We start from the raw sequence: 71,518 nt of genomic DNA on the forward strand, positions 1-71,518 counted from the left end.
GAACAAGGAAAAGCAGCAGAACCCAACCAATTCCTATTTTATGTTTTTAAGGTAGAAATTGGTCCTTTCCAATGTGGTTTTTTTAAGTCTACCATTTTTTAAAAATTTGTTTCAAAGTTTAAACAAACTTTAAACCTCCTCTGCCACAAATGTTATACAAAGAGAAGAGAATAAATACAGCCCCAGACACAATTTTTTTTAATCTACAGGTAAGCTTTTGTTCTGGATTTTCAAGAAAAGAACTTACTATGCATTATCATCTTAAAATGATTTTCAGAAGAAATAATGTCTTTTTTAAACATTTTTTAAGTTTATTAAAGTTTATTAAGTTTATTAAAAGTTTTTTATTTATTTATTTTTAGACAGAGAGGAAGGGACAAAGAAAGAGAGGGAGAGAAACATCAATGTGTGGTTCCCTCTCATATGTCCCCAACTGGGGACCTGGCCTGCAACCTAGGCATGTGCCCTGACTGGGAATTGAACCCGTGACCCTTTGGTTCACAGGACCACGTTCAAGCCATTGAGCTATACCAGCCAGGGCTAATATAAGTCTTTCAGTACTTGAGTTCAAATTTATGTTGCAAAGTGACCAGACTTTTATTCTGATATTTGTGCCAGAAAACTGTATGTTCTCGTCACTTTTTCTCTTCTTCTATCATATGAAACACCTACATTCTTCCTAACTTGTTTGGGAATCACATGGTCTAAAGAGTGAGTCCATGCCATCTGCCAGAGGAGCTGCTCTGCTGAGGAGAAGTGGGAATCCAAGAATGAGGGAGCCTCGTCTGAGGGCACGGGGGTACAGGGAGAGCAGCGGTAGGGAGAATCAAAGTCTAGGGGAAGAAACATTCTTGGGCCACAAAAAGGCTTTTCAGTCCGCAACAAATATCCAATTCAACTTACAAATTAACTTTTTTTAGTTCACTAATAATCTGAAAATAATGTCTACATTAAGCTAGGAAGTAAGACCATTCAATTAAGGAATTAAAAATATCAACATGAACTAAAGAACTTTCTGATGGTAAACGTATAATAGCTCTTTTGTTAGTGTGTAAAATAAGTCCAGGAAATATTTTGATAGATTAATACTCAAAGAACAGCAAGTTAAATTTTTCCAGCACAGTCATACAGTCTGCTTTATTGAGCACCAAACAGAAAGTTGCAAGCGTACCCAGTGGATAACAATCTCGACACTGTTAAGTTTTAGCAGGTGGAATTCCAGCTTGCCAAAAACTCAAAATTAGGAAACTGCTCTTCCAGCCATCTCCAGACTGCCAACTCTTGTTTTGGTTGAACTGAAAACTGTAGGAAGATTGTCCTTAAGTATGTGATCAGATCTTGAACCAAACTTTTGTTTTCTATTACATTCCAAAGAGGTCTTAATGCCAGGCAAATAACTCAGCAGTACATTATAAAGTGGATAAAGAAGAAGAGTGTAAATGCTGATCATGAGATGTCTGAAGACTGAACCTTAGTTCTGCATATTTACCCAGAAGACAACGATGAGAACTATTAGATACATCAAAGAGAGGGGGCCCCTTTATTGGATAGAATAAAATAAAATAGCTAAGCTACATATGGAAATTTACTTCATTAGGGTATTTTATTATAAGATGCCTTAAAATGTTTGTTATTTTATAAAGAGTTGTTTTATCCCTCCCGGATAAAAATACAAAAATAGTCATAAGTGTTATATTGACTCGGTGATCCATGAAGAGATGAAGTAAAACATTGACTATAGGACCATGGAGCTTACTCACAACTGAATAATGAATTGCATGTCACACAATGCATGATAGTTATCTGTGTTGCTGAAATTATAGCTGAGGAATTATTGGTCTCTCTTATCTAAAAGACCAAATGTTGAGTGAGATCAAAGGAGGCAATAATTGTACAGGAAATAACATCTTAAAAAAATTCCTCTGAGTATGAGAAACTGATTTATAAAGTTCAAGATTAGTACAGTAAGTACCAAATATCATTTTGGGTTACCCAAGTTGGATCAAGCATGTTTAGCAATTTTTCTAATAGATTATTTACAGCAAGAACAAAACACTAAAAAATTACCAAATTGCCAAATCAGGGACTGAACAAAGCAGCATGTGAAGTCTTTTTCTATCACTGACGTGGCATAGAAAACATCCATATAACACAATATCATTACACAAATTTGTTTCATTGGAAGAAGAAGATGATGTTTGAAGTCCATTCCAGAAGCCCCATAGACCAGAGAAGATCTCTATAAGCAAAGGAGACAACTGATGACATTCAGTGTTTTCTGAATTGGCAGCCTCTGGTGACTCAAGTGTGGGCACAAGAAGCACTCGGAGTAGATCGATGGATGTTTCATATCAACAGCTAGTCAATGAATAAGGTCCCAGGCCAGATTGTTTTACCTCCTTACCAAAGCATGCCAACAAAGAAAACTTTGGGAAGTCATGCACAACTAATTACATAATTTGCTCAAATCCTTAAAGATCTGCAGAGGTAGAGAAATGCTACAAAGCTTCACCATCTCACATGGGCTTTCCCAGCACAAGTTCTTCACTCAAAAAATTTCCTCATTCAAAACTCAATTATGGTTAAGTGAAAATTGATATAAAGCTTTCTGCAATGTTAACTACCAAACATGTAAAACTAGGTGTTTACAAAGAGGAAAAACTTAGCACTGGTTATTTCTAAGTGAGATTAATAGTGATTCTTAGATGCTTTTTAATATTTCCTTTCACTTTCTTAGTTGAATATATTTAACACATATTACCTTATAAAATAAAAAATAACTACAAATTTAAGAAACACCCACAATGTGGACTTCTATTTTAACTAATAGTTGATTTTCATTCCTTATTTTACTTATATTTATGTCTCCTTTTCAAAACACAATCATGTTTCCAATACTTTCCATTTCTTTTCCTCTCTGTTGACTTTTTGAAATGTTCTGTGAATGCTTAGGTCCCACTTGGTTTACCTACCAATGGGAAAAGAAATTGGAGATGTCGCCATGCATTGTTAGATTAAAACTTCAGTAAGCCAAGTGAGGATGTGATTTCCCAGCTATGCCTACAAGACAATTATAGCCAATACTTTTTCTCCTGATTTAAACTGGCAGACTTTTATTTGCCTTTCTGTGATCTAACAACACAGTTTTAATACAAGTTTGTTATATAAAATTACCAGTCTGCAGGAAAATAATCCTGAAACAAGCAACTTTCCTTTCACATTTTAAAGCTCCAAGAGCAACAGAGCTAGTTATGGGGATAAACGTATAGTTAACACAGAATGCAAAAAACAAAATCAGAGCGGTCAAAGGTTTACTTCATATCAACCATTGTTAAGTTTGAATAACTTTAATGTCATCTTTTATCTCTCATGCTAGAGACTTGAATATTGGTCCAGTCTTGTCCCTGAAGCTCTCCCTGGGTCTCCCTACATTTCCATGGCACTGTCTGGGGTTTTGCTCACCTAGCCCATAGAGACTACCTTGTACTAGTGACAGCTTTATATATATACAAATTTCTTGTTTTCCCAAATTGATTGTAGTTTCTTTATGCTATTTTTCAGCTCCCTCCCCCAACCACCCTCCTGATCTCAGTGTCTGGTACCATGCCCAATACATAGCTCTTGGTTGGTTGATGTGAAGAACTAAGTTTGACTTTACTTTTCCAATCTACAAATCAACCACCTTTAACTGGGGATGGCCACAGCCAAACTGGGAGTCAGGGTATCAGAAGGCCAGGTTCCAGCTCTGCGCATCACTACCCATGTGCCCTGGGTCAAGGTAGTTCACCTTCTGGGTTTCAGTTTCCTCATCTGTGAAATCAAAATGCCAGAAAGTAAATATTAAGATCTTATTCCAGTTCTTAAATGCTATGACTCTACATGTTCAGAATCCCCCCAAATTGTTTAGAGCTGTGCTGCCTAATATAGTAGCCACAACTTCACATGTGCCCATTTAAATTCAAATTTAATTAGCTAAAATTAAACACAATAAAAAGAATTCAGTTCTTCATGTGACACTAGCCCCATTCAAGTGTTCAATAACTACACATAACTAGTGGCTACTCTATTAGCACAGATATGGAACATTTCCATTACCACCAAAAGTTTAATTGGACAAATCTGGCCTAGAGTGCTATCTTAAACACCATCATTGTGTTAGTGGTGTAGCAACAAATCCAATTATTTTTAATACATTACTCTCATTTCACTGCCATTTTTAATATTCATATTCATATGAATGCAATATGTACATTTTAAATGATAATTACTTACAAATGCAATTTATACATTTTTAAATAATAATTACTTACAAATATTTATATATACACACAAGCATCATGATTAGAGCAGCAAGCTAAAAACAGGAGCCTAAGGTCCACCGTTCTCATTCAGATTCTCTCATTCAGATTCCCTCGTTCAGCTGCACGGAGCTCTTCCCGCCCCTCATACTTGGCAATTTTCTGTGTGCAAACCTTTGTTTCTTTTACTTGAGTTTTCTTTTTTCCCACACCCCATCTTATGTTCAAATTCATCAAAATCCTTTCCACAATCATTCTGTGGCAAAGCTGGGGAGAACAGTTCCAGATGCTACCATGATGGCTTAGCAATAGGGATCAGAATCATTATTTTAAAGAGGTTGCTTAAGAATAATGCCTTAGGTGGCCCAGTACCCTGCTTCCTTGTTTCAGGTTTTATCTATCAAATATGCTAAATGCACACAGGGAATTTGCTGAGGCTGGGACTGCCCGAGAAAGTGCTAGATAATCCCCAATGTACACACTAAAGATGAGGGAATAAAATCAACCATGAAAGAAAGAGACTTTGGGTCATGAGCAACAGCGGAGGCAACCTGCCTCTGTGTGCGTCTGGAGAAATGCCAAAATCCTCTGCCCAACAGCCTGCCCAGCTGCTGTGGACAACTTGGAACCAGGTTATGCAAGCATGTGAGGTATTACCCTGAGTCCTAAGGGAAAGGCGGGCACTTGGCAGGGCCAGAAGTCCATTTCATCAGTTTCTGACTATTGACCCAGTCAATGTAGATTTTGAATACACAGTCAATAAAATTTATTGTGTTGGGTTTTAATCCAATTGTTTGTATCTTAGAACAAATGCCACTATCTCTTTCCTACTGAAAGTGATGTCTTCGTCTTTGGAACTGCAATAGCACTTCATGCCATTTTTGGGGTACTTACCATGAACTCTCATATTGCATTCTGTCCATTGCTTAATTCCCTTACAAGGTTGTTAAGATATGATCTGTACTTTGTACTTATATTTTCCAGAGTTTTAACAGAATAATTAGCACAGGAGGAGCTAAATAAATATGGAATATGACTAGGAATGGATGAATCAGTGAATTCAATGAATAGATTTATGAATGAATGAATGAATATTCCAAAGTGAATACCATCGCTCTTGTCCCCACATAACCCAGGTCTTAATGTGAGACTTAACCCCTTCTTTCATGTGTGACTTGCTTAAATTTCCTTTCTTTAAAGAAAAGTGTCTCTTCATCACACATAACAAGACATGTCCAACAACATAAGCTCCAGGGTTACACTGTCAATGTATAGAGCAGGATGAGAACTACTTAAGGATAAACCTCTTGATCACAATTTCTAAATTTTACCTTATTTTCTACTTATTATATCTATAAATTGCTTCTCCATTTAAAATAACTTTTAAAAGATTTTATTTATTTATTTTCATAGATTGGGGAAAGGAGGGAGAAAGAGAGGGAGAGAAACATCAATGTGTGGTTGCCTCTTGCACTCCCCAAACCAGGGACCTGGCCCACAACCCAGGCATGTGCCCTGACTGGGAATCGAACCAGTGACATTTCAGTTCACAGGCTGGTTCTCTATCTACTCAGCCACACCAGCCAGGGCTTCATTTAAAATAATTGTTAGAAGTCTTCATATCATACTTAATTTGGGTATAAAATAAAATTATCTGGATATAGTAAAATTTTCAAATTGTACATGTCAGTATTCATCATTATTAGTACAAGTTGTTTTCTCATAAAATTTCTAACTCAATCACAGAAGGGTTTTCCCTACTTTTCTCAAAGCTAATAGTATCTGAAAATTACCTACAATTGAAAAATGTTATTCATAACTAAACCTTCCACTCACACACTTATCATGGGCTCACACTTCTCATGTAAGTCGTTTCCTGTAATACTAAGTAAGCCACCCTGACTTTCCTCATTTTAAATTTGTTGTGTGGCTCTGACACTGCCTAAGGACAATAATCACCCTTGGTATGACACACTAAAGCTTCTTCCTGGTTGCATTTCCCTCACATTTTTAATCCTTGTTATAGCTTAAGAGCCCATGTCCTTTAAATGTCTATATTGCAATGTCATAAAAAACATTGTAATATATTTTGTATAAAAAACAAAATAATTTATATTCTACAACCAGACAAAATGACTAAGGCATAAAGGTAACTAGGAAAATAAAAATACATGAAAGTATAACGTGATGATAAAATTTTTATGACTTTTACTTCATTAAAATTTCTATTTTTACTAAAACCCTGATTTTCTGGTATTAATTCCATATATTTACTTGCTCATATATAATATAATACATGTATAAGGTTATCCATTAAAACATTGTCTACAAAAATAAAACAGTGGAAACTCAACATCTACAAATAAGGAAGTAAATTAATAAATTATGACATATTTAATTAATGGAATGATATGTAAATGTTTTTAAAAGAACGAGAATACTTTCTACATAATGCATTCCAAAATAATTTTTTAATTCATTTATTTCATCAACATTTATTATACTAGAGAGCTAGTCTAAGGCCTGCCAGAATCACTGGGGCTCAATTGAACTTTAATTCTTTTAATTTATAGTGACAGATTGTGGGGGAGTAACAACAGAAACTTGTCAAAAGTGTAATATTCTTGTAGTTTCCATTAAATGCAGCAGTGAAAGAAATTTAGACTTTTCCCGCACTGCTTTCATCTTCTGCTGAAGGTGGGATTCTTCCAAAGTGGGAACAGGCCTGGAGCCACGAGCTGGCACAGCTCCCGTGAGGATGGGATGAAGGCCCTGGGCAGGCAGTTCTTCAGACATTGCACCCAGTGTTTGTTCAACGGCCATGGTCTCACTTGTGTTCATCCACCGCAGGTGAACCAGCCTTGGGGTCTGTCACCACTTCCACCATCACTGCCTAAAGGAGCCAGCAGAGAAGTAAATGGTGGGGTTGGCACAGCTGTGGACACAGGACAGGAGAAGTGCGACAGGTAAGGAGGAAAGAAAGCGTCAACACCTTTTCTAGCCAGATTAGGAGGCACCAGTGGATGCCGCAGCGCAGGCCACAGAGGCGGGAGACCGGCACTGTGAGCACGGCGGCCACATAGAGCCTGGTCAGCCGCACCCGCCGGGAGCCACATAGCAATGTGGTCAGCAGGGCCATGCGGCAGTGATGAAATCAGACGCTGGACAGCAAACGTGATGGGAATCCCCAGTCAGGAAGCCACCATCGTTCTCTTCCAGGATGCCCAGCAGCCAGGACAGGGCCCAGAGATGGGCACACGTGACAGCTGACATGTGGAGGAGCGGTGGCTGTGGTACCAGATGTGCCACAGGACTGATGGGCAGTGCTTCTTGCCAAAATAATTTATTACTTTGTTGTCTGTAATAGAAAATATTAGAAACTCTCTCAAGCGTCATAAATAGGTAACCAGATGAATAAATTATAGTACATCCACTCATTGGAATAGTGCACAACTATGGGGAGAAATAAGGCTAGTCTGCATATGTGGAAAGGTCTCTCAAACACATTGTTAAGTTTTTAAAAAGCAAGATTAAAGATAATGTTTATAGCCCTGGCTGGCGTAGCTCAGTGGATTGAGCGCAGGCTGGGAACCAAAGTGTCCCAGGTTCGATTCCCAGCCAGGGTACATTCTTGGGTTGCAGGCCATAACCCCCAGCAACCGCACATTGATGTTTCTCTCTCTCCCCCTCTCTCTATCTCCCTCCCTTCCCTCTCTAAAAAATACATAAATAAATAAATAAAATCTTTAAAAAAAAGATAATGTTTATAATGTGTTAACTTTTACATAAAAAGGGGAGAAAGTTTAAGATTTATTTGCATAAAGAAATTCCATATGAGTACATAAGAAATACATAAAAATGGCTGTAATACAAGGGAAGTAGAATTGGGTACATGAAAGACAGGGGAGGAAGAAAAACTCATCTTATATATATTTTTTAAGATTTTTATTTATTTTTAGACAGAGGGGAAGGGAGAGAGAAAGAGAGGAAGAGAAACATCAATGTGTGATTGCCTCTCATGAGCCCCACACCAGGGAACCTGGCCCACAACCCAGGCATGTGCCCTGACTGGGAATCGAACTAACAACCCTTTGGTTCACAGGCTGGCACTCAATCCACTGAGCCACACCAGCCAGGGTCATTTTATATTTGTTTAACCTCATGAATGCATTACCTAGTCAAATATATATTTTTGTATTTTGGTATGTTTTATATTTTAATATATATATTGCATTATCATTGTTCTAATGTTTTTTAATAAATAGACTTTAAAGGAATACTCAATACATCATTCTTTATCCTTCTCTTGCCACATTTCCCTTCTGTGCTCTGCCCTGCCCTCTTCTGTATCAAATGCCTTTTCAAGGTTCACAAAGATCCAGGTGGAGAAAACAGCTAATACAGAGCACTTTGGGATGGAGTTGATTTTTGACTCAGTTTGAAATCTAACAAAACATGATGTTTAATAATAAAGTCATTTGGGGGCATATTTGCCTAAAAATGAAAGGTGGGATGCTTGGGCTTGGTGTGGGCCAAAATGTTCAATAACACAGAATTAATTTTACCTGCTTTTTGCTAGCATGTTAATGGCCTAAATATCAGAACGTTTAATAAAAATGTTTTCTTAAATGCAGGTAGTGATTATCAATCACTTTCTGAAGAATTGTTTTCTTATTTCACTTGCTTCAACAGATTTTAAGGAAGAGGGGAGGTAACTGAATACTCATACTGGAATTTCTTTTTTAGCACTAAACCAATTTTTTAAATGTTTAAGTCATTAATCTATATTTGGAAATCTATAATCATCTGAGGTGTTGTACAGCCTTCCATTTATTAGAAATGAATTCACACCCAAAAAGCAGCAATGTTTAAATTTGATGTTCAAAAGAGCCTCTCAACAAAAGGTATTAAAATGTCAACCTCATTTAAATGAGACATTATTGACCCCCATTAGTAGGACACGTGCTTGGCTTGGCTTTCTCTAATGGTGGTGATGGATTTGCTCTTGTCCATCCACACACTCCTGCCATGTCCTCTTATGACCTGGGGCAGACATATGCTAGACAGCTGGCTGGACCAGCTCTGTGACCACTGAACAAAGCAAACTCCGCTGGCCCACACAAAGATTGAACCTGTGACCTTGTTCTCATTAGCTCAATACCCTGACCACCTGAGCTAAGCAGCCAGACACACACATGCAAACAAAAGAATAGACTGAACACTGGGTAGATGGGTGTCTGTGTGTGGGTATAAAATAATGTGTAACAGTGGGCGTAAAGCTGGTGCTTAAGTATTAAGGAGAATGTTATGTTATATATTTTGTATATCTTGTATCCTATGCCCCAGTGGCATTTTCCAAGTTGAGCACCAAAAATGATCATCTTAAAGGAACTTTATTATAGTTTGGTACCAAATTTCAACGTGGTACCAGCCCTGAAATAGAGGAATTAGCCATTGAAATCAGTAGTTAACCAGAATGTAGTAGGAAATTCCAGCAACAGATTTCACATCTCATTTGAGCTGTAATCTCCTAAGCCCTGGGCCAAAAGAAAAAATTGAGGTACGAATAGTAGTTGATAGAGGAAGAGGTGAGTATAAGACCCAAGAATCTGTAACTAGAAGATATAGAGTCTGTTTGTCCAAGCAAAGCTTCATGAAAAAAATACAATCTAAATCTACAACTTTTGGTCGAGTATCCATGTTTTGTTTTGCCTCAGTTTGGTTTCAGATTTTTTTTGGGGGGAGTGGGGACCAGGATCTTTGGTTACAGAGATTACTAACAGGAAAGGGACCGCCTCTCATAAAATACTCCACGGAGTGCTGGGGCTCCATGGAGAAAGTCACTAATGTCTAGATTTTTCAGTTCTCCTTAGCCCTGAGTAGACAGTTATTCTGGTGCCAGCCTCAAAGGGTCACTGTGACTGTGGGCCCAATGTGATACTCTCTAAGTGTAGAAAATCCCAGATTAGATGAGAAGTTCAAGCACAAGTGCAATGTGAGCAGTTTCAGTACGAAGGTTTTATTTCAAGGGATGGGATGAAGTTCCACCCACAAGCTCTTCTTCTTCACTCTTTGAGTGGACTCTGCACCATAGGAATGAGCCTCAGTAGGATCCTGGTCAATAGCATCACAGGCACTAGGAAAGAATAACTGAATTCTGTCTTGGGTCAGGATAAATATATTTCAGTTAACCATCCATAAACACCACTTTCAACTTCTCCCCTCTTGAAAGATATAACTTCCCTCAGCATAAAGTTCCAATTCTTTACTTGGCACCCACAGACACACAAGGCTAAGTCTTCCTTGTCTTTGCATCCCCATGCCCAGCAGACGGCTTCCCACATAAAAGGAGATTGATAAATTATTGAATGAGAAAGCAAGTGAATGACTGACTCTGATTCTAAGTTCTCTCTCCACATTATTTGACTCCACTTCTCTTACTAGATCCTTCATGCCAAGACTCATAATAATCTTCTCATTGCCCCGTAGACAGGATAAGCTCTTGTAACAGGGTGCAGCCAAGAGAGGGCCACAAATAGGGATTTGTAATGAGCTCCAGAAGAGCTTGGAGATAATTGGCTCCACACCACAGGGCCACACCTGCCCAGAATGCTGGCAGTTGTGGCTAATTGTGGGAGGAGCTAGAAATTAGGCTGCAGAAGAAGACTGGTGCTGGGATTTAAACAGAGGCATGGCAGCCATTTGGTGTCTCTCCTTTTGGGACCAGGCATCTGTTTAGGACCACATGGCTTGGGTGAGGGTCAGGACTATGAGGCTTTGGAAGCACTCCCTTTTGCCACGTGGAGGATGCTGGGAGGACTGTGTGCATTTGTGGAAAACTTTAGTTTGTATTATTTCAAATAAATAATAAATTCCTTTCCTTTTCATTGATCTCTGGTATTAAGAGACGTCTTTCCTCAGGCAGTGGGCAAAAGGAACCCAGTAGGTGGGGAAGAGCCCCCTGAGAAAAAGGGGGGATCCTTTATATTGTCCAGCACGCCCCCCCCTGGTCTGTTCTGTAACACTCTCACCTTATCCCATACTTGTTCAGGATGTTCTCTCCAACTAAGGGTATTAGCATTGATGGAGTGATTATTATTTTTCACACTATATATGTTATCTCATTTAATCCTAAAAAATAATAAAGTAGTCACTCTTATACCCATTTTCCACATGATGCTCAGAGAAGTTGAGTAACCTCCCAAGATTCACAGCTACAGGGCAATGCAATCAAGACTTGAACCCAGGTCTGTCTGGTTCCAAAACTAAACTCTTCTCCTTTCCAGAGTCTTCTTTTGCCTTCATGTACCCAAATTCTGTCTCTCCAAGACTGGTCTCTCTCTCAAGGTTTAGTGCAAGCTGTACGAAGAGGAGCTCTTTCTTGTCCATCCCATAATGGTCTCTCATTCTATTAACTTAGTGTTACTAATGCAATGTTTTAGGTAACAATCATGGATACCTCAAACCTCCTTCTATTCCTCCTTTTATTTCTTCCTTTTAACTTTTTATTAATTCATTCTTTCTCAGCCTAAGTAAATTATAAGCTTAAAGGGAAGATTCTACATGTTATAATTTGCTGTTTCCCTTTACAAGCATTGAAGTGACTTCTGCATGTGGTAAGTACCCAACAAATATGACTGCCTAAAAAATGACTAACTAATGTTGACAATTCCATTCTCCCACCCAAAATTTTTGTCAATTCCCACTGTTATAAAGAAACACTTCTTAAAGCATTTATCTCCTAAGGTTATCATAGTAAAGAGAGAAAACAGGTAAACTTAAAAAATAAACCATATTTGTTAAGTATATTAAAATCTTTTATTATTAACTTTCTTGAGCATCTCTGCTACTGACAAGTCTATACTGTTGTCTTTGAGATCATCTTAAGGTTTTGCTTGTTTCCTTTAAATACCCTCATTTTCAAAGGTTAATTACTTGGTTATAAAAGTGCACTTCAGAATGAAATTTAACCTATGAGTTCTCTATCCTGAGATGAAATTCTTAGCTTTTTTTTTTTCAGAAATAAAAAGCCATCTGTTTAACCAATTTGAATACATTCTTATAGAAGAATAAAAAAAAGGAATACAGAGGTTCATGGATTTTAAGAACTTTTTGAGTATTTGTAAAACACATTATGACTTTGATGCTTGGAAAAAATATGAAGTGATGCTTTCAGCTATAAATCAGCACAAGCAAATAAAGCTGAGCTAAAGGTGAAGCATCTTTAAGACAAAATTTTTTTTGATCATTCAAAATGTTGATCACTTGTGGGCCATAGAAAAGAAAGATTTATTATTTTTGAATGGTTCAATTTTTAGTAAGATAAAGCACATATAATTTGAGAGAACATCAAACAGAATATGGTTCTTATTAATATCACATAACTTTTCCACAAAACTTTTCCTTTCTCCAGCCTAGCTCCCATTAGAACCAAACTAAACATGTTGACAGCTACAACTTAGGAAGGTGTTAGACCAATAGTCTCCCCTTCTGAGAAACCAGATCATTAATTCCATATCATGTTACTAGTTTTCTATAAACCAAATGCGTGGGGACAGACTCTATTCTGTAGGGTTTAATCACACGCAAGTGGCAAAAACCACAGAACACAACTCCTAATCAGCTGGGCCTTCAACCACAGACTCCCTCTATGCACATATGTCACTCCCATTATCATTAGTATGAATAAAACTCTAACTTATTTTACCAGCTCAAGAGGCTGGATTTCAGTGTTCCAGGTTAGGTATGTTCTCATAAAAATTACATTGTCATTACCAAATGTATTTACAGATATCAGTATGTTTCAGAATTCAATATTCTCCTCTAGAGCAGAATAAATCATTGTTTCTTGAATAATCTGTGATTTATTTCCTTTTTATTTTTTTATTTTAATTGTTCAAGTACAGTTTTCTGTCTTTTACTCCCATCCCAGCCCACATCCCCCACTCCCAATATTTCCTTTTTATTGTAAAAATTCATGAATCCAAAGCTAGCATTTTTGGCCCTGACTGGCATGGCTCAATTCATTGGGCATCATTCTGCAAAGTGAAAGATCGCTGGTTCAATTCCCAGTCAGGGCACATGCCTGCGTTGTAGGCAGGTCCCCAGTTAGGGTGCATGAAGAAGGCAACTAATTAATATTTCTCTCACACATCATTATTCTCCCTCTCTAAAAAAATAAATAAAGCCTTTTAAAAATAAAGTTAACATTTTTGTTTTTAATTTTTTTTAAAAAATCAATGAACTTAGGATCTCAAGTTTTATTTATTCTAAGTCTTGCATGTAGTAAGCACTCAATAAACATTTATCATAGAATGAATGAATGAATAAATGACCTGAACTTTGGAACTCAACCCATAATCACAAAAGGGTATACCCTAGCAAGACTCCAAGTGGAATTCAAGATAAAAATCTCAAAAACTAAACTCATTCTTTGCCTCTGAGAGAACAGGATGAGTCACCAGCAGCTCTACTGGAGCCATCAAGAAAATCTGACTAGGGTTCTCGTTCTTCCCACATCTGCTCAAACCTGCGTGGGTTGACCTGGAAATACTGCTTCAATATATGCTGCCTGTGTTTCCCTTAATAAGCAAAGGATATAGGCTTCATTACCTTGGACTGAGTGAACTTCCTTGAATGAGTCATTCAAGATATCTACCTTACTGCAAAAACAATATGAGCTCTTTGTACACAAATTTTTTTAAAATTCAATTAAAAAAAACTAGGCTCATATCTACTTCATGAGTTGATTCCATTTAATTTTGAGTTTGAATCCCAGGAAGAATACTCTTAATGATCCAGACAGAATTGGTTAGGCAGAGGTCAAAGATAATAGACATGACTATATCTTTAGAAGAACTAGCTTGGACTTGCCTTTGTATAGAAGAATAAAGCCCTGGGCGCTATCTCCTAACTCCTCTCTGGAGGCTATCCCTGAGCTGGTGAACTCAGAATCATATTCCAGAGTTGCATGGCTGTACATCAAAACAAAGCAAAAATGAATCAACACCAATAGATACTGAGATCTCCCTGGGCCCAACTCCCACTCCTACTGCCACTGTTACTGGCACAATCATATCCAGGTAGGGAACCTGCCAACCTAGCCTGTCACCTGAGACTCACATCAAAGTACAGTGCAGCAGCCTGACATTGAAAGTTCACATTTAAGTGAGCCAGCTCAGATGGGGAACACAAGAAAGAAGACAACCATGGCTGTGTGGGGAGGAGTCAGGTTCCCTGTATTTATTAAGAAGTTTATATCAAAATCAACATTGCATGCAAACATAGACTAATACCCTCTCACAACATTAAGATTTTCACACAATAAGTCATTAGCCTTTATGCTCAATAGGTCATAAATTCAAGGAAGGCAGAGACATACATCTAGATTCACTGAAGTACTGCCTGCATACAGCCTGTTGTATATGAGGTGCTCGATAGATACACGGCAAATGAGTGAACAATAGTGGCTAAGAGAACACACTCTGGAGCCAGTCTGCATGGGTTTCACTTCTGCCTGTTACTCACTAGCTGTGTGATGCTGGTAATTTCTTTTGGCCTCAGTTTCTTGTCTATAAAAATAAGGATAATAACTTTTAATCAGTAATTGTGAAAAATAAATGAGTCAACGTGGGAAATATACTTAGATCAGGGCCGGGCACAGAGTAAGATCCAGTGTTGTTATTATTATTATTATTATTATTATTATTATTACCTCTAATTTCCAGTTCAGGGTGTAACAGGGCCTTGACCAACTTCTAGCACTTCATACCATCCTAGAGGTGTGTGAAAATGCTTATGGCCCTGTGAAAATGCTCACTTTTATAATAAATCATGCTCCTTTTGTGAAAGAAGACAAAGCACACTACTCAATAAAATGAATTCTTGCAATGTTTAGAAAGACACTCCAGAATGAGAAGTTTATCTCCACTCTTGTCCGTAAGTATTAAATAAATCAATCAATCAATAAATAAGTTATGTCCAAGGTGCTACCCAAGGTCTGTTGTTTTTAAATATAAAAAATAAGTTCTCCACATGTACATTAATTTGCACAAAATGCCATCAGTACAATTTGGTCAGGCCCATGGAGACTCCCGATAATGCTCATTGTCCACTGGGGTTAACCTCAGACAGTGATTCAGGTAAAGGCTAGACTGGATTTTATCATTTCCATTTATGCTGCCCCTGCAGCATCTCTCTGAGGGGTTTACAGTTCTCTAGAATGGTCCATGGGCCCGACTGTGTGCCTGTGGTCACTGCAGAGGGCTGTGTAAGGGGAATGGGGATGGGACATCTTAAAACAAAACAGCTGCATTAAAAATGGCCAAGGCTTGGGAGCAATATGATAGCTGCTATTAAAACTTCACTTTGAGCTTCCCTTGGCTTTGATGATTTCTTTCTTCCTCTCAAAAGTTTATCATTCTTTTCCTGACCTCAAGACAACCTCATAAAAGCCCAGTTTTTGTTTTGATTCATATTATTTTTCTTGTATTGTTGTTAGTTTAGCGATTTTCATTGGGTTTTCTAAATTTTTATTGTTGTTGTTGCTGCTGCTGTTGTTGTTTCTTCTTAGTCTACTTGGTTTGGAAAAACTATAAAGCAAGGCAGGCCCATCATGCTAAATTCTCCTAAGTAGACATGTGCCTGGGAATTTTTGTTCCCCAGTGTTCACCTGTTTCACAGACTCTGCCCGCCCCCCGGCACGGCAAGTCCTTCTGGTAAGCAGCTGGCCCACGTGTGCTACAAGTGTTTTCGGCATGTCTGGTACCAATGGTCTGTCCCGACATTTCTCATTCCACTGTGAGAGAGCTAATTGAGTTAAAAGGCTTCATTTTAACGTCCCATGGCATCCTTGAATAAAGTTTATTATTCACTATTTTAAGAGAATAAGAGCTTTAATGCATTGTTAGAATAAAAAATATCTTCAATCTGACATAAGAAGTTAAGTCACTTTTAGTTGCTTGCAAACAGTGATGGGATGGGAAAGATTATAAAGAACTAGTTTTGAGGCCTGCTAACCCTACTGTGAAGGAATCATTGAAATAAATTATAAATAATATTTCCCACATTAACATACCTTAATGCCATCATTGTATTTAACATAATCTTGTCTTAAGGCAATAATTAATAAGTCGTCACTCAAAGACTATGTAATGATGCTGAAATGAAGCCTAGACTTAAGTCAGTCAACTCATTGGGACTTTTTCCAGCTCCCAAAGGCCACCTGGCATTCATCTCAATTCCCTGATTCTGTGTTTCAAATCAGGCACTCAAAGATACTATTTGCTGTCAGCAAGTCCCCTGATTTATTTAATCCTTCCCCAAAATATGTCCTAAAATTCTCACCGTTTAACCTCTATTTGTCATGACGGCGGTTCATCTGCAATAACTGAATCACTCTCCTGCGTGGTCAGGTGTTTGCGGAGGGCCCCGTGGCGGCTCTGGTGGCTGTGAAAGGTGAGACCAGCCCTCTGCAAAATTGTTACTTTACCTTCTCAAAAAATCAGCAGTAGATTTGTTTAATTACACTTGTTAGCCAAGCATGCTGCAGAGAGTGGTTCTGTGTAGAGAATCAGTATAACTTTATATTTCTCATTTCAAGAATGAGAGTAATTCTGCTGACAATATGCATCCTTAGTGGGTTTTTTTTTTAGCTTTAGCAGTACAATATGGGGATATACGAGTTCAAATAGAGTAAGAAAAAAAGAAGAAAGTAAAGAAAAAGAAGAAAAGGATAATAAAATCTTTTCTCTGACTTTAAAAACAGATTTCGACATCAGATTCAATGTAATCTAGTTTTATCTTCTGATATGTAAAGCAGTCAGCTGATGAATTAAAAAATACTTGTGGTTTGCAAACTGACAGTCCTATGACAGAGACATGAGAATTTTTTATTAACTCCCAGAAATCGCAGTAAATATACATTACAATTCATAAGAAATCAGAAGGAAGAAATGCAGAGGAGTTTGAGCAGTGTGCTGAAAATCATTCCCAAAGTTTACAACTTCTATTCTTAACCCCCTCCTACCTCTGTTTTCTGGTCAGTTCTGGAAGCCACTGCATATCCGTGACTTTTTAATTAAGCTTTTCATTGTGAGATAATTTCAGATTCTCATGCAGTTGTAAGAAATAGCAAAGGTTCTTTGCACCCTTTACCCAGTTTCTCCCAACAGTAGCATCTTTCAAAAATTACAGTACAATATCACAGCCAGGATATCGACATTAATACGGGCTATGATACAGAACATTTCTGTCACCACAAGGATCCCTCCTGTTGCCCTTTTATAGCCACACCCACTTCCCTTCCACCCCGGCCACCCATTAACCTCTAGTAACCACTAAAACTTTTCTTCATTTCTATATCTTTGTCATTTTAAGAATTGTATGTAAATGTACCCTTTTGGGGTTGGCCTTTCCACCCACCATAATTCTCTGGAGATTTACTCCAGTTGTTGTGCTTAACAATAATTTATTCCTTTTATTGCTGAGGAGTATTCCATGGTATGAATGTACTCTGATTAACAGTACATACTTCACTGTTAGCAGAGTGGCGAACAATTTGTTTATCCATCAAGGAGCATCTGAGTTGTTTCCAGCTAGGGGTTATTATGAATAAAGCTGCTATAAGCATTCATACACCTTTCTATGTGAACTTAAGTCTTCATTTATCTAAATAAATGATCAGGAGTACAGCTGCTGAATCATAAGATAGTTGCACATTTATTTCTTTAAGAAACTGTCCAACTGTCTTCCAGACTCACTGCAGCATTTTACATTCCCACCAGTAAAAATGAGTAAGCCAGTTTCTCCACATCTTCTGCTGCATTTGGTGCTGTCAAGGTTGATTTTTAGCCATAGCCAGAGATCCAATTTGGGACAAAAACTAGCAGCAAGGCTTTCAAATTTAATGTGTTTATTTTAACATTATTTTTAAATATGTAATTTTTTACATTACATGTGTAATCTGTCTCCCTTCAGTTCAGACAAAAATAAACACAGTTTAATAAGTAAGATGATGAAACAGTATGATATGACCTCCAGAAAACAAGTTCAAACCCAACTCGGCTGCCTGCTAACTGTGTGAACTTGGTCAATTATTTCACTCCTGCAGTCAATGCCAGGATGGTGCATCTCTTGCATCTTGAGAATGAACAGAATCAAACCTGCTTTACCTGCCTTATAGAAATAATGAGTTCAAATGAAAGAAATGTATGATAGTGATTTGTCAGCAGTGAAGTGCTATTCAACTACATGGCAAAGAGAGTAAGGCAAGTTATAGCGAACAGAATCCGGCGCACCTAAGAGTCTCCTTCATTCTGCAGAACGTTCTATAGAACATCACAACAGAGAAATGGCAGGAATCACAACTTCTGAGTGTAGAAGTCAAAAAATGGGGTGCAAAAGAACCCCATCAGACCTCTTTATATTTGCTCTTACATAAACAGTCAGAATCACCAACACCCTCACTTGGTCCCAGCCAACAGTTGCCTGGGGTACACAGGGTGTCCTCAGGGAAGTAGGGAGATCTCAGCTGAAAAGGTGTTAACCGTGGCCACCTAACTGGGTGGTGTTATGGTTTATCTGGCTCAGTTAGGTGGGAGTAGACTATATAATCTGTGGGGTTTTTTAAAATTTTTTAAAGATTTTCTTTATTTTTAGAGAGGAGGAAGGGAGGGAGAAAAAACAGGAGAAAAACATCAGTGTGTGGTTGCCTTTCACACACCCCCTACTGGAGACCTGGCCTGCAACCTAGGCACGTGCCCTGACTGGGAATCAAACTGGTGACCCTTTGGTTCAAAGGCCAGCACTCAATCCACTGAGCCACACCTGTCAGGGCTATAATCTGGTTTTAACTAAGCTAACCTTTCACCAAATGAACAAGGGGCTTAGGATTCCTGCAAAATGCTTTAGATTGAGGATAATTCAAAGAATGTAGGAATAAACCATCAACAAGAAAATGGTGGAATTGACTGCTCCCTCTCCTAGTTAAGAGCTTTAGTCAGCCACAAAACAAGGCAGAAACATCCACAACGTGAATGGAACAGTTAATCAACTGAAGCATTTTTCAGTCTCCAAGACTATTCTAAATGTGAATTTGCAACCATTGTTGATGCTGCTGAATCTCACCCTAAAATATTAAAACCTATGGTTTCATTCTTCACTTACTCTTTTTCAGTTTGTTCTTTGCTTAGGTTTATAATGAAAATAATATATCAGTAAAATAGTGCAGATACATAATTTATAAATAAATACATTTAAAATGTTTTACTGTTGGAGTGTGCAATTAAAACAATGAAGAAACCCTATTCATTGAACCTTAGTTCAGTGTCTGAACCTAGGGGAGATAGAGCTATAAAACTGAACAGAAACAAATTTTACTAAGTGGTTCAGGGAATGGATTAAAAGAAAGCACATATGTTAGAATACATAAGGATCAAATGGAGAGACGTGGTGGAAAGGAATTGGCATTTATTGAGCACTTATTTTATCCTGTCCTCTTTGTACACATTATTCCTTTAATCTAGTTTTTACTTAGAAGGGTAGACTTTACATGTAAGTAAATTAAGGTTCAGAGATGTTGAGTGACTTGTTTAAAGTGCACAGCTTTTCAGCTGTGGCATTTAAATTTTGAAAGATCTGACATTTAAAGCATGTCTTTCCTGTCCTTACAGAGTCATGATATTTAAAGTCACTCAGTTGTGGAGAACTCAGGCATTAAAATCTCCAGAACCTCTGAGTGGTGACCGTGGCCATATAAGCCACCCTCTTGGTAGGTATAAATCACATGTGACACCTGGTACTAAGAAAAAAATGGGGAGGGGGAATATTGACCTGGGTGGGACATTCCATTTCTTTAAAGTGCCATTTCCCACAGTTTAGACCTTTGTGTTAGGCACCGAGAGACCACATCACACATGGAAAAGATGGCATGAAGCAGGTATCCTCAGCCAGTCTGACGGGTTGCTATCACTAGGACCATTTCCACATACCTTTCTAGAGCCTCTGAAGACAACCAGAAGCCATTGCCTTCACCCAGCCAACCTTGAAGCTGCATGCCAGTGCAGACTCCCCACACAGATCTCTGTGTCCATGGGCTGTCAACACCCCACACTTACTTTGTGGCTCTCAGGAAGGTAGCTGGCATGCCACCCTTAACCTTTGTAGAGCTATGCCAAAGAGAAGAGCTAATGTTTATTGAGCACTTACTCTATGCCAGACTCTCTACTAATTGCCTCATGTGAATCATCTCAACCAATGTTCGTCATGACACTGCAACAGAGTCTAAAATTATTATCCACCTTTCACAGATGTGCTAAGTAAAGCAGAGAATGGTTAGATAATTTTCTGAAGACCACACGCTGGTAAGTGTTGTAGTTAAAACTCAAAACTGTGCCTCTGCCCCCAGTGACTTTGCTTCTAATCACTGTGTTATGTTGCCTTACATGCATAATAATAGTTTCATTGCTGTGTATCACTAAAATGTCTTTATGACATGCTCAAAATTAATTTTAAAAATTTGTTGCATTCCAAATCCGATTTTGCTTCATCTAGGGATCAAAAATTTTTACCAGGATACATCATTAATCTTGTAATAAACATCAAAATAAATTATGAAATTATATTTAGAGGCATTATTTTTACAAACTTGGAAAAATCATCTTAATTATTTTTTAATATTTTATGTATTAATTTTTAGATAGGAAGGGGAAGAGAAAGGGAGGGAGAGAAACATCAATGTGTGGTTGCCTCTCATGCGCCCCCAACCAAGGACCTGGCCCACAACTCAGGCATGTGCCCTGACTGGGAATCAAACCAGTAACTCTTTGGTTTGCAGGCCGGCACTCAATCCATTGAGCCACACCAGCCAGGGCAAATCATCGTAATTCTTCAAACAACTACTTGAAATTCTTACAGACATGAAGCAGGGCATAATTAATAATACAATAAAATGTATATGGCTTACTATTTACTCAGATGGATCTGAGGTTATAAATTAAAACTCCTAGGATGCCAGGCAATGAGAAAAATTCGGGTCACAATCCAATTATTGCCATACATTAAGATAGCTAACAATGAGAACATTAAACACAAGGACAACTGACTGAACTTTTCAATCATCTAATAGTAAGGTATCTAAAGACAGAAAAGCCCAGTGAGTTGCAGCCACTCTTAACTCTGTGACTTCTTAGTAAAACACAGCTAGTGGAAGTAATAGGGGAGGGGTGGAGAAATGGCATTTCCAATAGAGATATGCTTCTAGGGCAAGTTCTCCTACATGAGGAGGTGCACTTGCCTGTGTAAGTTGAGGAGCCTTGAGTTTCTCTTCTCAGATGTCCTCATTACAAATACCTAGGTCATGGTTTTAAAAGCATTATAATTTACAAAGCAAGTGCAGCTCACGCCACACAGATTCTAATACCACTTAACATGACTATTTAACATGACTATTGTCTCTTTGATGAACCAACAGATTGATATTTCTAAACATTTCATTAAATATTACTGTATCTGAAAAAAGAAATATGCAGCAATCAATTATACCTTCAACAGCCCCAATGTAATATATATTATAATAAAGCAAAAATAGTCACTTGATTAGATTCTATAATTTTATTGCTGACATTATCTTTAATTGAATAGCACATGATACAAAGAACTTAACAATGTTGGAAAAGCAGAAAGAATAACTAGGAATGAAAGAGCCAATCTCTTGCTTTATTTATCCCATGTTCATAACCAGTTGTTTGGTTTCTCCCAACAAGTTCTAAGTGGGGTGTTTTTTTTTTTTTCATTTTTTTCTCAGCCAATTGGGGTTTATGGAAGTCATCTCATGGATATGCTTTATTATTCCAATTTAACACAAGTTTGAAAAAATTTAAAGATTTCGACACCAATTATTACAACATCTCTTCATTTAGAAAGAACAATGGTGTGGTGAGTTAAAGGTCCTTACATTTTGAACTAATATGGAAAATCAAGGTAGCTAATATTTTCCCATATACAAGAATTTACATATATTTTCTTGATTGGGCTTCTTCATTCAGTGAAAAATCTATTTTTAAATCACTGAATTGAAGAAAACAAAAAGCAATCCTGATGTTGATTCAACTCATCACTCTCCTGTTTGTGGGCGAAGAGCCAGATCCTGCCTAAGAACTTTCTTTTCCAGATTTTCTGTTTCTGCATTCCTCCTATCTTATATTTTGCACCCCTCTTTCAGTCATCATTTCACATCTATGGGTAGAAAAGGCACGCCCTAATATTCTCTGATTTCACATTGTAACAGAAATTTTTTATATGAACCACAAGTGGTCTCATAGGAAAACCTCTAATCTCTCCTAGATTCTGCAGAGAGTAGGCAGTCTGTCCAGTGCACTGTCCGTTTGTCACCCAGCGCAAATAGGGAATCCTATTACCTACAAAGGTATTAGGAAAGTGCTCCCAGCTGAAAGCATTTATCCAATTCCAATTGTTGTTTGGAAGTCTGAAATACTAAGGGTGGTACTGTTCCAAGAGCTACTGTTTGAAACAATGCAATGCCTGTTTAGAGTGGAAATCAGAACTTGAAAATCTCAGCAGGCTTTAAAAATAATAACTGAGCATCCAAAAAAGAATTCTTAAAGAAACATTTATATGCCAGGCATATGTTTTTAATTTTAATAACATTGGTTTAGCTTAATAAATATGTAGACCCTAATAATTATTCTCTACATTTTAATATTTTGTATACTTTTCTATTTCAGTGAGTTTGCAAAGAGGCTAATTAATAAAAAATGTAGGAAAAATACGCATCTGTCAGTACCAAGTTGCTGTGGTTTATGGGCATTGCAAATTCTGTTTTGAAAAAAAAATCTGTTAAATAGTATTTGAAAAGTGCCCCAGTTTTAAAATAAATGAATGTAGCCATATCCTGATAGGATAATGTCAAATAAAAAGTAATCGTGCTCCCTCTGCGATTGTGTTTGTTGACATTTATATAAGAATAATAATGCTTTAAGGTTATATTCATAGTTATTCACTTAATGTGGGATTAACATCAAAATCTTCATAATTATCTAAGATCACCCATTTGAAAGCAGTGTAGCAAACCATGTTAGTGGTTAAGACACTCTAGCAATTTTAATACTAAACAGATTAACACACATGAAACTAATATTATAATTTGTGCATTGAATAATATGACAGACCAAATTTGGGGGGCAGGGGAGAATTTTTAGGAAATGGTACCCTTTCTGCTGCTGCTTCCTATTTCTTGAACTACTAAAGCAATCAGCTAGAAAACTCTATGGGCAATTGATATACATGAGAATGCATAACTTCGGACTTGAAATATTATTCTGTGGCTTTGTCATTGCACATTTTTAGGAAACCATCATTTCTGAGGTTTGCTTTAAATAAAATTGAGAACCAAAATATTACTATAGGAGGGTGATCCAGGAGAATGAAGATACAGTCCCAGTGGAATTAGAAACAAAAACATTTTTTGAAGCATGAGAGATCACTAATTGACAAGAACGGCTATGAATTTTTTATGACCATCAGCAAACAAATGCAGGTCCATACCTTATGCACTTTTAAATAATAAAGAAGCATATTTTAATATGTACCCCGGAGTCTCGTAAAACTCTTCTTTTGCCTCAACTTTTCCACCTCCTTCAGAAATCAACATGAGAGGAAGATGGGTGGCCATTTAGAAAGTAATATGAAATTATAAATTAATTACCCCAGTCATGACCATTTTTCTTGAGTCCATGTGAAAATAGACTTCACATCTCAGACCTAATTGTTTCATAATCCTTGTTGCATTTGGCTGGATGGGTCAGGGTGGGGTGTGAAATCTTGGAAACTAAAGTGAGCGTGAAACTGTGGGTGCCCCCCCACACCCCCGCCAGCCAGGGAGAATGTGTGTTAAAAGACAGTATCTGTCTAACTTTAGCTGTCCCTGAAAGGGAGGGTGGAAGTGTCCCGGATTTAAATCATGTTGTTTCCACTTATACAGAGAGGATCCATAAAACGAGATTTATTGTCATATTTTCTTTTTTGAAATGTAGTATTTGTTTTTGACTTTTAAAGTGCTCCTCGGTATAGAGCAGAGTAAATATTACATTTTTGTTAAACAGCCGCCAAGATTTAATTGTCTGTGAAATAGAAGGCTTAGGACCTGATTGGAGTTAACTACTGTTTTGCTGAAACCAGCGCGGCGGGCCTGGGCGGGGACCGAACGCAGCCCGCGGCTGACTTCCGCGAAGAGCCGTCCCGCAAGAATCAGAGGAGGGCTGGGGACAGCCGAGCGCCTGCAGGAGCCCATCCAAAGGACCTGGAGCTCCATTCTTCCTGCCGCAGAGTTAAAGAGACTTGGTACAAAAAGTCAAACAAGAATAAGCAGCTATGGAAAATATAACAAATCATGCTAGCAGTTTAACAGCGAGAGAAGGGGAAATCCAGGCACGGCCAACAAATACTGGAGAAACGCGTCATGGGGACAGAAGAGAGGGGAGAGGAGAGAAAGGAAGCTGCGTAAGGACGCAGCAAGACTGCCACATGTGTGCCGCAGATTCCACTGTTACTGTATATACCTCCGTGGTTCCGTCGGGAACCTCAGGAGTCCGGCCCTCTCCGCGGGCGCCCTGCGCGCCCTCTGCACGCGGGTCGCCAGAGGCTCGGCCGCCCGCGCCCCCTCGCGCCCCGCCCCGCCCCGCGGCCGCCCCCTCCCCCCCGCCCCGGCAGCGGCTGTGCGGATCGCCCCCTCCACCCGCCGAGGGTGCGGAGGAGAGCGCGGGCGGCTGCAGATTTGCCCCGGTGGCACCGCTGCCACAAGCCAACCCGTAATTGCAAAGCAAACAAGGCTGAAATATTGGGATTGGTCTCAATCGTGACAAGATCTACGCTTTTGCCGCCAATTTGTTTGTGCAGCTCTATTTAAAGGTTCTTGATTGAGGAAATGTTGAAAATAGCGGTAAGGGTTTCCCTAATGAGACCTCGCGAGGGAGGCGGCGGCCTTCGCCCGGCACGGAGGGCGCGGTGGGGGGAGGGGCGCGGTTAACCCCTTCCTGCCCGCCTCCAGCGAAAAGTCCTCGAGACCCGCTGGAGGAAGCTGGGGAGGGGGGTCCCTCCTCCCCGCAGCGGTGAGCGGCGGAGATCTGGCCTCCTTGGCGGTTGTTACCGAGAGGGCGGTGGGATCAAAACGAAAATTTAACCAGGAGGAAGGGAGCGGCCCAGCAGCCCACGCAGTGGCCTGAGTCTGGGGTGGCGGCTCTGGATGCGCTTCCTGTCCCCGTACAGTCCCGAGCTGTGGCTGCAGCCCCGCGTCTCACTCTGCGTCTCGCTGTCCAGCGACGGCCGCGGCCCCAGTGATCCCAGCGGAGGAGCGCGGTGCCCCCGACGCGACCCGGCCCTAGTTGTTGGGCTGGGTCTTCGGGCGCCTGGAAGAGAGGGCAAGAAACCAAAAAGACAGGAAGAGAAAATACATCAATGTTTATTGAGAGCAAACAGATCTCATTTAATCTTCCCTGAACACCCTCGAGGTCGGTGTCATTACCTCCTTGTTCAGATGGGGAAACTAAGGCTTAGAGAGAAAGAGGCGCCGGTCATCGGGGAGCCCAGAGTAGTCCACCGTGCCGGCTCTGCCTCTGGAGCCCAGGAGGTGGAGAGGAAGTCCCGGTGAGGCTGGACTGCGCTTCCCACTCCCGGATCCAGAGCTGGCTGCCACAGACCCAATGCCACTGCGATCAACGGGAGGGAGCCTTCCCTGGCCCTCCCGATTGCTTAGCGATGTAGGCCCGCTCCCTAATGCAAGGCGATGCCCTCCTCTATTAGTTCTCGTCTCCTTCAAAATAAAAACCAATTCGACTGCTGTTGGAATATGCGGAACTCACCTGATTTCTCTGAATCACCCCTTTTACACAAGCTGTTTAAGCACCTACTGGCTTCAGTGCATTGATTGGTCTCTCCACGACCCACAGGAAGTGCCCAGAGATCTACCAGAGAGAACAGAGCAGCAGCACTGGAAAGGAGTCCAGAAGGAAGAAATCTGATTTGAGGGAGGAGAAAGAAGGGAAGCTACACCTGGAAAGGACTCCTGGAGGAGGTGGCATTTCAGCTGGGCCTAGAAGAAACACAGAAGTGAGAGAGAGAGGAGTTCGCTAGCTGTGCAGGCACGTCAAGCAGTGCCAGACCCACAGTTGGCCACCTGCTGCCATCTCCCGCCTGCTCCTCTAACTTGTAGAACTGTGAGCTGATCAAACCCTGAGCCAAAGTTCCAGTCTTTCATCAGATTGAAAACTTAGGGCTTGCGGACAACACCAGTGGCTAGATTTTGACCCTTCCAGAGCCCTGGACCTGGGCCAAGAAAGCCAGGGCAAAAATGGCACTGGGGGCGCTCTCACCAGAACTCTTCATGCCACACAAGCCTCAAAGGATCTGGTCAGAGATGCAGCTCGGCCAGTCTGAAGTTTGTCTTTCTGAGTCACAGGCAGATGGAGACTGGCAGAAAGGAAGACCCCTGGGTGGCAGAGGAGGCCTGGTTTGGGTTGGACTTCCCCAAGAATGACCTGCACCTTCTGTCAGCAAAACAAAAAAGCATTAGTGTCACTGATTTAGTGAAACCTCCAAATGTGTTCTGAATGGAATTCTGCTTTTCTTGCACAAAACCAATTCTTCCGTTTGAAGTTGGAGGCTTTGCAAGCAGAATGCAATTCCGTGTTCTGTTCCTAGAGGTTTTGGCCTGTGTTAACTTAAGTGGGCACTCACACAAGTATTAAAAAGAAAATCATTCTCTTCTGGAAAATGGAACAAAGTAGCGCCTCTCCAACTGTGGGGCCGATATATAATCTGCAACAACAATTAGCCTCCCAGTGCTGCGCATTTCCAGCAAGCATCCTGCCTTCTCTGTTTATAACTTTTCTGCCTGCAATTATTTTTATTTTAATTTTCTGTCACTTTAACAGAAACCAGAGCCTTTTCTTTTCATGTTTTGTACACAGCATGTTCATTTTGATAAGATGTTCTTTCCTATCCTCTTTTAGCTCGCCTTTCCTTGTTTAGAGTTCTGTATCAGGAGTTTCTAATATTTCTTTCTCTTTCTCTCCCTCTCTTTTTAAGAGTTTGTCCCTGTCTTGCTTTATTTGTGTGAAATTTAGTTTGAAAGGAGATCAGAGAGAGCAGGAGGGGTCTGTAATAAGAGAATGACCGAATGACCCAAAGGCTGATTATCTATCATTAACTGGAGACTCGGTATACCCAAATTACCAAGGAGACCTCAGTCTGCCGGATCCTTACCCAGCCAGAAAGGCGAGTGTGGAATGCACACACAGAAACAGGCTCATGACATTGCAAATGAAGACACCCTGCTCACACTTTTTCTTAAGGGGGTCTCCTTCAAAACTCGCCTTGGGTTCAGTGGGCAAATTTATTAGATCCTGACATGTTGTATACACAGGTTAAAAAAAAATCTCTGCTGAAGGGTTAATTTTAACATTTCTGTAACTTTGTGTGTGTGTTGTTTCGTTAGGCCCAAAATTGCAGTTAATTTTCTAAGCTCCAGAGAATATTGAGAAATCAAGCCAAGCTGCTTTTGATCTGCTCACGCTGCTAAACCCAAGCCTTGTAAAAATCGAGGTTTGCCATTAATATTGACAATAAAAGTGTTTCTTTTTGTTAACCTGAAACCTAACCATCCTGGCTCAAGTCCCTTGTCTAGAAGCAAAGGCCCTAGAAGAAAGTAGAAAGGGTTTGGGAGAAACTGCCAGGGCTAGAGAAATCCATCCACGTGAATTTGCAAAGGAGGCCTCAGACCAGGACTTCCAGGAATGCGAGCACACTGCACTCAGAACTGGCCATGGCCAGGCCCTCAAGTCACAAACAAACCTTTCAGTCCCAGAAACGGTTTGCCCAAAGCCCCACATTTTAAGTTGTCCTTTGCTTTCACATCTTCTGAACACCAGATGGGATTGCAAACTAGCTGAAGTTCATTTCTTACTACTTCCACAGAGCATGTATGCAAAATTACAATTACTTCCTCATCTGAATTCGGAATGATTTCCTCCCGGCTTGGAAGAAAATGTTGCTAGTGTGGATGGAATTTACTTGAAACCAGAGTGTGGATGAGAAGTTCACATAAATCCTGTGGGATATATTTTCTTATGCCATTTATGCTCTAAACTTTACATTTTACTACAAAGTAGCAAAGATCAGATTTACAGTACCTCTTAGGGCCCCTGTAATAACATTCATAACACGTCCCATATATGCATCATACTGCCTCTTATGAGGTCTTTCCATGCACATTATCTTTTATTCCCTTCAGTTTGAGTAAGTATTTCAGTTTGACAGACTAGGATAACTAGCAAAGTATTTAATTCTCCCTTATCAATGAAAATCCTTCCAGACCAGCTGAATATCTTCCAGTTAACATGGAGGTCTAGTTATTAATTATTTGGAGAAAATGAAAATTCCCAATACCAAAAATCTTGGATATTAAGATTTTTCTTACATGTTGTATACCTTAAACTTACACAGTATTATATGTCAATTATATCTCATTTTTTTAAAAAAATGCTTTTTTCTTAGAGGAGTTAGGATGAACCAACATCTTATTTTTCTCCATCAGTTTTAGGTTCAGTAGCATCAAAAACCTTGTGAATCTAAACATTGCTGGAGGCAAGTTAGAAGGGAAGGAAAGAGAGAGGACAGGAGGAGAGGAGGGACAGAGGAGAGGGAACATGGGGGGAGGCAAAAACGGGGAGTGGAGAAGATACACAGGCACCCAGCAAGTCTCAGTTTTCTCCACTGACTTAAATGTCTCTTAATCATAACTAGACTAAAGGAATCCCAAGCAATCAGCCCCTCCATAGTCGGCATTGCAGTTGGATCAGCCCCTCCCCACCCCCATCTCCACAGAACTGCTCTGGATGGGGAAGAGGTGGGAAGAGGAGGGAAGAGGGTTCACTCGTCAATATCCTGCCCCCAACCCAAAATCCAAACAGGAACATGCTCACAAGAAATAAAACCTCTTAAGAGCCAAGGGAAGCTTTTCTTGCCCTTCATTTCTGAAACAGGCACAAAAGTCCCATTGACCCTGATTTTGTTCTGTGGATGTGCACAGTGAGCAGCACCTCGTTTCTGGGGCCACTGTCACTTGCCACATCTGTAGGCAACCATTTCCAAAAAGGAAAACAAAGAATTGAGGGTTTCCTTGTTTACAAAATATCAGTTAGAGAAATCCTTGCCACCACGCCACTCAGGCAATATGCCACCTTCTAGATGTCCTGAGGGCTCTGAAACTAAGTGGTTAGCGTGTGAAAATGACTCAGCCCCACCCCGGTACAGGCAGGAGGGCAGAACCACCCGGGTGTTGCAGGAAGCACTGTCTTTGGAGCAGGTGGGGCTGGGGCTGCATCTTCAAGAACATATTGCTTCTTCTGCCACCTTCTGGGTTCGATGAGTTCTTAGGTTTTTATCACACCTGGGGATCAGTCATTATAGATAAATAGGGGAATGCTCAGTTTCTTCTACGTTGGTTGGGGAAATAAGGTAAAACTAGATTTGAAAAAACGACAAAGGGAATTGAGCCATAATTCCCGTAAACACAAAATGTGTGTTTATGGCCCTTTGGCCTGGTTCCTTTCGGGTCCAGTTTATTTTGAGTTCTCATGAGCAAAACACAAGATACTTACTGCCCTTGCCTTTGGAATAATAAATACCTCAATAAGATCTGTATTTCCCCTGAAAACAGACTGAAGTTTTAAAATATATATATTTAGTTTAAACCAGATTGATTTTAAAAGTAGTATCTCACAAGATGAAAATGTTTGCAAGGGAGTGCTCAGCCGCTCTTATGCTCTTTGAATCTTTTCCAGGGGAAGGGGTGGGAGTGAAGAGAAAAGGACAGAGACATGGGCACACAAAAAAAGTGTTTGAACCCGGTCCTGTCTGTTTAGGTGGAGGCAGACATAAGGCACGGCACAGTAAGTACACCATCAGCTAGGATCTGGAAGATGGGGACAGAGAATCACAAACATTCTCCCAAACCAGGGTGCACCCCCAACCCCAGAAGTGGGCTCCAGATCGGCCAGGGTAAGACAAGCTGCAGCCCCTGGTCTCAGAGAAGGAGAGGCAGGAAGTGTGCCTTCGCCAGGATTCCTCCCATGGGCACCCACGCTAGGACTGCCACCAGCCAGCCTCATCTCAGCAGCTGGGCCCTCTGAGGACTCAGAAAACGTGCCCTTTGGGGAGCACACCCCAGAAGCCACACTCGTATGTATGTACGCCCTGGGGTGGGGTCACTGGGTTGACATCTGAGCCTGGAACTACACCCTCCTTCTGTTTTCCCCTCCATTTTCCCCTCATTGCCACCACTACCATCACTTCATCACTACTGCTGCTCCAGATGGCACAGGCCACCTAAATTGAAGGAAAACTTGAGGTGGCATCTTTGCCTCACAGCTTTCCAAAGCAGCAACCTAACCCAGTATCCCAACAGACCTGGAGAAAATGTGGCAAGGAGAACATCAAGAGGGGAAAGTAGCCACATTTGGTGGAGAATTCACAGTGGAGCTCAGCTAGTCTGGCCTCTGAGTCAGTAAATACAGCTGAAGACAGCAGAGTTCACCGATATGTCCCTGACGCCAAGCCGCCTTTCTGAGGCCATAGCCCCTGCGTTTAGCTTTCTGAGATAAATGAAGCCCTACACCCTTGGACCACATTAATTAACTGATAATGACACTGTCAGTGAGGACTGATGCTCAGATTAGCATCTTTTATGACTTTTTTCTGTCCCCTGTTGTCCATCTCTTTTATCACTGGCCATGCTATCTGGGACCATGAAGGGACCCACTCATTTTGTTGTTGTTTCAATTAAAAGATCATGAGAAAGGCAAGTTCTGAAGCCTTCGCCATTGAGGCCACTTGCCTCTTGTGGACACAGCATCCTATTCTCCAGCTCCCCCCTCTTCCCCGGCCTCTTCTTCCTCTGTTCAATTCTCAAAACTCCCTGTGGGCCTGAAAGCAGATTACCAACTACTCTCCGAGAATTTTCCCAGCCACGATGCAACCATCTTACTTTGTCTACCTGCTCCCTGGGCCTAGATGTGTTTTTATAAACAGATCCTTTTTTTTTTAATGTATCAAATGTCAGGGGATTGAACTACCAGTATTTACACATTCAGGGTTTGCCTCTGGGTGAAAATGTAAACAGAACCCCAACCACACTACTTATAGTCTTTCGTGGAAGAACAAGGTCTTAAAAAGACTCTCCTTGTGTTCAAAACTGCAGACCCACCCAAGTTGGAGGTTTGAAACTCTAGATCCCTATTTTGTTCAGAGCCCATATGTAAGCTCCTGGCACTTTCCGACGAGAATTTGTCATAAGCTACTCGCCATTCCCTGCTCTCTGCCTTAAGGCGTTCTGCTGAGGGCATCCGGTGAAGCTGACGTCCTGTAGGACAGAATGCTCCGCATATGGACACCCAGCCTATGTTTCTACATCCCTGAGCTCCTTCCCCCGCCCTACTGCCCCAAGGCAGCAAACCTGAAACAATATTTCTCAGTACTGTTGTGCTGGGGCCTGGAATCCCTGGCAGCACTGGGGTTGGGTGCCCCCTAACCCTGCCCTCCACTCGCTGGACCTTGCCTTCCATCCCTGAATTATGCACCCCACAGGAAAGCACCCAGAAGGCAAGGAGAGGGCTGCCTCCAAAAGAAGGTGACCAAGGTGGCATGGTCGGTGGACCCTGGCCAGGCCCAGCAACAGCGCATCGCAGGCTGCCCAGGCCTGCACGGGTTTCTGCACACTCTTCCCTCCTGCCCCTCTAATGAACAGCCCGCCGGCTTCTGTGGACACCCTTTTCCACGCCGAAATCTATCGAGTGGAGTCCTCATCCACCACCCTCATCTATATACAACAGCTTCCCCTCGAGGCTCCTGGCCAAGCCCCGCGGGCAACTTCAGCTCCTGCCACTGCCCATTCCCACCACCCCTCGCCCGAGGAGTCCCCTGCGATCCTTCTCAAGCCGCTCACGCGGCAGGGCCGCCCGGCCGGAGCCCTGCAGCCCGGTGACTTACAAGTAGAGATGCATTTTCCGTTATAATGCGTTCAAGATCACCAATGCCAGCAGTCTAAACATCCACGAGCCGTCCTCCTGGCCTGCCTCTTAAACCGGTGTTTAATGGTTCCCCTCCGCTAACTAAACCTGCTTTCCACAGATGCCCGCTTTTATGGGAGAGGCAGGAATGCGGAGATATATTTATATGTTTGTTCATAAAAACTGGAAAATAAGCTCTGAACACGCTGTAAAAAATATTCAGTTACTTACCAAACAGGCTAGTTAAACCAGGGGAACACCAATACCGGCCACATCACAAATTCGAGGAACCGAGGTGCCTGCGCTTTGAAATCGCCCAAGGTCTTCCTGAGGACTGCTGTCCCTGAAGAATATGGAAATAAGAGGATTTTCAATCAGCTCGACCGTTGTTCCGGGGGTCTCACCCGTGATCTTCAAAAGCAGCCACGATAACATGAGCCACACCAAATGCCCGGGCCCGGATTACGGTGGCGGGTAAGTGAAGAGACACAGAGCTCGGAGTTTCCAGCCTGTGCCCAGATCCAAGCAGCAGCCTTCCCCGCCGCGCCCTGCGCCCCTCTCGGCTCAGCCGCCCCTTCGTGGGGGCCTTGCCGCCTCTGCTCTCGGCCCCGCGCAACACTGCACCCGTATGCCAGCTGAATTTCTTGCCTCGGTTACCTATCGAACTTCGAAAAGCAATATCTACATTCCTTTTATTTAACCAGAAAAAAAAAAAAACACGGAGTGGTACTGTACCTGGTTTGAGATTCTTCAATATTTGAAAGGTGGGGAAAAAAATATTTTAATAATGAAGCATCTGTTAAACACTTGCATTAACCTCTGGCTGATAAAAAAGTTTTTTTAACCCTGCCCCCCCTCGTTTTAATTATCTTATGGTTATGAAGGGGCAGCCAATCCTAGAAGAGGACCTCGGCAATTAGCAAAAAGAACATCAAAAAGTTTTATTGCGGAGGGAGCGAGGCGCCGCCCCCGCCGCCCCGGGATTGGCGTGAGGAGCCTCTGACGACATATATTAACCCGAGCGGCCCTAAAGATGTAGCTGTACATGGAGATCTTGCTGGGAAAATTCGCTTGGTCCCCTCGCGGCGCCCAGCCCAGAACCGCCGCCGCCACCGCCACCCCGGAGCTCCCTTGGCCACCGCGCAGACCTGTCTGACAGCCGGAGCCGAAGGCCTTCGCGCTCCAAGGCGACCGCAGGGCCCCAAATCCTTCCCCCGAAAGAAGGAGAGGATCCGAGAAAATGGATGCACTGAGACCTCTCTGAAAACCCTCCGAGGGAGCCCTAGAGGAGCGAGGACACGTTATTCGCAGCTAAAATCACATTCAAGGACCAAAACCACTACCACCAAAAATTTCATTAAAACAATAAGCGCCCAAGAACCCAGATCGGGCTGGTGGGGGGAGGGGAAGGGGCGGGAAGGGGAGGGTCGCACGAAGGTAGCTTCACAGCGAGCGGTCGACCCCGCCGCCTCCCTGCCGAGCCGGGCCGGCTCCTCCAACGGCGGCTCGGACTCGTCCCGGGACTCGGTGCCAGGAGCGCGGCCGGGGCGTGGAGCCCTGCGACTCCGAGAAGCAGCCTCGCGGGAGCCGGGCAATTTTGCATGAGCACCCGAAGATTCGGCGTCCCCTCAGCACCCCGGGAAGCAGCAGCCGGCGCGCGGGCCGTGGAGCAAGGCGGGAGCCGGAGGCGGCGGCCAAGGGCGCACGGTGCCGGGACCAGCTCGCCGCGCCCCATGGGGAGTCGGCGGCCGAAGCGCTGCTGAGGCGGGCCCGGCCGGCCAGGCGGGGGGCCGGGGCCCGGGCTGCAGCAGCCCCCTCTGCGGCTGCCGGGCCGGCCCGGGCGCCCCGGGGCTGGGGGGTGGGGGGTGGGGGAGGCCGCCGAGCGCTGAGGCAGGGGCCCGGGCCGAGGGGGCGGCGGGGCTGCGCGCACGCTGGGGCGCGTGGAGGGGCTCGGAGGGCGACATGAGTCTGGTGGGGGGCTTCCCCCACCACCCGGTGGTGCACCATGAGGGCTACCCGTTCGCCGCTGCCGCCGCCGCAGCTGCCGCCGCCGCCGCCAGCCGCTGCAGCCACGAGGAGAACCCCTACTTCCATGGCTGGCTCATCGGCCACCCCGAGATGTCGCCCCCCGACTACAGCATGGCCCTGTCCTACAGCCCCGATTATGCCAGCGGCGCCGCCGGCCTGGACCACTCCCATTACGGGGGGGTGCCGCCGGGCGCCGGGCCCCCGGGCCTGGGGGGGCCGCGCCCCGTGAAGCGCCGGGGGACCGCCAACCGCAAGGAGCGGCGGAGGACTCAGAGCATCAACAGCGCCTTCGCCGAACTGCGCGAGTGCATCCCCAACGTGCCCGCCGACACCAAACTCTCCAAGATCAAGACACTGCGCCTGGCCACCAGCTACATCGCCTACCTCATGGACCTGCTGGCCAAGGACGACCAGAACGGCGAGGCGGAGGCCTTCAAGGCGGAAATCAAGAAAACAGATGTGAAAGAAGAGAAAAGGAAGAAAGAGCTGGTTAGTACCACGGGGCAGCGGGCATTGGGAGTGCGGGGTTCGAGCGGCCGGTGCTCCCGGTCTCTTTCCGCCTGGGCTGAGCAACGGCATCCTGCTTTCTTTGGCTGCCTCCTGAGCCTACGTTGTTTGCACCAGCTCGCGGTAGGGATGGTTCCCCGAAAAGGCAGAGGAGATAAGGGAGGGTGTCAGCAGGAGAAGAAGGCTAAGAGGGGTGCTTTGCTCTGGGGATCTTCCCTCCGGGTTATCGCTGGTCTCCCAGGCACTTAGGGTGGACCTCGCAGTCTCAGGGTCGCGACTGATCATCCGATAGCACTGGCCCAGACCCCTCATTCTGTGACCTTTGGAACCGCTTTGGGCCTCCAATCCAATGCTTTGAGGTATTCCAAAAATAAGTCTCCCATAAACTCTCCATTCCAATTATGTTACTATTGAATCCATTTCCACCTTTTGAGAACGAGGCCGCCACGGATTCTAAGAGAGTTTTATGGTTGTTCTTACTGTGCCCCGAAGACATAAAGGTAAACACGAAATAAGCACTTTTAACTTTAAAATGCAGCTCCAGTTTCTCTTTGGCCGTCAGGTTAAAATGCAATTTATCAGATGAGTACATTTTATGGGTATTTCTTCTTTTATTTGCATTGACCTGCACATTTTAAGACAAAGAGTAAATATTACTATGATCACTGTTGTTACCAATAACTCGAAATTATAACTGAAAATTAGTTTTCTCAAGTCCCTACCCAAGTTCCCTTAAGGTGATGGTGCTCAGAGCAGGGCTGTTGCCGAAAAGGACCTGAAAAATAATCCCATTTGTCGAGTGTTTCTTCCTTGGGGCCTGTGGCGCTTCAGGCGCTGCATAAACCAGTGACCTCCAGAATAACCAGGGATTTCAGAGGCCTTGGAGGAGAAGTGCTGCTAAGCTGGTGGCAGAGAGCCGCCGGCCCACAGGCCCAAGCCAGGGCGAGGGAACTTCTCCCTTTCTTTGTAAGAGTGCGGATCTGGGTTTGCGACTGAAACCCGGGAAACCACATTTAGGGCCGACCCCGCTAAGGGCCCCCAGGTCCTCCATAAAGGACCTGAAAATGGGTGGTTGCTTATAAACCTGCCGATCTGGTATCTGAGGGTTGCAGGCGCTTGGAGGCCTGGGCTGTAGGTAGGACAGCGCCAGTCTTCGTAGCTTTTCTGCAGGGGCTAGGAATTAAAGCCATCCGACCTCCCATCCCTTCCTCTCTGTCTCACTGTCTTCTCGAGCTCGGGGAGCGCGGGGGGTGGCGTGGAACCAGGTTTCCTCTCTGAATTTCTCTTTCCACTTTTCTCCCCCTCGCCTCCCTTCTGCCCAGAACGAAATCTTGAAAAGCACAGTGAGCAGCAACGACAAGAAAAGCAAAGGCCGGACGGGCTGGCCGCAGCACGTCTGGGCCCTGGAGCTCAAGCAGTGAGGAGGAGGAGGAGGAGGAGGAGGAGGAGAGCCTAGTGAGCTGGGGCCCAGGAGCCGGATGTAGAGCCAGGACTCCGGGCAAGCTCCACGCGCTCCGACCCGAGGACTACTTGCATTTGGAGTCATCCGGTTTATTTATGTGCAATTTGCCTCCCCTCTCTTTGCCCCCCTTTGAGGCATCCGCTCCCCACCTCCCCCTCCAAAAATAGTGGATATTTGAAGAAAAGCATTCCATATTTTAATATGAAGAGGACACTCCCGCGTGGTAAGGGATCCCGTCGTCTCGTAGATTCTCTGTGTTTGAATGTTCCCCCCTGGCTGTGTAGACACCAGCGTGGCCCCTGCCCACCTGCCCTTCCAGATAACAGACAGCGGACATTGGTGTGTATGTGAAGTGTATCTTTAATAATTGGCCTTTGGATATAAATATTCCTGGGGATTATAAAGCTTTATTTCAAAACGGAAAACGGGGCCGCTAACATTTCCGTTGGGGTCGGTATCTCGTGCTGTCCTTTCCTCTGTGGTTGTTCTCGATTTGAAGATGTTTCCAACAGCTACTTGTTTCGTGCACTTCCGTCCTCTAAAACTAAGTGGAATTTAATTAATATTGAAGGTGTAAACGTTGTAAGTATTCAATAAACCACTGTGTGTTTTTTTTACAAAACCCCAATCTTTTAATAGTTGATACCTCAAAAGAGTTTTGAAAACAAAACTGTTATATTTGTTTTCATAATATTTAAAATATTCAGAAGTAAACTAAATTATCATGATTGCCTCTAACTTTATTTGAAAGAGTCAGTGATTTCGACCAATCACCTGGAGCAATGGTCCTCCCAGGGCGTGGTGGTCCCATAAAGAGAAGGGTCCTTGGTGAATATCTTGCCACAGCGCCTGGGCTCCTCCCTCCTGCCCCCCTCCAGCCCCCCTCCAGCCCGGAGGAGAACCCTGAGTGGTCTGTAGGAAGAGGGTCTGTCCTGGAGAAGGGCCTCAGTTCCCCCAGAAGGTGGAAAGGTGTCCTTGTTTTCCTGAAATCAACCAGAAGCCATTGGGTGGGGACCTAGGTTTCCGTTGGGGAGAGCGTTTTCAGTTGAGGAGGTTTGGAGAGGATCCCAGGCATTAGAGCCTTTAACTCAAAATATAGGGTTTTCATCTAAGAAAGGAGAGGGGAAAAGGAAAGAGAAGAGAGGAGGTTATGCGTGGTCTCAACGGCGTGAGGGTGGGGGGGGGCGGTGCGGAGTGGTGTGGATTCTCCTCTGAGCAGGCTGGGGGGCAGAGGGAGGGCCTTCGGTGAAGTCCCTGATTAGGTAACAGGGAACTTAGGTAACATCAAGTAAGAAATCTCCATCGCGACCAAGGATTTAAAGGGGGTGGGTGGTGGGAGCTAGATTTACAAGGAGCTACAGGGAACTCAATATTAACTGTGCGGTGTCTGAAGTCCTCTCGGCCTCATGCCAGCCAAGCAAACGACCCCTCCCCGACTACCAGCCCCCCCGGGACTGTACCCCGCCCGAGGTTTGGTCTCTCTGAGTCCCAGCACGACCCGGAAGGAAGTCCCCCAGGCCTCCTTCTCCCGCCGTCTTGGCTGGAGCCTAAACCTCTGCGCTAGGAACCAGGGAAACTGGTGTGCCTTAAAGGACTGGGCAGGCCAGGGAGGGGGGAGAGGGGGAGGGGTTGAGGAGTGAGGAGGGGGGAGGGAAGAAAGGTGAAACGTATTAAAAAGCGGTTTGTTTCATGAAACGCCACGTATATAAATCTGGTGTTAGGGAGGCTTGCCAGAGGCTTTCCATCTTGGAACCCATCCTCGGGGTGATGTTCGCACCTCGGCTTCGGGCACAGACCCTCCCCTCATATTCCAACGGTTCCCACGCCTGGCCCGTGCCCACTGTGAGCGCGCAGCCTGCAGCAGGGGAACTCGGCAAGTGCCGGGGGAGAGACAGCGAGTGGCTCTGCGGGTCTCTTCTGCGGGCAGCTGACAACGCGAGGGCGAGGGGTTAGAACAACTCGGCCAAAACGATCTGAACTTTCTCCCCTCGGGTCAGCCGGCGTTGGGCCGACATGGTGGGCGCGGGGCTGTGTTTACAGACACTTGCCTTTGTTTATAGCACTGGGGGGCGGAGGGAGGCGCGCCCTGATTTTTCTGTTACTCTCCGGATCCCTGTCCGTTTGACAGAATGGCTCCCTCCCTCTCCTGCCTCCTGCCACCTTTGGCATCTTTACTTTAATCCATTGAAGAGAAAGACACCAGCCAGATCCTAGGGGTCGATGGAAAGCGTCTCCCGAAGTAGTGGAGTGAATGGTGGGGAGGCGGTGAGGTTTTCAGAACAGGAGCCAGGAAGGAGTTATCTTCATCATGCATGTGTGCTGGCGCTTGACTTGAGTAGCTGGTCTACTTCCCATCTGGGCCTTAATGCATATCTGCTCGTTTAACACTTTTCCTGGTTTATTAAACACCAGCTGAGGGGAACCAGAAAACTCTGGCAGCACCGTCGGGACGGGCAGCTCGCTTCTACACAAGCTTGTAAACCTGCTCTCAAGAAATCCGAGGTCTTTGTCTGGACTGGGCCGTGGCTCCCCTCTCCTCTCCTTTCCTCTCCTGCCTGCCCTGCTGCTTCCTCCGGCCCAGCAGCAGCAGACCCCACACTTCAAACCACCTCGACATTCCTGTCCACCAGGAACCAGAAAGCCAGACCTGCAGCAGGACCGACAACTCAGGAGCCCAAACCGCCTAACCAGAGGCACACCCTAAAAGGCCTGACACTCCCACCGGCAAAACACCCAGATTATGAGTCACTCCAGGCTCCCAACATCCCTGCCCCATGTTGTCAAGTCCCAGGAAAGTGAGCAAGTGAGTGGTGTGCGGGACAGGCGTTTCTTGTGCGTATGGGGCTTCCGTGCTTTTCTCCTCTACACATTTATATCTCTTTTAACTCCCTTTCTTTCTCCTTAAAAAAAAGTTTTCAAGTTCCTGCCTTGCGAGATGGCTAAAAGGTCTCTGTTTTAATTGCTCGGATAATATGGTTGCTGCCATTTTGTTAAAAGCAATCACTCCTGCAGCGAAATCACAAGCTCTCTAGACAGGCCGGAGCCGACAAAAATGCAGGATTTGACGTTAAAAGCTAAATGGGAAGCTGGGGCGGCGGAAGGTAAATTGATGGTAGATCTGGCTGTCAGGGTTCGGCCCCAGACCGCCGGGCAGGCCGAGCGCCTGATAACCCTGGAGCACAAGCGGGGCTGGGACTCGCTGCTGTGTGTGTGTGTGTGTGTGTGTGTGTGTGTGTGTGTGTGTGTTGGGCCCTACAAACCCATTCTCAATTTTCTTGGGAAGTAATTTAGAAAACTCAACAGAGGGGGACCTAAGCACACTCCCTGCTCCCAGGCTTGGTTTTCCAGGGCCTTCGCCTCCCAGCCAGGACACTGACAGCAGCTGTAAGAGCTTTTTCAGGTCAAGATGCCAAGAAGATGACAGCAAGATCACCTGATGTTCTCCTTGCCTTCTAAATTCCAGAGGTCCCCCCTTTCTGGGGGATCCATGGGAAGTTCCAGCTTCTGAGAGGAATAGCCAGTAGGTAGGGCACCTGGGAAGGTGGATCTCCAGCCTAGGCTGCCCTCCTCTAGCGTGGCAGGGCCACGCAGCCTGGTGGTCTCCACGTAAGGTGAGTGCATTAGTGGTGCCAGTGATGGCACGACTCACTCCCCACCGTGATGATCGCAGAGCTGGTATCTCACCAGCTGTTAAGGTAACAGGAGGGTGAATATGTTGTGTGCACACGTATTTTGCAGGATAGAGTGACAATGGTAAGAAAGAGTGAGCTCAAGTGCAAAGACACAGAAATTGGAGGGAGGCCTTCCGGCTGCTTTGCAGAGAGAGCCGCTCCACTTGAGGGCTTGAGGTGTTGTGTATGCAGAGGACGGTAAACTGTGCAAAGTATACAATAGCCTGGCCAGTGTCTGCATTGCGGGTCTGCAAAGCGCGGGAAACTTCTCAGTCATCCCTGTGCCTTTGAGGAAACGCTGTGTCTAACGCCGCGCGTGCGGCTGGCGATTTTCTCTTCCACAGTTGCCGTGCGTTCTCCCTGCCCGCCAGTTCCACCCACGTGCCTGGATTTGGAAAAGAGACTGGTGGTAGATGCCAAGAGAAGATGATCTGGAAAGGAGGCTTGTGGCGTATGCCCTGTAGAGAGCTGAATCTGCCCGGCTTTTCTGGATCAATTGGCCTGAGGGAACCCAACCACCAGACCCAACTCTTGCGGTTCAGATCCCAGTGCGAGGAACAGACGCTACGGGGTCTTAGGGACCAACAGGACGCCTGGCCTGTCGGAGCCGAGGATCCCTTTGAGAGAAAGACCCTGGAGCCGCCCTCAGGCTGCGGCCCAGGACCGGGGCTCGAGCCCAGCCGTGCGGTAGAGATTACGTCTACCGGCAGATAGGGGAGCAAACTGTTTTCTAACTGTTTATAAGGGGAGGCGGAGAGGGAGCGAACTGCCGGAGACCAAACGAATCCCAGATTTCCGGGGGCCAAACGGCTCTGGGCGCGCCTCCCGACCATCCACCCGCTGCTCAACGTGCACTCCGCTCCCGGCCGCCGCCTGCCGGGGCCCAGCCGGCCGGTCACGGGCGAGCGGCCAGGCCCGGGCGGGCTGCGGGCTCGGGGCAGTCGCAGTGCACCGCGGCTCTGACCGGCGTGCGCACGGAAGTTAGACTGCCCCCCCGGCTCTCTCGGCCCAGCCCGGCCAAGCCAGCTCCCTTCGAGGAGAGCGCCCCCTCCTCTCCCCCTGAGCACGACCCCCCTGCCCTGCACACACATTCTCTTCAAATTCTCCCGGCATTTGGGCCGCTTTGATGATCAGATGGTGGAGCCCTGATTACAAATTTATTCCCGGCCGCTCCGTCCGTCTTTATCTCCGCTATTAGGGACATCTGGGAGTGATTAGCGCCGCGCCCGGCCGCGCTGCCTATCTCGCCGCGGCGGGGCCCGGAGCCTCGCTGACGTCAGGGCAGACGGCTCGGAGCCATCCCAGCCGAGCTGGGTGTAAGGGGTGGCCGCTCGGCCAAGTCTTCCCCGGGCCAGGCCGGCAGCTGGAACTCGCCGCTCGCCTGTGCATTGGGACTTTCTAAGTTTATATTTTTAGCCCAGAAGACGTTTTTTGTTTTCGTTGTTTAAGGTGAGGCAGAGACAGAGCCGGTTAACTTTTCTACTGTCCCTCCTCCCCACTTTAAATTTTCCAACTCTCAGGTCTGGTGCATTCCGCCTGGAAAACCTCCCACATCCGGCCCTGACCGGCGAGCTAGGGTGCTGTTCTCCTACGCTAACAGCCGAGGCCGTTGCTGCGGTGCCCAAAGCGGCCAGGGCAGGGGAAGGGGGAGGCCCTTAGGGGTCTAGGCCACTCTTAGGGGTGCACTCCCTCCACTGGCACCCGCTTGGCCCCTACAGCCTTTGGAGCTAAAATAGTGTGAGTCTCTGCCTAGTGGGGTGGAGGGCTAATTACAGATCAGGACTTTTCTCCAAGCCTTCGTCTTTGCACCTGTTATTAACACCTGATGATCTAAGGAGCAGATGCTCTAGACCCTCTTCCACCTCCCTGCTCCTTACCACTCCAGAGCTGTCGTTGGCGCAAAACACTGACACCTCGCAGGGGCAAGCAGGACTGGTAGAAGCTTTGTCCTGTACTATGTCTCAAAGATGAGGGCAGCGACTGGATGTATTTGTATAATTCCTGGACAGAGGGCCACACCTCAGACCTCGGATGCTGGCACCTGGGGCACTGTCCTGGTCGCTGGGATCATCCAGCTCTAGAACCCTTCAGACTGGAGCTTCCCACACCTAGCTAGTTATCCGAAATCCCCAGAGACCTTGAAAGGATGATACATTCAGCCTTTATTTCAACTCCTCCTTCACCAGAAATTCTGATTTAGCAGGTCAGGGAGGAGATCCAAAGTCTGCAATTTTCAAAAGCCCTCCCCCCAGAGCATTTGGAAACCACAGCCTGAGGCCACACACACCCAGTGCAGCCGGTCTCTCACCCTTGGTACACTCTCAACCCCCCAATGTGAAACACTGGATGATTTGGGGTGGCTTTATCAAGCATGGGGTAGGGGGAGGGCAAGACCTGTAATATTTAAAGTGTCTACAGGGAGAGAATTGGCCATATCATGGATCAGTCCTGTACCTCAATTTAAATGGTCAATGCAAGGACTCAAAGCAAAATCCAGAAGATGCTTTTCATTTGCACACAGGCTGCGAAGACTAAGCTGAGTATTTACTCAGAGACTACAGTGAATTTAGTTAGAAAATAAGTCAGAGCCCATGTTTTGAATGTAGTAACAAGAAGATCTATTTGGAGGGCCAAGGTTATCAAATATAAACAGGAAATCCAATGGAGAAAATTTCTCAAATGTCCACCCCTCCTCAATTCTTTAAGGCACTCAATACACCAAACTCCAAAGTGTCTTCATGTAATCTGGAACGGAAGACAATCATTTCCTCATAAGTCAGTGAAAACGTCACATTTGAGAGAGCTTGGCTCCCCCTTCCACCCACCCTTATCCCCAGCAGAGGCTGGGGGGGGGGGCCTTTGGGGGCTAGAGATAGAGAGTGGGGCTTCTTTTTTAGTATATTTTATTGATTATGCTATTACAGTTGTCCCATTTATTTTCTCCCCTTTATTCCTCTCTGCCCAGCACTGTCCCTCCCACCAGCATCCATCCCCCTTCGTTCATGTCCATGGGTTGTACATATAAGTTCTTTGGCTTCTCCATTTCCTATACTATTAAGGCCATACCACCCTGAACATGCCAGATCTCATCTGACCTGGGAACCTAAGCAGAGTCGGGCCTGGTTAGTACTTGGATGGGAGAGTGGGGCTTTTAGACAGCTGAATACTTACTGATTGGAGTAGGAGGAACCTATCAGTGCTTCTAGAGGGGGGAAGGGCAGGCAATAGCTGCACAAAGGAGGTTCCCACAATGCTGGCAAGTGGCTTCTCCAGGATCTGCTTTAATGACAGTCTGCTCAGGCAAATAGTCTGAATCATTCAGACCACTCAAACACACACACACATAAACAAACAAACAAACAAACAAAACTAACAACAACAAAAGCTCCATACTGCTTTTGCCCCTAATACTTTTTTGCACATAGCATAAATTAACTTTTACTTGAATTACAATAGGTGGATTGAATCAACCTGGGCCACAGGTCCAGAGAATCCCATTTCATATTTCCAAATGAAGGAGTCAGGCTTGCAGGCAGCTAGACCATTAATATAAAGGATCACAGGGTACTCACCTTCTCCCTCCCCAACTAACAACCCAGTTTTCTCAGATAGTAGATTTAATACACTAATCATGAACCAAACAGACCCAACCCAATGCTTCCCTGTGACCAGATAGTTTCAAAATGGTATTTCTTGTTGTAGAACCATCTTCAAATCCATTGGTGAACAGTAACTACAGAGTTAGGGAGACCTGCAGATTCTTCTGTAAGAGGTAGGGTTGTGAAGCTGAAAGGATATAGAACAAACAGTGAACTTAGGAGCAGAAGAAATTTTCAACCTTCATCAATGCCAAGAAGCTCAGTGCCAAGAAGCTCAGTGCCAAGAAGATATCAAAAAACACCATTCTAAATGGAGACGGCAGTAAATACTTCCTTGGTGAAAGGATGGAGGCCAGTGGCCACTGAGGCCAGGGCATGGTTGCCTTCTCTTTAAAGTGGATTGTTGTTGTTCCTTTAAGCTGACATTTTTCTCTTTAGGGTCAGGCAGAAACGCTGGTGGGGGAGGGGGTGCTTGTTGCTTTTACTTTTAAAGAAGAAAATGCAACGTAAGTCTGTAACTAGAACTTGGCACTGAAGGAAAGTTGGTGCTGTTTTAATGGAAAAGTGGCCGCCTGGCCGCCTGACCATCGCCTTTGCTTTGCAAATCTGGTTTTCATATTCTCGCTCAGTAATCACCCAAAGCCATAACTGTCTCTGAAATTATTCATTAAAGTCATTTTCAGGGATTCTCACAGGATGCCTCTTTTACGTTTATGATCTTCTGAGAGGAATGACATCAGCCTTGGTCTTTTTTCCGCTTTTAATTAATGTGCTGGGAAGACCAGAGGGGCCCCGGCTGTGTCCGTGGGGAGGGGGCGGGCCGGGGCTGGAATTCGCCGGCGCGTTCCGCTGAGATCGGGCGCGCAGACATCCTTTGATTAAGGAGGGTATTTCGGGGAGTGCAGGCTGTGCAGAAGATCACGGCTGTGCCCTGTGGTGCTGTCAGCAGTGACAGATCCCAGATGGGGCCGCTACTGTATGGCAGATTGAGTTTCTCAGCAGAAAACTCACCCTCCCTCCTAAACGTCTTCAAAAACCTTCTCCAGATACTCCAGGTCGCTTCGTGTGAAATTGAAAAGGTCCAACCCCAAAGTTGGTTTTGCGTGCGTGTGTGTATGTTAGGTTTTTTTCCCCCTTCCTTTTCTTTTTTTCTCTGCAATTCCTCCTCCTATGAGCATCTTCGACCCGCAGGGCTCCCCGGCTGCTAAAAGCGCAGACCTGGTGAGCCTGGTGGTTCCTGTTCGCCCGCCAGGCAACAGCGCCGCGCCGTCGACCAGCACCGAGGGGCCCCGAAGGCAATCCGGTGGGTAGGGGCGCGGCGTCCGGGACTTGGGGGAAACTTGGAGCCCTCTGGGCAGCTGGGGTGAACCGCGCAGCCCAAAGTCCTGTAGGGAGAGCTGGAGTGCGAGGGAGGAGGGTGCGGGGAAAATTGAACCTCAGACCCAGGCAGAGATGACCGGGCCTGGCTCCCGCTTCGCTTCCTCTTTTCCCCAGCGGAGCGCTGTCCCACCAGCCTGGGCAACTTTGGGGGGCTGCGCCGAGCCCAAGGAGGAGGGGAGGGGTTGAGGACTGTCTGCTAGGATCGCTTCACCCGCAGGGACCCAGTCTGACCCAGGAGGGCCACAAGGGGGGCAACGGAGGATCCGGCTGTGGCCCAAGCCAGGAAGCTTGACTGGGGCATCTCCAAGGTGAGAGCGGGTGCAGCAAAACCCAATTTTCTACAGGATAAACATTCGCTAGTTGGGCCCCAAGTTTTGCATTCCTGGACACACATCAGGTTGCAAACCTCTGTGCAGAAACTCTTGGACTTATTTTAAGTCTTTATTTTTAAAAAAAAATAAACAAATGCCCTGCATCCCTGAGTCCTCTAGAGGCTACGGAGATTCCTGTCTCCTTCCTTCACCTCCCAGGGGTGAATGGGCAGGCTCTCGGGGAGCAGCAGTAGTCAGGAGAGGGGAAGGCAGAAAAGAAGGTGCACTTCACCCTGATTCTGCCGAGATTTCTAGACCCCACCCATCCCTACCCCCACAGTAAAGTCCTCTTTACTGTGAAACTTGGTATATTTCCACTGGCCTGGGCCAGGAATGGGGGGCTCAGGCAAAAAAAGAGAGCAAGTTTTGTTTTGTTTTCACTTAGAGATAAGCAAATTTTTCTTCAAAATATCCGTGCAGCTGCCTCTACCTACTTCCATACACCCGCTGCCAGAGAAGGCAGCTTGAAGAGCCTCCTTTCGCTTAAAAGAGCCCCTAGGGAACAAATGCAGGAGCTGCAAATACTGCAGATGGGAGGCCCGAAGTCCAGAGGACCTAGCCGCATTCCCAGCCCAGGCCCCGACCCCGGCCCCACTCCTGAGGGTGCCGCGGCGTGCTCCACCTCAAGGACCAGGCCAGCCGTCCTGTCTGGTCCCTTCCTTGGATACAAGGGCCTGAGACCAGGCTTAGCTGAACGCCCACATTGCAGCTGCTGGGCGAATTTCGGCTCGTGTTTGCGACCTGTCCGGGGACTTTTGTACCCATGCCAGTTGCTCTTACAGTAGCCTTCTGGTACAATCTCTGGTAAAGTCAGATTGGTTTACCAGAGGGCAGTTTCCCTTCTGCCCTCTCCGCAGACTCCGTTAAAAAAAAAAAAAGTAGTGGGACCCCTAGATCCTATTTTATGTCAACAATAATCCAGATACACCAGTGTTCTCCCTCCGTCTGTATAATGATCTATTTGGATGTAGGCAGTTGCCTACAGGCCTGGGATGCAAACTGGTTTGGGACAAACCTGTGTACCCCTTATGACAGCCCTCTTCCGGAAAAAAGACATCTAGCAGTTATTTCCCCCACAATTTCCCCTATGTTATCAGGTAAAACCACAAAACTATATAAGAGCAAAACACACACTGAATTTCAAAACTCCCGTTCGCCCCCTCTAAAAGGCAGCTTTTATTTTCACTGCCCACGCTGGATGAAAGTGGCTTATTTTGATTTTTTTTTCCTTGTACCCACATGCCTTGTAAAAGGTTCCTGTGCACGGGCCCGACCCCCTCTGATGACCGCAGGGCCTTGCTTCCAGACTGCGGTCCCCGCCACTTGGTTTTTAAGTCCTTGCCTGGAGCCGAGGTGTAATTGTGACCCCGCCCGAGTTCGAGCCTCCCGGGGGGACGTTTGGCCAGGCCTGGGTTGGGGCCCGGACCTCCCAAGTGGCGGACCTGGGAGCCCGGAGCCGCGCGGTCCTCTCCCTCCCTGCCTCCCCCCTCTCTCCCTCCCCTTCGGACTTTGCGCGTTTTTCTGCTCCGTTCTCCAGCTTGTCCGCACAAAGGCGCGCAGCATTTCTCTTTCCTTCTACTTTTTTTTTTTGTCTTCCTTTTCTCTTGCTCTTTCCCTCTCCAGCACTATTTCTTTTCTTTTAAACTGCTCTCCCAGTTGGCTTCACGTTGAAATAGCAGGCCCTGGAGAAGCAAAGCCGGGCTTTGTAGGAATCAGAGGAAATTTAACTGGGAGCCTCCGGCCCCCTCGGCGCCGCGGCGGAGTAGCAATCGGGCGCGCTTCTGCGTAACGTCAGCGCGCGGGGTAATTTACCTTCCCCCGGCGTCTGTCAATATGACTAATTTCCACTGAGGTCAAAAAGCCTTTCTCCGGCAGTCCATCTTGGAGCGCTCTTTTACACAGCAGACCGGGTTAGTTGTTTTGTTTCCAAAAGCCCTGGAAATAAATACTCCTGGGGGCGTCCCTGCCTGGGCAGCCCGAGAGGAGAAGAGGAATATACACGGTGTCAATTAAAGGCAGTTTTCCTTGAACTACGAACTGTGATTGGGTTTAAACGACAGCGACCTGCTTGCCTTTTAGCTCACATTACCTAACTCGTCCTTGATACCAATGCTTTCTGTAGAAACAGGAAATCTAAAGAGAGGGAAATAATTATTGCTCTAGTTTTGCTCTGTCGCGTGTAATCCCTACTGAAATATTTTCTCCGGATTTCAGGGTGTGATTTAAACATAGAGTATGCGCGCGTGTCTTGCTAATCTGGCCTAGACAGACGATAGATCATCCGGGTGGTGTTTTACAGTGATTTCAAAACTGCTACTGGCTTCTAAGTGTGAAATCAGTGCTGTGGATTTAAACAATCTCCGGGACTCGGTTCCGGCGGCTAATTGATGCTGGTTACATAACTCCGACTCGCTTTGAAAAATGCACTAAAAGAAGCCGATGGGGCTAGCAGTGACAAGACGAATCTGTCCGCAAAGTTTTCTCCTGCCTGGAATAGGGCACCTCTTAGGGCACCAAGTCGTACTTCTTGGGTGTTGGTGGAGGCAAGCCGCTCCAATCTGGAAACTGAGTTCTAGCGGGAAATGAAAGGCACCAGACAACCCATTTCCCTCCTTCCTAGGCTCAGGCACTGAGGCCCCCACTAATAAACCTCTCCATTTAAGTTTTCAACAAACTCTCTTGAAAACAACACACTTCTCCCACCCCACCCTCCTTCTTCTCATGGCCTTTAGGCGAGTAAATGCTTGGACTTTGGGCAGTTAGGAGCTTTGGTGGAATCCACGGGAAACGTACGACCTAAGAAAGCAAAGTAGAAGCCATAGGAAGCCTAACCGTGAGCGGCCTCATCTCACCGGCCCTGACCTCTGCCCGCCTGCTGGGTGGCACAGACCTAGGCGCCTGGACAACCCCCTTACCCCTCGCCTCGCAGCCTAACCCGCATATCCACGCCCCTTGTCCAGGCTCACGAGTGCGCGCACGTGCGCACACACCTCTCTTTCCCTCTCTCTCATATGTTGGTGCATTTATGACCTAATGAAAGCATATCCTTTAGGGAAAAGACTGTCTATAAAACGTGAAATATGAAGAACCCGTTTGGATATTTCCACTCCAGGCCAGGCCCGATCTTGAAGTTTTTAGCACCAACACCTTGACCCTGTTTGCTTCACGATCACTCTGTTATTTTTACTAAAAGATGAGAATTGATTCTAAGTGACCTATGCTCATTCCCTGTGGAAGAAAAAAAGGTTTCTAGCCTGAAAGTATATCTTTACTTGGGGGAAGATATGACTTGGGAAAAATAATTTTACTTTCCATCCCTCGTCATTTTGGTGCAAAGCCTTGGCACCACATGGTCCAGCTTCAGCAAACAGTTGAGGAAACCAGGGGTTTTTCACCTCCCTTCCCTTCCTGCCCCATGTTTCTTCCAAATCCACTTTCTTGAGTCTCACAAATATTGGCTTGCTCTTTCTCCTCATTCCTCTTCTGAAATCTCTTCCAGTTTCCAATTTAACCCAGTACCTCCTTGGAAATCTCGCAGTTAACCACCTGTTTTTATGGGAAAAGATGACCTGATTTTTTGTTCTGGGGAGAATTTGTTTATTAAAACAAGTGGGTAGAGCAGAGATTATTCCCCATGTGGTTTTCTATACACCATACATTTAAAGGAGAGTTTTTAAAGGTCCCTTTTATTTTGCAACTTGACCTTTGCCATGAGAGTGGTTTAAGTTGTTTGCTAGCAGGGGCTATGCAACAGAAAAGGCTGCAGGAGACATAACCTAGTGTGAGCTGAAGAGCTGCGTCCCCTGGTGGGGTGGACTTGTTTGTTGTGTATTTTTTAAAGAGCACTGCAGTTCTAACTGAAGGTCTTTTTTGGCATGGGGGCAGGTATTTAATAACCTAGGATGGATTGAGTCTATTGTTCAACTCTCTGCTTAGTAGATCTTCTTTGTTTCTGCATTAATATAATTTTTAATCTCCTTTAAAAAATTGACCTTAAAACATTACATTTCCGGACTGGAAATTTGCCTAACAAGAACTTTTGCACCTGGTTAAAGTCTGGGGGAAGGGGCAGGCGTCCCAGGGCAGAGTGTGCAGCCCACCCTGAGGGGGTGAGATTTCATGGGGGGGGCGGTGCTGAGAGGCAGCCATTTCTACAGGAGGGTCTTGTCCTCCTTGTACAAGAAATTGTCCATTTTCAAACATCTGTTAGGAAATGTCAATCCTTCTTTTTCACTTGTGTTCCAGCTTACACTTTCCCCTAAGGACTGAGGGCTTGGCCAGTCCCGCAAGTCTGTTCCCACTGACCCGACCTAACTGGAGGAGAAAATGGCTTTAGACTGATGAATAATCCCATGTGGGAATAGGAGAAGAGTATTTGAGTAGTGTGTATTTTGCCTCACCTGTAGTTTTATTCTTCTGCATGAAAATATTATTCTCTAGTCAGATTTCCAATGTATGATCCATTGAATAAAACAGAACATTTATTATATATTTTCAATCCCATAGTTTCAGTAGATGTCCTCTGGATCCTCCTTCTCAATATGTGATATTATGTCTAAACTATTAGTATCTAGCAGCTCTAATATAGATCTTAATTAATGCCTAATAAACAGGCAATACATTTTCATGGTTCAAAATATACAAAAGAGTCTGCTTTTCAGTTTCTGTCCATTTGCTTCTCCTGTTGTTATTAATTTTTTGCACATGCACCCAGAGCTTCCTAACACATGGAAAAGCAAATAGGAATATAATCTCTATGGATTTAGAATAATGCACGTTACTCCATTTGAATCTATTTTGCTGATCTGGAGGGCCTTGTTGGGGGGCGGCTGGAAGCTTTGAAGAACTTAAAGAGGCTTATGCCAAGTACAATCTGGTCAAGGTGTGAGATGCCTTCTGATTATAATTTAGGTATCTGGAAAGAAGAGGATGAGACACATGCAGAGCAAAGGATCCCTGAGACTCCAAACTGGATATCTTTCTCTGTGACTGAGTTTAAAGAATAAGGAACAAGGGAAGAAAGGAAGGAAGAAAAGCAAGCAGAATGAGGGAGGTTATAAAATTCTAGATTTGTAGAAATGTGTCTCCTCATTTTTGAGTGTGTCCCCCACCAACTCAAATTTAAAAGGACTAAATTATTATGCACCAAATAAGTCAGAAATAAATGTCCTCCTATTATAAGAGAGGTGTTGCCATGTTGTAGCCCATAGATATTTTGTATGGGTTATAAAAGGAGGCAGCAAATATTGAATAATGCACATGCGTTATAAAACAACGGAAGTAAATTGTGCAGTGCATTAAATAAGTGTATGTAAACTTAACAAAACTTAGGCATTTTGTCCTTTATAATTCAACAAGAGACAAGATAAAGCCAGAGTTGATTGCTCCCTATGCAGGGCAGGTGGGATCTTCAATTACATCAGTGCAGCCCCCAGAATGGCTAAGGGGGCTCATTGCCTGACATTGACTGACCCTGACTGTCCTGTATCTAAGGGTCAGATGTGGATGGAAAGGAGAACATGCTTTGTAGGAAAAGTACCATGTACAGGGCCCCCTGCCAGGGATGGGGCCAAGCCTGCTATCTGGGGTGTTCTGTGACTTCCTGGTACCTGGCCAGAATTGTGGTTGCCAAATTGGCTCAAGCCCACACTCCTCCCAGTACGCCTTCCCTTATCCTTGTAAATAGGGTTGTAAGCATTTTCAACTTCTCGATAATCTTTAGCCTTTACAGTGTGTGTGTGTGTGTGTGTGTGTGTGTGCGTGTGTGTGTGTGTATTCGTGGTGAAGGTTGCTCAGTATTTATGCCTTTTATTAATGACAAACATTTCTCTTCTTTGTCTTTAGGCATCCCTATGTCCCTCTCTCACAGTAATACTGGATGTAACAATAATAACAAAAGCTCACTGCTCATTCCCTTTTCCTCCTTTGAACAGATTCTTGACACCTCCTCTTAGGGACCTACTGCCAGGTTTTAGCCTTAGTTGCTGTGATTAGGCTGCTCTTCAAGGGATGAGGGGGTGGGGGTTAACTTGCAGATCACCCACTGTGTTCGACTCATGCCTTGGTATGGCCAAAGAGCATTTGTAGGCGAAAAGGACCCCAAACCTTCTGCCTCCTGCAGCCCTGGGGCAGTTCATCAGACTGGAAGCCAAAGGCCCACATAACTCTAATTAATTCATGCATATGTTGGCCAGCCTCTTGGCCGGTTTTATGAGGTTTCACTGGTGGTGCCTGAATCAGCAGGGTCAGATGAGGATTAAGAGTCCTAATGAATCATGTAACCATAAGTGGACTTGGATGGTGGCTGTGTTCAGACCTATCCAGTGCTCTCCACCCTGAGGGGCTCTTTCTGTGCCCAGGGAGGAACCAGCCAGAGATGGCACTATCGGAAGTTTAAAATGTCCTCCTTATCTGCATCTGGGCACAGAACATTACTGAAATATATGCATCTATATCTATAAAATAGATATTCTACTTCTATACTTATCTTTAATTATTCAGATATACAGGAAAGTTTTGTCTTGAAAGTACTAAATTTAAGAGAGGAAATGGGTCTTTAGAGTGTATGTGTTGTAACCACTTCTTCGCAGAGAAGACACAGAGTCAAAAATGCTCCTGGTACTTGGCCAGCGTGTGCCACTAATTAATGAAATTGGCAGGGGCTCCTCTGCTCAGGTAGTTCTTTCCCGGGATCCTTTGTTTAAGAAAGATAAGAGCATACATTTTAAAATAGGAAAGCGGGTAGAAAATTTTCCAAGGAAAAATGACATAGGGGGCCAGTGGGAGAAGAGAGAGCCCCAGACATGGCAGTCCGGGAGCCAGTTAGTTGAGCAGGCCTATCTCCATTTCCGGAAAGTCTTTGCTGGACTCCAAAGCTATTAGAGGCTAATGTTCTCACACCACAGAAATTTTGCCGTGTGTGTTTCAGTCAGTGCGGGAGAGTAGATTCCTTTCTCTTGGGAAGAGGAAATGTGTTTCCAAAAGGGAAGCAGCTCTCATCAAAAGCACTAGTGAATCTGGTGACAACACGGACCCGCGCTTCGGTCAGAGCCTGGAAATGGCCAGGTGGTGGAGCGGGAATGGAGGGTAACTGGAACTTGGGTTCCCAAGGTGAGCAAGGCGGATGGGCCAAGTCTCTGGGCCGGAGAGATCCGAAGGACTTCGCGGAGGGAGGAAGACTGGTCATGGGGACTGACTCAGTGGGGAAGAAGAGAGAAGAGAGACTGAGAGGTCACCAAACCCGGCTTCTGGATTTCTAAAAGAAAAGAGTCCAACCGCAGGGCAGCCAGTCAGTCCGCTGTCGAGGCTGAAGATGCCGCTTGGGCTGGATGTGCCTCTTTGTTTGGTGGGGATCCACCAAAGTGGCTCTAGGTTTTGCACAACTTCACACTTCAAATTTTTTTTAAGATTTGTTTTTGGCGTAAGTCTTGGTGGGGTCTAAGGCCCTAGGTGCCCCGACCAGGGAGCCTCAGCTGTCTTTCCTTCCTCCTTTGAAGCAGAACTCGACAAAATTAAAAATCAGCCGTGGAAACTAAACAACAGCCCCCCAGAAAGCCACCCTTCCATAACCGGGGAGCAGTGTTCTGGCCTCAGCGCTCGAAATTCGAATAAATGGAGCCAGTTCTTGGATTACACCCCGGGGACAGCATTTTAATGTAAATGTAAAATATGCCTGTAATAATCACTTGTGGGCCCTGAAGCGCCACTAGAATCTCTGTTTAATTACGGGGGCATGAGAGGAGCATTACCAGCTAATTAAATCCAATCCGATTTGTAATTCTCCCTCTGCTGCTGCCGACTTTAAAATGTGAAATTGCTTTTTAAACGTGCCCACATATGAATTTTTAAAACACATGTGAAAACTAGAGGAGAAACAAGCGAACAAGGGGCGGGGAAGAAAGAAGAAAGGAAGGAGAGAGGGGGCTACCAGCCCCGAGTCAAGGGACCGCCGGGATGAACCTCCCGGCTGGGCCTCCAGCTCTCTGCACTCCAGCCCTGCGCTCTGAGTTGAGCCACAAGCGAAGAAGTTATTTTCTTTCTTTCCAAAGGTTTCGACTTCCCTTTTCTCCCTGCGGAATCTCAGCTCCCAGACATCGCCCTAAAAATAGTCCAGGGGTGCGGAAAGGCCCAGGGTCCCACGTCGCGGCGGGCGCTCCGCTTCCCTCGCTGGCGGAGGAGCGGGACCCGCGTACAGACCGGAGGACAGACCCTACTCCCGCGGGGGAGTGGAGAAGTGAGCTCAGTAGAGAAAGCTGGCAAGGAAGGCGATGAGGCCCTGAGGCGCGTGCATCCCAGGAGGGGCCGGGAGCCCGGGGAGTGCCGCCAGCGTCAATGGAAGCAGCTAAGGCCTAGGGGACTGGCGCGGTGCGGTGCGTCGCGCAAGTGCGTACTCCAACCGGAGCAGAGCTGTCCTTCGCACTCCCTGGGAGGAGGAGCACGGGGCGTGACTATAAGGCTCACGCCTGAAGGCCTGAAGCTGCACACTTTTATGCGAGGGCTTTATTCCGGCGGAGGCTGCCCCTTGGTCTCCGTCCTTCCCCACCCTTCCCCCTTGGTGGTAGTCTTTGCTTCCGTCCCTCCTGCGTACACACCACACCACACACAGGCACACACACGCACCCCCCTTCTCTTTCGTCAGAGCCCGTCGCAAAGGCAGACTCTGAAACTTTGATTTATGATTAGAACGTTATTTTGCATGAGAAAATCAGGGTGACCGCACCCACCCATTCTTGAATACCCCTCAGTACTTGTGAATTAGAATACGCAATGTGCTGTGTTTGTTGGGGGGTGGGCAGTGTCTGTTTCCAAAGCTGACACTATGTGCAACCAACTGCACCATCCCCCAGCTGCTCCGAAGAAGTCTGGTGTAGGGAAATGTTCTAAAGCGCAGGCCAGCTCTCCTGCCTTGCACGAGGCCCCCAAAACAGAGAAATGTGAGAGTGTGGGTACAAGCGTTTCCAAACTGACAACACGCCGCACAGATGCAGTGGCATCTATCCCAAAGCAAGGCATTCGCACCTCGGCCTCCTGGGCCTCGAGTGCTATTCCAACCAGACCGGCCCTGCGTGCGGAGTCGGCAGTTGGCGGTCGCAAAGCTCATTCGCATCTGAAAGAGCTGGCGACAACCCAAAACTCGGCTCCCGGCTGGGTGGGATGGGGATTGAAGGGTAGTTCTACGATATACGGAGGATACTCCAGCCCCAGACCTTTTCTAGTGCCTTTCTTTCTAGAGGGCTCCGCCCTCTACAGAGATGTCTCCGCCCTCTACGGAGATGTTTCCTGGGCACCGACCCGGCGCGGAGGCGCTGCCTGTGGTCTGGCTCCCCCTGTTGCCAGCCCGAGGTTTGGCAATTGGGATTGCTGAGCCCCCCGCCGGAGGCGGAAAAATCCGAAATCTCTATTGTGTCAGGGATGGGGATTATTCTCAGACCCGGAGCAGGGGTCCTTGTCTGCACAACACGATGTCGGAATGCTTGTCGGGTTTGTGCACTCTCGATCTAGCATCTTTTGGAGACATTTCACCTCCACTTGTCATCTCACCTCCACTTCCATGTCCTGCAGAAAACATCTGCATACCTCCTGTCACCTGGATTGATAAATTGTTTCATAAAATTACCAAAATCTTGTTTTCCGTCTAACCTATGATCGTTATCTATTTTTGACTCTTAAGTTTTTCTGTGTACTTTTGGGTGGGGGGTTTAAGTTCTTCGAGGCTGCCTGGAGTCAATTTTGGCACTCACGAGGAGGGAGCCAACAGGACGGTACTTAGTGTGTGCCACCACACTGACCCCCATCTCCCGCACCTATCATCTCTGTGCTCATCGCCCCGCACGCCACTCTCTGGTCCCTGGTGCGCCCGCCCCAAAAGTTCCTTCTGGTTCCAGGTCACTGGCAGCACCTTCTGGCGCCACGCAAGGGGGCAGCAGAGACTCTGGGCCTTCCAGGCCAAGCAGCGCAGAGGCCTTGCTGCCTGTTTTGGAAACTCTCCATTTTCCCACAGTATTTCACATTCATATTACTTTTCACACCCTGTTAGGCAGTAATAGCACGCTACCTGCTAAATACTTCCATGCGCCAAGCCAGCCCTTTTGCGACCGACTGACTGCTTCAGATCTTCTGCTTTCTCCTGGTGATAGAGATGAGGACTGCTCCTCTTCGTGCGGGGTTGTTGGCTTCCCTCTCTGGGGATCCACTTCCAGACCCTAGTGAGGTAGGCTGGTCATGGCTGCTGGGTGTGCATGCTCAGGTATGGAGGAGGTCTTAGCCCTGGCCCTTCAATAGGGTGGAGGGGACAGTTGTAGGGGGAAAAAAAGGACTTGGGAACTGTTTGACTTTTAGTAATTGTGAGGCTAGATTTGCAATTAAGAAACAACAACAAACAAACAAACAAAAACAAGGTCTTGCTCCAGGCCTTGAGCAAGCAGTCAGGCTTGACCTACACAATAAACACCACCTCTGACCTTCCCTTCAGGAGCAACAGACCTGACAGGTAGCCTTTGGGCACTTCGGGGTTCTGAGGCAGCAGAGTGCAAGCCCCATCCCCCACCCCTCCACTCCTCTTCTGGCCCACATGCAGCAGCTCTGAGAATCTAGGGCTTCTCTGTAAACCTAGGAGTGGGTGAGAGTGACAGCCATGCAACAAGGAAGGCATGGTGAATGCTTCAAAGCAGGGACAAAAGTGCCAGTGCTGGTCCAGGGAAGCCACCACTCTCTGAACCAAGAGTCCCTTGTTCTTTGGCTGTCAATAGGAGTCACCTATTGCAGGCAGGACCTAAGAGTGGATTCTCAGAGTCCAGGTACAGTAGACTGGGCTGGATTGGTGCACGAGATACTAGGGTTCTGGTCCTCACTTAGGCCTATGTTGGGGGTCCCAGAGGATGCTGCAGGGATAAAGAGCCCTGAGTCACCTCAGTAGGACTAAGGCTGGTGACCCCGGGGCGTCAATCTGAGAAGCCAGGGAAAGTTAAGGGTGGTCCTCTGCAGCTTCCTCAGGACCCCACCTCAGTTCTTCATCAAGAAAAGAGGAGTAATAAAATCTGCCTGCCCCCTACCTCCAGGACATGGAGGAAGGAACTAACCTTTAATGAGAGCCTATTAAGTGTCAAACATTTTATAGGCTGCATATTGTTTAATCTTCACACACTATAAGGAGAGTGCTTCTAAACCCTGTGAGCCTTGCAATGAAACTGAGGTGCAGAGAGGACCCGGCCAGACATGCAACCTTCAAGCCTCCTCACTGCCATTTTGTGCTTCTAGCAACCACCCAGGGAGTTGATGGCACAGAAAGGGGCCTTTCAGCCCTGGCCAGGTCTCCTGGTGAACTTGAAGGAGAGATGAGCTGTCTTTCATGAACCTCTAATGTATACTCCTAGAGGGTGATTTAAGTGATGGGAATTCAGCTCCTAAGAACTTGTAGCTTTAGGTACCATTCTGAGCTGTAAAACCTTCATACTTATTCCTCCAAAATATCCACAAGAGAGTCAAAGTTACAGGGACTCTCCTAACCAAAGGAGCCCATAGTATACCACACATGTCCCTCAGCATCATTTTTCTTCCCCCAGCACACCAGGGTTGAGAACATTTAAACTCAGATTCACTGGACTTGAGTTTCTGTTTGTATCACTAACATATAAGTGGAGCCCAAAGCTCCCCTCCTAAGCCTGAAGCTTAGAAACCTGAAAGCCTACAAGGGATTAACTTGGTCCCTAATTTCCAAGACACATCTCAGCCATTTCTTTGCTTGTCAGGGCCAGAGTTTGTCCTATGATCAAAAAAGAACCACCCACCCATAAGCTGGGGAGGACAAAGTGTGGGGCTCTTAAAATCCCTGTGTTCCCTTTTGGAATGAAACCACACGAACTCCACTTCCCAAATATTGTTACTTTAACACCCACCTCTCTGTCCTTCAGTAGTTGCTTCTTGGTGTCATGGACTTTCTTCTCATCTACAGAGAGGCTGTCTGGTAACTACTTGCTTACACTCTCAAGACAATGCTTTAGATTTTGGATTTGGGGTATTTGCAGAAGGCAGGAGGGGTGACAGAAGAGGCAAAGCCAGAAAGGAAATCAGGAGTGTGCAGCCTGTGGGGGAGGCCATTGTGGTTTGGTAGTTGCTTTGGGAAACTTTTTTTCTGTTTTCTCTCCTACAAAAGTGCACTCTCAGCCCAGATCCTATCTATTGTCTATCCACTCTCCCTTTCCCCCTTTTCTTCACTGTGATGCTGAGTCTGAGCAAGAAGAAGAGTTGGGGGAGGATATCCTGGCTGGTGTGGCTCAGTGGGTTGAGCACTGGCCTGCAGACCCAAAGGCTGCTGGTTTGATTCCCAGTCAGGACACATGCCTGGGTTGAGGGCCAGATCCCCAGTTGAGGGTGTGAGGGAGGCAACTGATCACTGTTTCTTTCCCTTCCTCCATCCCTCCTTTCCCCTCTGTCTACAAATAAGTAAATAAAAAAGAGTTAACTCCTTTAAAAAAAGAGTTAGAGAGAGAGACCACACATCTTTCTCTTTGGGGGGGGGGAGGGGTAGTCAGCTGCCCAGGGCACCCACTCCAGGTAGGCATTAAGGACAAATTGTGTTAAAAAGTCCCTGAAACCACAGTCAACCCTCTTGAGCCCTGTCTTTCCCTTTGGTCATGGAGGGGATTTCTGGGAATATCAGGTGCATTTCCTGAAGTTCTGATTAATGTAAATCCTCTGGACCCTAATCCCCCCAGAGCATTATTCCAAACATGGAGGTAGCTAAATGAGTGGTCATTTAATGGGATTTTAAACGTTACCAGGGTATATTAATTTATTTTACAGCCATTTTCGTAGGAGAGAAAAAGACTATGGTGATTTCTTAAAAGCCAAGTAGTAAGCCCCTATGCCCCCCACAAAATGTTTTTACAGTCATTTATTATCTCACTTAGTGACAATGCTGACAGACAACTAAAAACCAAGTTAAGGAAGCGGCAATGTGTTCATATATTTCTCCTCTTTCATACTCTGCTGTCGTTTCCCAACCCCCTCCTCCCACTTGTGGCTGGTGGCAACACACTCCGCTTAAGAACACCACCAAGTGAAAGAGTCTGCCCAAGGCAATGGGACTATGTTGCCAATTTGAATTGTACTTGGTCTTACTCTGATCAGGATGGTGGTAACCTAGAGTGATAAGTTCTCTTTTCTCAGGGACTCTGGCAGTCTGAAAACTCTAAAAATAAAGAAATTCAGAAGGGAAATTAAAAGAACAAGAAAGTATAGGAAGGAAGGGAAATGTGTACACTATTCATAAGGCATTAGGAATTCTGCCTGCGTTTTCAAGAACTGAAGCTAAAGTGTGTTTGTCTCCACTTTGCTGGGTTTCTTCACGTGGTTTCTAGAGCCCAGTTCCCTCATTCAGTATTTCTAGAATTCTTTGTTTGGGAAGGGCACATTCACAGAACAAGTGGGTCTGATCCCCTGAGAGCTCTCCCCACTAGCAGCTGGTAGGGAAAGCTGGCCACCAGGACAGGTAGTGGTGGTGGAAAAAGTCCTGGGAGTTACAGGCAAGTTTGGTCGAGGTCCTTCCCTACCCACTGGGTGGGTGTCACCCACCATCCCAGGGGAACCTCTGGGCGCCTTGCCATTTCAGGGGACTTGGGCCAGAGTGAGCTTATTACAGTTATTAATGACCAGAATAGCTTCTAAGCTGCTACCAAAGGAAATGAATCCAAACGAGAAAACCAGCGGTCTGGGCTCCCAGACTGCTGCGATGGGAGAATTGCACCTGGTGGACAATATCGGCAACTGCTCTCCGGCATCCACTCGACAGGCAAAGTGGTGCTCGCAGGTAGACTCTGAGCTCCGGGATTGGCAGTTACATGAAACAATTATAGAGTCGGTGGTGTAAAATAGAAGACATTCCTGGTTATTTAAGAAGACATACAACCTCCTCCCCCACTTGCTCAGCCGCAGGTTTAAGGTGTCTCCTGATTCAAAAGCCAGAAGGATTTTGGATAGATCAGTGGCTCTTGTAGAGTTAGGTAAGTCACGAAGATCCCACTCGATTTGCTTGCCAGAAACTGGGTGACAAGTGCTTGCTGCATTTCGGAGCCAACCTCGGGTCCTGGCTTCTGGACTTCCCGACTTTGTGATCTCGAGCCAGCATCTTTGTTTCATTGAGGTTGTTTTTGCGATTGCAAAACGAGAACGTTGCCCAGAAAGAGTTTGAAAGTGCCTTCCCTAGCGTTGGTGATCCTCACATTTATTCGTCTTCGGGAAAATCACTGCATTTCCTTCCTAGAAATGTGGGAAACGTGACCAACCTGCCACCTCTCCTTTCAATGGCGGCGAGGTGTGGCCTCCCTCCTCGCAGCGATCCCCGACTCTGAAAACTCCAACTTTCCCATCCTCGAACTCGCTCGCGTTTACATTCTCCAAACCTGGCGATTGAGGTCTGTTCCTGTGTTTTTGCGTTTGCTCTTGAGCGGGTTCTGTTACCCTCCTGCTGCACGTTCAACCGTCGGAGAGGTTGGTCCCTCGAAACGAGCAGGAACGGATACAAACTCCCTGCCGAACCGTGTTGCCAATGGAGCACAGCCTCATCCTGCAGACTCGAGCAGTGGGCCAATCCGCATGTGTGTGACTAGGGGGCCTGGGAGTGGGAAGGACGCCAGGACCAGCTGGCCACAGGAACCGAGAGGCAGCACCGGCACTGCTGCGGGATCCCAGGCGAACCCAGGGGTCTGAGCCGTTGGAGAGCCTCGGTGGGCCTGGGCTCCACCGCCCCTCCCCCAGTAGGAGAAGGGTTCAGGGTCGGCGGGTGCTGGGCCCCTCTCCAAAGCAGTCTGCTTCCCTCGGATCCCCGCAGTACGAGGCAGCCTCCTTTAAATTTTTTTTTTCACAAAGAAAAGCAAACATCTTGCACATATTTCCATAGTAGTCAGGCTCTAATTGTGGAAGATCGAGTTCCAGAAACGTGGTCGTTGTGAGGCAGGGCAGCGCCGGAGTCGCGGAAGACGCTTGGAGCCTTACGCAGATGGAGGGGGGAAAAAAGTTTAGTTCGGACAGTTGCGGGGTGGGGAGTTCGGAACAGATAGGTTCCTAGCTGGTAAGGGGTGGCATTGGGGGGCTCCTGGATTCCCATTCCGGAAACAGGGCCTGTCACCTTGCAGGTAAGAGCTGGGGAGACAACTAGTCAGTGAGGTCAGGCCTGTCCCTGTCTGACACGAGCGGTGCCCCGTCTCCGGGGCTCCTTCCAGGGCCCATGTTTGATCAGCACCACCGTTCGACTGGGACCCATTACAGTCTCTTAAAGTTGCAGACTTAAGTGAGGGAGAGGAAGAAAGGGAGAGGGGGAGAGAGAGAGGGGGGCAACGGAATTACGGAAACATCCCTTCGGTCACGTGAGCTCTGTTGCAGACCAGGAAGTTCATCTAACAGCTGCCAAAAGTCTCCCGACTCCAGTGTTCCCAGTGCTGACTGTTTCTCACACCTCACCACCCGTGCGGATTCTGCCGCCTTGGGGGTTGATAGATTTCCTATTCCCTTTCAGCTTCGATCTACTCCCACCTGCCTGGTTGCATTTGGAGACGATTTCCTTTTTTCCATTCAGGAGGCCATGTGGCTCCCATACTTACCTGGGCTGGCTGTTTCCCCACCCGCCCTCCTCCGTAAGGGGGATTACAAATCTCCCGAGGGGGGAAAGCCAGGTTGAGGAAGGGTCAGAAAAAGGAAGCAGAGCCCAAAAGTCCAGGCGCACAACATGATATTCTTCTCTGGGTGCCTTTGATTCTTGCGAGAAAAAAAAAAGCACAAGAAGTCATTTTAGTGGGCGTCCTCGCTTTCTTCCACTACCGCACTAACACGGAGTCCTGAACCAGGTTCACCAATAGGAACCACGCTCTCTGACCTTGTATCCCCTAAAGGACCTGCTAAAGTTCTGAGCACACAGTAGGTGCTGGGACAACAGATCCTGGCTGACAGAGCAAATGCTCCGAGGGAAAGGGGGCAATTATCTGAGAGCGGTTTCAAGTCAAGGCGCGCGAGTGTGCAGGCGGTGCCAGTTCAGGCTCAGAGAATTTCAGGCTCAGGGACGAGGTTACTACAGGGAAATGTGCCCCCACTTTCAACCCGGTGCCAGTTCCTCCTGGAAAACCCGCACCTCCGCGTTCACCGGGCGCGCTCCAGCTGACTCGTCTAACAGGGTCAAGGTGACAGTGACCTCTGCCCCCTGGTGCTCCTTTCCTGACCCTCGAGAGTCAGGGCAAGGAGACCCCAGTCGAGTGAGTCTAATCTCACTTCAGACGTCCAAGAACAGAGACTTTTCAGGAAGCCAGGGGGTAGAAAGGCCGTCACTCGCGTGCCCAGGGAATTTACTCCGGGTGAAGCGGCTCGGGGCCGCGCCCTGGTTCCCTGCTTCGCGTAGCCCGGGGGCGTTCCTGGCTCCTGCAGGAGTCCCCCTTCTGTGAGCATTGACTTGACCTCTGGGAGCCCCGGTGTCGCCCACCCTGACGTTATTATGGGCCTCGGCCATTACTGTTCTCTTTTGGCATGAATCTCCCGCCTAGCTCTTCGCCATTTACCAAAGGCGCCCCCACCAGCCGCGTGGCGCGCACCCCGGAAGCTCTTGCCGAGACCCGGAAGCAGCGGGAGCTCCGATGCGGCGGTCTCGGAGTTCGCCTGTGCGGCCCAGTTTGGGGGGGGGAGGGGCGCCCAGTTTGCAAAGCCTCGTATCGCACGAGAGCCATCCCACGTGCGCGCCACCCCTGCCCCGCCGTGGGGAGTTTCCCGCCTCTGAGGGTTTCTCTTCCCGCGGGCCAGGGCCTCTCTGTCCTCCAGCTGGGCCCCCGGGTGGATGGAGGCCCCTCGTTAAGGTCGCCATTGGGTCGGCGGTGGGAGACAAAGAGAAGAGGGAATTCACAATCGGCAGGACTGACTATTTCATCAACTCCCCAAGGATTAGAGTGTAAATTTACTAGGGATCGTCAGTTGCTATTCATCAATTTCGCACGTAACAGAAGCACCACCCCAGCCGCGTTTGCGTCCCGCTTTGCTGGCTTCTGCCCCGCGAGCCCGGGTGGGCGCGAACCCGGGGAGTGAGGGGGGCCCCCAGTGCACCCCGCAGCTCGCCGGGGCGCCGGGCTCGCGGGCGCCAGGCGGGCCCCATGACCCGCTGTCCTATAAGAATGCTTCAGATGCAACCTGGGCTCGTTTGCGTGAAGCAGGAAACATCTGGGGGGACTTTTCTCGCCGGGCGTTTGGGAAAGTACTTACTTCCGAACTTGGCGCTAAAGGCGTTCCACTATCCAGACAAACCCCCGGCCTGAAATGGGGGATGGGGCCTGGAGGGACGGCAGCCCCACTAGCGGCCGGGGTGCCCACCAGGGAGCCAACCAGTGGCCAGCACTTGGGTGAAGGACGAATTAAACACCTTAGAGCCAAGTCCGCGCATTCTGGCCTCATTGTTTTACTGTCTGTAGTACTTAGGCGCAGTTTGAGAAAGAATGTCTTTAGTTTCAGAAAAAACATCAAAGACCAGGGGCTGCTCAATATGGAGCACATATGGTAGTCTCCGTAGGCCTTGCCTGCCAAAATATGTTTCTCAGTATTCCCCCCCCCCCAATCCCTGCCCACCCCCCTTTTTTTCTCCCCAAATGGGAGGGAGCTGCAGGCTCGGGTTACCTAGGGTGTCCTGCGTTCACTTGAGGCAGTTGGCGGCTGTGCGGAGGCGCTCAATGAAGTCTTTCAGGAACTGCATGCAGCCCCAGGAGGGACTTTGAAGATAGGCTGGCTGCAGGGCCAGGCCTGAGAGGGCCGGGACTTGCCCGGGACCCCAAAGCCAGCTGTGGCACAGTTGAGGCATTTTCACATTCAGGGATGCTGTGTCGCTTTTGGCATTATACCTGCAAAAGCACATTTTCCTCTTGCGAAGTGGTTCATGTGGTCAAGATACACTGGCTGTATCCTCAGGCCTTACCTTATTGCTCAGTATATAGGAAGCACTTCAATTTTTACTGAATGAACATTGAACAAACTAAGTAAAGGCAGTAGCCTGCAAAACACGTGTTTACTTCCATTTAAGCAAGATGCAGTTGCAAAGTTCCTCTTCCTCCTTAACTGCTGCTTCCATTATGAGTACAATTTGATTGATTATTGTTTAGGTCAGTGTCCCAGTTTTTTAAATTACCTGGCAGAGGGATTCAGGGAAGAGTTGACTAAACGTTCAGGCACTTTGCCTTAGGAATTTCTTAAAATTAAATCTTGGAATATTCGGAGTCATTAAAGTGATCTGGTTCAATTTCTGAACTTCCCTGAAGGTGACCTAAGATCCCAAAAGGTAAAGTTACTTTCCCAGGGCACACAGCTGGGGGTGAACCTGGGTGAAGCTGGGGAAGTGCCCTCTGTCCTGTGCCTACTGCCCACTCGGCTCACTACCCCACATTGCCCTCAGTGGAAGGACAAGCTGGATAATTTCCTCTCTTCTAGCTTCTTCCATTATATGGATTCTTTTCATCACCTCTGAAAAATGATCTCAGGATGTTCCCATTCTGCAAATTTACATGTAGGATTAGTATTAAAGGCAGTGGTAAATTCTTGGGGCTCCCATTTAAAAGAAGATTCATGCTGTCTTCAGAACCTGCAGCTTTTTCTAATGCAGTATCGATGATGGTTGGGGGAAGGAAGCACACCACAGATGGAGCTGATTAAACACCAATCTTATCAAATCTTCTAGGGTTCTGGTGACTTCTATGATTTATACACAGAGACTGGTGGGCAAATTACCTGACAAATAGTTAGAAAATCTGGACTTCAGACCTGACTTTGTCATTAACCAACTGTATCTCTTCATCAGTCAAGATCTATTTCTCTCTCTCGCTCTCTCTCCATACGTATTTATTATCTAGATCACTATCCCATATCTATATCAATATGTATATATATATCAATATAAAATAATAATAAATGTAAATATAGATCATCTGTTGGTCCATAAATCCAATTTCTGTTCTCATATTGTCTGATGTTATCATATGTATCAACATACAATGAGGTCCTTACTTATACCAGATGGAGAAGCAACAGAGCCAACACTAGAACTCTGCTTATTCTTGTGTTAAATACTCAGAGAATGGTAACCTTGCAAAACATTTTGGAGATGCCTCAGCCCCTCATCCTACATGAGCACACTGGAGCACAGAGGGCTGATTTCCTGGGATCACACAGCTGGAGAGCCCAGGTGGGCTTCCTGGTCAGTGACATACTCTTCTCAGAAAGTTCGTGCAAAGATGGGACCCACCAGTCTCTGTGACAGATTTAAGTGAGCATGGGTCATGTCTTTAGGGTACCTTCTTCTACCACTTCACCTACTCTATTTTCTTATTTATATCAGGAATATCTGGACCAGAATATAATTAATTGTCCTGAAGTAGGTATTTAAAGCAAAACACAATCAGTACCATTTCACTTGGGCTGTGCTTTTGTGAACATACCAGGTCTATTGCACAAGATCCTCAAGGATCACTGGGACACGGTGATGGTTTTTCTAATGAGAAATATAGAAATACAGCAGCAAGTCTCATTTGTGTTTAGAGTCTTGAATTCAATGTAAGAGAGACAAAAATCTCTGATCACGCTTAATAAAGAGGCACCACAATAATTTAAAAGGTAAGGCCAACGTTCAGAATAATATTCAACTGGTCTTTCCCCCTCATACAACAAACTCCCAAATTATCAATTTTGGGGGCAAGTGGAGCTACCTAGGGAATTATCCACGACTCCAAATAGGATAGCGAAGCTGCTCTTGCTTTGGGGCAGCACCTTTTTGATGTGAGAAAATGACTTGAGGCACTGGCACCATGTTGAAAATTAAGTCTAGGGCACTTTCTGTCTCCTGCCTGCCTGGCCCTGGCTGATGCTGTGTGCTGGACTCTAAAGTATTTCAGAAGAACAATTACAATATGTTTTCCCTGGGTATATAGTGGAACAAGCAGTTCCTCTGCCCACAAGCATCTTTTTCTCTATCACCTTCAGGCTGGGGGAACTTGATTACTTGGGGGCTAAATAAAAAAAACCCCCACATAGCACCAGTTCTGAGAGAAATGTCCCTCAGCAGGGACCTTCAGCATATAGGAATGGGCTATGCAGCTCAGACAGCCCCTCTAGGATGTTTTCCTAGGCAGGAATGGAGCAAGAATGGAGCTGAGAGTTCAAACTACTGGAGGTAAACATGTTGCCTTTTGTGTTTAAGGCTGGATGATTAGTAAATTGCTCTTTGCAACTATAGCCCACACTATGGTACAAAGAGCTCTTCTGCTCTTCCTTTTAATCTTAAGGGTCCTATTTTGGACCTTTCTTATATGAACCGCCCCCCACCCCGGGGAATTCTTAATCATAATACTGTACTTCCTGAGGTTGTCAGGATTAAGTGAGATAATCTACTAAAAGTGACTTGCACAGTGCTGGAGACATAGTAAATACTTGATGCTTGAAATAGTATTAACCATTCTGTGGTTTCAGCTGATGTTGATGACATATTTTTTTACAGCTCTGTGTTTCTTGGAACACTAGATCTGAATATCCAGGTCCCTACTTCCAGGGTCCCTACATGTCCCTGCAGATGTACCAAGATTTTTAAAATTCACCTTGGTTAAAGCAGGATTTATTTCTAGTTCCTGCTTCACAGTCTGTTCTGCTAGTCTCTGTGAATGGTACCACCAACCAATCAGCCTCTCAGGTCAGTAACCTGGAAACTGTTACCAGGTCCTCCTAAATACCTTTCAAATCCACCTTCTCTTTTCTCCTCCCCACCTCTTACCTTAGTAATGAAGGACACTGAGTTTGGCCTGCAACATACCATCATCTCTCCCACTGCCAGTGTGCTACTCTTGTCCTCACAGCGGAGATGGAGTGATCTTTGTCTAATGCAATTTGATCATGCCGTTTCCCTACTTTAAAACTTTCATTCACTCCCTATAGACCAGGAAAACCCAAATACCGGACATGTAATGCTCTCAATAGTCTCCTTCTTGCCACTCCCTGCACACACGCTAATCCCTGTCTTCTGAACTAAATTGAACACCCTAGCCTCTTTGGCCTTCATATCTTTGCATGTGTGGTCTTCTGCCTGGTACACACTTCTTTCTGTCTCCATCAGACTTCATTCTTCTTGTCCTGCAAGATTCAGCCTGGCTCTTCTTCTTGGAAGCCTTCACTAAGTCCTAGGCTGATTGTGGAGTATATATCCTATAGGATCATAATTTCTGTGTTTTTTTCCATTAGGTTGTGAGTTCTTGAGGGCAGTGGAATAAGTCTTTAATATTTGTGACCACAACATTTTGATGCCTGAGACACACAGTAAGTGCCCCTCACATGCTTGCTGAAGATGAAAATGGCCCAGAATTAGAATAAATGGCTTTGGTTCTATAGCTTCTTATCATCAAGATTTTGGGCAAGTTATTTTTTTCTGAGCCTCGGTTTTTCATCTGTAAAATGGGGATTAACAATGCCCCCTAATGTTGTGAGGATTAAGCGGGAAGTCAATGCAAAAGCATCGTGTAAACTCTGTAGCATTTTGTACATGAGTCATTACTATAGTCAATGCAGACCCACATTGTCCGTGCACGTACATATTTTAATACATGCACTTAATGTGTTCATATTCTATGCATCCATGTTTCTGCTTGTGCACCTGAGTGGTTACCTGGAATTTCAGTTTTCAAACATACTTTCTCTAGATCCCAGCCTTTAAAAGGCATGCTGAGATAGGTGGATAAATAATTACTTTTGATAACTAGTCCAGAATCTAGATAAAGTTGTTTGTAGGTGTCCTCCAATTAGCGATCATTCTGTCAATTCATTACATGCATACACATAAGTACACACTTTGTGGAAATTTATAGAGCACTGAGCAGGTAACTACAGGCCATTACCATTTTTACTAGTAAAGCAGTAACGTTGAAAGCACTTTCCCACCACCACCAGGCTTTCATTTTATTTTCACATTGGTCACTTGGAGCAGCTAAAGAAGGCAATGTTTTCCCCATTTTTGCATATGAAGAAATCGGAGGACAGGGGATTCATTTTACAACTTGCCTCGTTTCCAATGTTGCAAGCAAGTGGAGATCAGAACCTTAGGATGCCCTTTCTCCTGTTTTCTTTCTTTTCCTGCACGTCGGTGTAGGAAGTTTGCGCAGGTGAGGTGGTCAATGCAAAGCAGCCAGAGCTGCCCAATGCGTACATTGACCCGTGCTTGTTTACTTATGCTACTCTGGGTTGCCACAGTTATTTCTGTACTTTGGACCTGCTTTAAATGGGGAATCAGCTATTCTAACATCAGTAGCTAGGGAGGTTCCTGGTGTTTTCCACTCCCGGGAGGGTAATTGGTTCTCCTCCTCTGGCAGCACTGTGTTGCCAGCTGCTCTGTTGCCCGGTTGCCCGGCTGCCCCGGGGGTTTTGGAGTGGAAAGTACACCCCAGTTTCTTCTCGCGTGCTGTTGCCCGTGGTGGAAAAAAGAAAGCAACGGCCTCTCTTCGACCACATCTACCTTCAGCCTTTGGTTCTTCTTTAAGAAGCCAGGTGGCGCCAACTCTCAAGCTCTGCGGAAGCGGGAGGAGCTCCCCGCGGGTGCTTTGCGGAGGTGGAAGAGCGAGCACAGTCCCGACTGATGTGCTCTCTGCGCCCTCCACGCTTTGGAAATGGAGCTTGCCTTTTTTCTTCTTCTGCGCCCCTCGCAGGAAGAAGGCCAGCCCTAAAGGGAAATGAGGTGTCCTGTGTGCCACATGGAGCTTGGGAAGTTGAAATAATTAAAGCCATGAGGTTTCCTGGCTCTTTGCAGTGCTTACGTTGGGTTTTGATTTGAAGAAGGAGAGTGAGGAAAGGTGAAGGCCGTTCCAGTCTGCCAGCATCCTGTATCTGTCTGTGCTGCAGATAACACGCTGGGCGGGCGGGAGGGCACGCACGCGCCTGGGTGTGAGCACCGCTGAGGGTACGGAATCAGGTCTCTGGGTGTTGTGCGTAGTGACCTACCTATTCCTAAATGACAGAGGAGGTTCACGATTATAAGGAGGGAGAAATCCTCCCAGTTCTGAAAAGAGGGCTTTCCTCCTATGACAGCCGCGGGTCTGAATCTGTTAGGAAGGCACACGGTTCAGTTTTCAACCCTCAATTTTTTTAATCCTTGAAATGTTAATGGTTTTTGAACTTCTTTTATTTCACGGGGAGAAGGGAAAGATGAATTATGCAATTATATTGATTATATTGATTAGCTTGACTGAAACCAAACTTCATTGAGCAAAAATGTTTATTGAAACTTAGAAAGTAGCTGCTAATCTGGTAATAAAAATTCAGCCATCCACATGTTCTCTTTTGCAAATCATCACCAAACTTGAAGTTAAGATGAATTCAATAAGTGATTTAAAAAAAAATCACTGGAAAACTAAGCGAATAAAGGTGCAATTTGAAGATGTTAATTGAAATGACAGTAACAAACAGACAAACACATAGAGCGCTTCGCAACATTTGTTGCTGATGACAGTGTGCTATTAATGCCGCTTTTCTCAATGGTTCCAGTGCCGTGTTTATTACAGTGTGCACTTCAGAGCAGTGTTTTTCATACTGCAGCTCACCGACCGTTAGTAACTCATGAAACCAAGAATATGGGATTTCACTAGCATTTTTTAAATGAAGTAGGAAAGGACAAGGTGTCAGAAGAATAGTAAGGATATTCTCCCACAAAGCTCTTTTCGCACACACACAAACACATACGTGTATATTGGGTCACAATGTAAAATGTATTTTTTTATCACGGATTACATTTTTAAAAGTTTGAAAGGCATGGTGTTGGAAAAAGCCATGTTTCTCTAACAAGGTGTCCCTCATTGTTATGCTCTCTGGGTTTGGGGTGCAAGGCCGAGGCCCCTGCTGCCCCCAGAGATGCTACACTGAGCTACAGTGAGTATTGCAGACTTCACATCGAAAGCAACCCTCCATGAAAATGAGCTGGGAGATGGGTATGCAGTTGTTAAAATCTCAGGACAGTGCGTTCTTTCCTGGTGACGACAGTTTTATAATACTGGGTAAGAGATCATGCCAGGCTTAAGGCCCCAGTGGGATGACGGGCAATAATGAAATAAAGCCCCAGGCCTCAGAGAAGGCTGGTGGCAGGCAATAGGAGGATCAGAATAAGACCTCTGTGGCAGAGACCAAAGCAGAAGCCTTATTAAAGATGAGAATAGGGGATGGGAGGAGACTGGCTGGAGTCACAAGTTTTGGGAGGGGGGCTCATTATCTTAACAGGGGAAAGTAGAATAATCTTGAGCCATGGGAAACAATTTAGGAGCTCAGTGATTCATGTTGGGGGTCAGGAATGCTTGTGTTTGTCTTCTTCCTCTCTGTCTAAGAAGAGCAGATGCTACTTTTACTGTTCAAGTTTCAGGAAGCTGATTAAACCATATTTACTGGAGGGCAGGTCATTTTGCATTAAAAGGTGACAGCTCCCTTTGGCTCTTTCTCCTGTTTCCTGGGAAGTGAGCACGCTAGAGCCTGCCCTCAGGAATGTCAGCCTTCTCTCTTTTCCACTCCAGATATTAGGATCGGTTAGCTGAGCCAAGACCCAGCTTGGGTGTGACCTCCCTCCTCTTCACCTGGCACGGCTTTGGGTTCCTGTACCACATGGTCCTCTAGAGGGAAAGGAGATACAGATTTAGACTTTGGGGGAGATGGATCAAGGTGTAGGCTCCATCTTAGTGTTACTAGAGCTCTGCCCTGGGGTTTATTCTGATTTCACCCCGAGTAATCAGGTAGGGATTATTGCCCACTTTCTATTGTTCTAGAAATATCTATTTCCTGCAGCAGTTGTTCTGGAACTTTAGAGGGCAGCAAAATCACCTGGAGGGCCTGATTAAGCACAGACTGTTGGGTTCCACTTCTCCTTTGGACTCACCAGTTCTGGGGTGCGGTTTGAAAATTTGTATTTCTAACAGGTTCCCCAGTGATGCAGATACTGCTGGCCCAGGACCAGACCTCGAGACCATGGCTTGTAAAATCTTGAGAAGGGTGTGGAGTGGGAAGGTGACTGGCAGGGCAAGATGAAAGTGCTCCTGAGTCCTTGGCCTTCATACCACCTAATTCCACAAACCCCGCTGTCCCCTAAACTAATCCCCTCACATTCAACACTTCCCAGGCATCAGATCTGGAGGAAGGTGACTGGGTCAAAACACCAGTTCTCAGTGGTTAGTTTTGTGTCTCTCCATCTTGAGAGAATATGGGTTCTAGGGCATCTTATTCTTGGACAGACCACTAAGAAGAGTGATTCACAGTCAAGTCCCTGTAGGAGAACTGTGTTAGTTATTGTCCACAGCCCTTAGCATGCCTAGGTTTCCCCACCACTTTGTATCGCAGGTCCAAGAAATACAAAAACTACCATTCCCAGTCACCTCTACAGTAGGAGTGTTACAGAACACAACAAGGGGGGCCTGGGACAATATACTATTATTTAAAAGGCCCCCAGGTCCGTCATGTCAGCCGCCTGAGGAAAGACGTCTCTCAATGCCAGAGATTCATGAAAAGGAAAGGAAATGTTTATTTAATGCTATTCAAACTTAAAGTAGTGACCTAATGTCTTTATCAAAAACCCAAAGTCCCTTAAAACACCCACAAACAGACACAGTCCTTCCTTCCTTCCCCCTTTGCCCAGTCCAGAGTACCGTATCTCAGGAAAGGAAATAGAAGTCCATGGCTCAGGCAGTCCTCTGGTTCTTCGTTAGTCCTCCTTCTTGACTGGGAGACCTCCCTGGGTTCCTGGCACCCTCGGCTGAGTCACCGGGATCTCTGCTAAAACCAGGTGGTGGTTCCCCCTTCTAAAGCTGCGGGAGTCCCCACTCTGTCCAGGCCTTGTGGTTCTCCCTCTCAGGGCTGCAGGAAGGGGAGAGTCCCCACTCTGCCAAAGCCGCGTGGTTCTCTTCTCAGGGCTGTGCATGGCTCTCCTTCCTAAAGCAGCATGGTTCTCTCCCAATGGCTGAGGTCCTCCCTATTCTGCTAAAGCCGCATGGTTCTCTCTCTCAGGGCTGCGGGAAGGGGAGAGTCCCCACTCTGCCAAAGCCACGTGGTTCTCTTTCTCAATAGCCGCCAAGTCTGGGTTTTAAATCCCCACGACCAATCTTCCTCTG

At 46.0% G+C, this 71,518-nt stretch overlaps 1 protein-coding gene and 1 long non-coding RNA gene across 4 annotated transcripts; one reads left to right on the plus strand and one right to left on the minus strand.

Moving 5' to 3' along the window:
* Positions 1 to 25,026: 25,026 nt before the first annotated feature.
* Positions 25,027 to 33,271, minus strand: LOC123813645. 3 transcript variants are annotated; one of them, XR_006784792.1, is made up of 6 exons: positions 33,113 to 33,271; positions 32,609 to 32,720; positions 26,684 to 26,857; positions 26,364 to 26,403; positions 26,174 to 26,275; positions 25,027 to 25,720 (listed from the first exon to the last, which is right to left on the minus strand). It is a non-coding gene; the product is annotated as an uncharacterized LOC123813645 (long non-coding RNA). The 3 variants fall into 3 exon arrangements; XR_006784793.1 differs by lacking the exon at positions 26,684 to 26,857; XR_006784794.1 differs by lacking the exons at positions 26,364 to 26,403; positions 26,684 to 26,857.
* A 979-nt stretch (positions 33,272 to 34,250) lies between these two features.
* Positions 34,251 to 37,112, plus strand: HAND2 (heart and neural crest derivatives expressed 2). Its single transcript, XM_045831404.1, has 2 exons — positions 34,251 to 34,894; positions 36,235 to 37,112. Exons 1-2 carry the CDS (start codon positions 34,340 to 34,342, stop codon positions 36,331 to 36,333), a joined length of 654 nt encoding a protein of 217 aa, XP_045687360.1. The 5' UTR covers positions 34,251 to 34,339; the 3' UTR covers positions 36,334 to 37,112.
* The last annotated feature ends 34,406 nt before the right edge of the window (positions 37,113 to 71,518 follow it).

Source organism: Phyllostomus hastatus, unplaced genomic scaffold (assembly GCF_019186645.2).
Source record: "Phyllostomus hastatus isolate PE091 unplaced genomic scaffold, TTU_PhHast_1.1 phas_contig_159, whole genome shotgun sequence".
NCBI classification, from domain to species: Eukaryota; Metazoa; Chordata; class Mammalia; order Chiroptera; family Phyllostomidae; genus Phyllostomus; species Phyllostomus hastatus.

Excerpts from the sequence above, each read along its gene's own strand:
- HAND2 (XM_045831404.1), top strand. The coding sequence starts at position 34,340 with ATGAGTCTGGTGGGGGGCTTCCCCCACCACCCGGTGGTGCACCATGAG. Across the intron at positions 34,895-36,234 it reads AGAAAAGGAAGAAAGAGCTG|AACGAAATCTTGAAAAGCAC; the intron begins GTTAGTACCACG and ends CCTTCTGCCCAG.